General features: G+C 46.4%; 1 protein-coding gene across 1 annotated transcript; it reads right to left on the bottom strand.

The window, feature by feature from the left end:
- Positions 1-36,299: 36,299 nt before the first annotated feature.
- Positions 36,300-63,455, bottom strand: LOC125756715 (Down syndrome cell adhesion molecule-like protein 1; the record flags this gene model as incomplete). The annotated part of the gene is made up of 5 exons (XM_049411623.1): positions 36,300-36,448; positions 38,148-38,486; positions 45,544-45,846; positions 48,671-48,826; positions 63,294-63,455. Coding segments are annotated over 5 exons (1,109 nt in total), but the record flags the coding sequence as incomplete, so codon positions are not given.
- Between the last annotated feature and the right edge of the window lie 8,634 nt (positions 63,456-72,089).

Genomic DNA, 72,089 nt, shown 5'->3' with positions numbered 1-72,089 from the left:
CAGCAGCATAGCTCATGGCTTCCGGCTGAGCCTGCGGTGCTTCGGGAATTCCAAGCGATTGCCGGACTTCCTCGCGGACAACGTCGGCGATTGAATCCACTTGATGCTGCGGCGAAGGTAACAGTTTGCGCAGCTCCTCCCGCACAATCGCTCTGATGGTGTCACGCAGGTCATCAGACTGCAGCGCCTGAACCTCCCGTAGGTCGTCGTAGGAATGCGGCGGTTGTACTGCCTAGTGCGGATTTCTAGTGCCTTTTCGATTGTGGTGGCCTCCGAAAGGAATTCCCCGACCGTCTTCGGCGGGTGCGCACAATCCGGCGAAGAGTTCCTCCTTCACTCCCCGCATCAGGAAGCGAACTTTCTTTTCTTCGGACATGGCTGGATCGGCATGGCGGAATAGGCGAGTCATTTCTTCGGTGTACAGTCCGACGTTCTCATTGGGGAGCTGTACACGGGTCTCGAGAGGGTTTCAGCCCTTTCTTTTCGGATGACGCTCGTGAAGGTGTTGAGAAATCCGGTGCGGAAGAGGTCCCATGATGTTAGCGTGGACTCTCGATTCTCGAACCAGGTCCTTGCGCCATCTTCAAGGGCGAAGTAGACATGGCGTAGCTTCTCGTCACAGTCCCAGTTGTTGAACGTGGAGACCCGGTCGTATGCCTCCAGCCAGCTTTATGGATCCTCGCATGGTGATCCGCGGAATGTCGGCGGCTCCCTCGGTTGGCTGGCATGACGACCGTTGTAGGCGCCCCAGCGGTTGTCATTGGGGCTGTTGTCTTCGCTGTGATCCTGGTCTTGTCCGGTAGGGGTTCGTATTCGGGGGGTAGTCCTTTCGCCGGCGGCTGGTTCGAGGCTCCGGGTTGTCCTTAGAGTCGTCTTCTTCGCGGCTTGGGCTTGGGTCAGCGCTCCGCGGTGGCGTCCGGATCATGAAGCAGCACCTCCACCAGATGTCACGTGGTCGTGACGTCGACGAAGACAGCAGTCGGCGTTGCAGAATGAAACTGTTTATTTGGCCGAACTTGTGGCCGGAAAAATGAGAACTAAAACTACAGCAATACACGCTGGTACAATGATAGCGGCGAACAGGGCGTCGTCCGTCGATCAACTGACAAGCGGTTCAAGTGCGTCGGTTTTTATACAGGTGCTATCGAACTTTCCAGCGATATCCGCTGGTGGCGGCGTTATCTCTCGACAACGCTGGAACATTCTCGTGCGGCGCGCAAACTTAACAGATTGTTTCCAAAACAATCGCGAGCTTCCTACACATCACGGCGAGGCCTGCGCAGCGCATTGCCCACAGTCTTTGGGGGTGAAGCTTTCACTCATGAAATATAAGACTCGCGGCAATATTGGCGCGGTCTAGAACGTGACCACCATGAGCGATAAGCGGCACGCGACCTCGCCTTTTTTACGCGGCGGTTGCACCTCAGCGGGAGCAGCAATCCTGCCGCAGGTGCTAATCGCGGCGGGGAACCGCGATGGCGCATTTCGATGCCGGCTTCTCCTCGGCGAAGGGTTTGGCATGCCAAGAAGCAGAATGTCCTGGGTCCGCCGGCCTGCCTGTCACTGCAATATCAGCCGCGGGATCTATGTGCAGACTCAGTAAATGAGAAACCGCCGACCTACCGCTGCGACCTCACCCGAGAGACACCGGTTTTTGAGCGCGCGTTGCCCCAGTGGAATCCTCGTACAACATCTCAGCACAATATTTAAGAGCGAAGCTGTTCGAGGTAGCCGTAATTTATGCGGCCTACCAGAATACTATCATCGTCATCAACGGGTATGTGTCACAGAAATTGGACAAATTGCACTATTCACTACCGGTTCACTAATACAAACAGAGAGAGAAAGATAGAGATAAATAATGGGATTAAAGAAATAAAAAGAAAGAAAAGAGAGAGAAAAAGATAGAAACATTAGAAAGATCAAAAGAGAAAGAAAGAGAGAGAAAAGCAGAGAGAAAGGAAGGGACGAAAGAGAAATAAAGATAAAGGAAGGGCGAGAAAGAGAAAGAGATATAAAGGAAGAAGTAGAATGAAACAGATACAAAATAGAGATACAGGAATCAAATAGAAACATAGAGAAGAAAAGATAACGAGAAACAAGGAAGGCCACCCAGCTGCGCTCTTCCTTCAGGCTTGGCCCGACTAGTGCAAAGCTGCCATACTATAGGGAACGGGAAAGGCGAGGGCGAGAAGAACCCGAAGCGATGGAAGCCCTACGCCAACGACGACGTGCCCGTAGATCTATGAGAGGTGCGAACGCTCGGTTCTGGAGTTTGGACATCCGCGTCGTGACTAACCTAACTAAAGCCTAGCCACAACCTAGAAGAATGCAGATTAGACTGAAGAATCGCCCAGTTTTGCTGTTTGAAGCCTTGCGCGACCTAATGCAAGCGTCGCCATTTTTTAAAGGCGAAAGCCTTAAATGCGTCATCAAACGCGAAAACTGACCGTCGGCGGCTTCGGCGTTAACACAAGTGATTCAAAAACTCATCACGTGGTGATGTTAGCATATGACGTCACCATATGACATCACATATTACCAAGCTTCGTGACGTCATTGATCTGCCTCCTTGCCAAAGAAGAATTTTACGGTTACACCTGGGGAGGCATTCATGAAAGAAATAATTTCTTTTTAGAGCGCAGCTCTTAGGTGCCCATTCCTGCGTTGAGCGGCGTCGCCGTTGGCATCAGCGTAACCGATATTAGTGAGTAATAGCTAAGCGGCTCAGCGGGCCCAGCGGAGGAGCGGAGAGGGCAGCGGAGCGCAAGACGAAGAGAAAAGTAATAGGTAAGGGTCGCCCCGCTCGTTTCAGTGGTAGAGTGCCTCGATGTCCTCCTCGCCCGAGGAGGACATCGAGGCACTCTATTCAGTGGATTACAGCGGATCGCATTGCTGCGCCACCTGTTGAACAAGGTTGAAGTTACTGTCGATCGAGCAGAGGCCTTCCTTCGTCACCTGCCGAATAAAATTGAAGTTACTGCAAAAACAATATTGCAAAATGCATTTTTCTTAGATTTCAATTGATTTATTGGAGGTGCCACCGACGACATGCCGCCGCCGCTTGTGTTGGAGGCTGCCATCTTAGTAAACGCTCGTCCGCTGCGCACGCTTCGCTGAGGAGACGAAATGAGCGGGCAAGTGGTTCGCTCCGTAAAGACCCCGGCTTTCGCAACGTGCCGCGCATGCGCAGTTCGCCTCTCCGCTCTGCCGCTGGGCGCGCTGGATCGCAAACCCGCCCAGCTATTGCTCTCTATAGGGAACCCTAAAGTCCCTAGATTTGTCCTTATTACTTAAGTACCGACAACTGCCTCTTTTCCCGGCCCTCTCTCACGCGCAGCTGGCGTCCGACGCCATTTTCTTCCTAACTTGGAAGATTTACAAAGCCATGCGCGTCTAAGTACATTAGCCACGCATCTTTCAGCGGACAATATGCTAACCCGGCGCGCCTTTCTCCTCCCGTCAACCCCCTGTCATTAGTGAATGGGGGATCGCGTTTACCCGGGTGCTGGAAAAGCGTTAGGAAGAACATGGCTACCGAAAACGAGCGTTAGCCAATGAGATTCGTCGACGGGTGCTTCAATGGTTGTCGGGACTTAAGAAAGAACAGGGAAAAAATCTAGAGACTTTAGGGAACCCAAGCTCAAGTTTGCGGCGCGACGACAGCGCCGCGCCCAGCCGCGCTGCGGCTCTGTCGGAAAGCTCTGAACCTTCGCGCGGCCGACTCAGCCCCTTTCACGGTAGCGGTAGCGCACGTGCGCACGCGTTCTTCTCTCGGTGCGGGTAACTGGGAGGCCGTCGGCTGGGTACGTTGAACCGAGGGGCTTGCTGTGCGAAGCTGCGCACTTCCACGATGGCAGAAGCGACCCCGCGGAAGCGCAAGCGTGGTCCGAAGTATTGCGGTTTAGTGGCCAGACACAACAGTGCACACAAGGCACACGATTCACGTGTTAAACTGTATCGGTTCCCGGGCGTGTCGCACGAGAAATAAAGGCGGCAAGCGTGGATAGCTGACAGCGCTGTCTCGCCTTCTATTTTGGCTGTCTGAGTTCATCGCTTTCGTTCGTTCCGACTACCTGAATCGGTAAGTAACGGGGCGCATGCACGCAGCGACTACAGTAATGATTACTCGATGTCTTCTCGCATTGTTAAAGTCCAGTTACGGTTGTAGGTGAAGCAACTCTGTGTTTTGATTCCCCGTGCTCGTGAGACCTACCCGTCGTTGTTGAACGTTCACATTCGCGTTATACCGTTAGCGTGAGCGGTTGGTTGAATTCAACTGAACTCCGCACATTGTCAGAAGTTCGGCGCCTGCATTTCACGCGTCGGGAAGGCTGCTTTATCACGCCGGAACGGACGTCTGTGCATTTTCAGCAAGCTTTTGACATCGTTCTGCAGGTTTGCTTTGTTTTTGTCACTTTATTAGGGTGATATATTTAAGCCGCTAAATATAACTGGCACTTAATACATGTTTTGCAATTGCAACTTTGAAGTAACCACCTTCTGACTTTGTGCGATTTTCTAGCCGCGTTCGCGCAACAGGTTTTATACGCCTGTCAAGTCGATATCATAAAAAGAGACGGCAAGCATGACGCGAGAGCCGAAAAAACGAGGCGAGCAGTTCATCTTGCTTCACAGTGGTTGAAGCTCAGCTAGCTGCCTCGCGTCTTAATCGGCGGGTGATTCTCCAGCGGCACAAAGGACTTGACTCTAACCTTCTCAGGAAGCAGTGCCATGGCCGTATAATCTTTTTTTTTTCGCACGCCGCAAACGTTTGTTCACGAAAGTACACGGCTGGTACTGTAAGCATACCATATCAAAACAACAATCATATGATTCGTAGTCCACGCCGCAGGACATCGATAGCGTGTACGACTTCATTTCGGAGTGCATGTGGACCATTATTCATCTTTAACATGACAGAATGAGACTTACCTCGAGGTATACGTCCTACACGTTGTAATCGCGACTTGGGAACTGCATTTCGCTTTGAATCGGGCGTGGTTGTCGTCGATCGTCCTGCTCTTCACCGTTAACGTGATAGCCTTTCTCATTTTATCAAGTTCGCTTTTCGGAAGCGCCAGTCAAGCTTGAAGATCCTTTTGAAGCCGCACTGCACGCGGTACATTGTGAGGCGCCGCAAGTGCACCGCGAGAGCTCTGCACGTGCACGGAAGCGAGCGGCAACGCGGTGGAGAGAAGGGAAAACGCTCGCTGATCACGCCCCAGTTTCTCTTTTTCTTCCAGAGATGGCGCTGCCTGTCAAGAGCAGCAGCGCCGCTAAGCGTTGCTTGGGAAGCCTATTGCGAACGAAGACGAACAGAGCAAACGCGTTGTCGGTCGATATCACGAACCACTGCCTCCGTCACGCGCGCCGGCCCCTCGGTCGGAGCTCGTGCGCATGCACGGCTGGCACGTGCACTGCGGCTCGCTGCGGCTGCGCACGTGCACTGCGGCTCGCACAAAATACAGGGAAGTATACGAAATTGGTGTTCGGCTTATAAAATAACAATCCCCAGCATTTACCGACACGGAAACTAAAAGCGACAGGGTCAAATAGTAATTTTAATATTATTTTGACTACTTTTTAAATGTGAACATATTCGACAGAGATCTGTCTGGCTGGGTGAAAAATTTTATACGAAAAATAATAAACTCTCCAGCCACTTTGCTAAAGTTAAACTTTAGAAGCTATAAAACTGACCCGACGTTTCGGGACCGATTCGGTCCCTTCCTCAAGGGTGACTGTTCGGCCGGCTTCGAAGCTAGCGAGTTTCTTTGGTGGTGTCCCCCTCTCCATTGTCCTTCTTCCGCTTGCTGAAATTGTCCTTCTTGCTGAAATTGTCCTTCTTCCGCTTGCTGAAAAACCTGCTGAACAACCCTTAATACGTGAAACTCACGAAAGACCCCACACCCAGGATTCAACGAGTGCTAAACAAGCTATTGGCTGACATTTTCAAAGACCACCCAGAATCAAGAACGCTGTACTTACGCCTCATATGCAGAAACGGTTCCGCGCCGGGATTCTACGGCCTTCCAAAGATCCACAAACCGGGGATACCGCTACGTCCGATAGTTGACTTTAGAACATCCCCACTTCGCATGCTGTCCGAACATCTACACAGGACCCTGTCACCACTAGTGGGGAAGACAGCCACACATGTAAAGAACGCCACCCATTTTGTTCAGCGCATGTCGGAGGTGACAATCGGCAGTGACGAAAGCCTCGTGTCTTTCGATGTAGTTTCGCTGTTCACGAGCGTGCCCGTACCCCTCGCGGTCTCAGCTGCCCGAGCCGCCCTGGAGAGGGATGAGAACCTCAGCGAAAGGACGAACCTCAGCACGGACGAACTGTGCCGTCTGATGGAGTTCTGCCTCAACGCAACATATTTTCTTTCGGAGGTGAATTCTACCAACAAACGAGGGGAACCGCCATGGGAGCCGCCATTTCAGCCACAGCGGCAAACTTGACGATGGAACACATCGAAACACGAGCTTTGGACACGTTCGCCGAACCACCAGAAATATTTTTGAGGTATGTGGATGACGTCCTTTGCGTGATCAAGGAGTCTAACATCGACGGTTTCCTGGCACACCTAAATTCGATGGAACCGGCGATTCAATTCACCGTGGAACATGAAAAGAACAACGTGCTTCCTTTTCTGGATGTGCTAGTGAAACGGCAAAAAACGGGGCTGAAAGGACGTTTGAGCTTCTCGGTGTACCGAAAACCTACACACACCTGACGATACCTGCAGTTCAGCTCTAACCACCCGACCGCCCACAAAACATCAGTGGTCAACACACTTCTGAATCGCGCAGAGGCCGTCTGCAGCTCCAAAGAAATACGGAGAAAAGAAGAAAAAGCGACCACCACCAACCTCCTGGACAATGGATACCCGAAGAGCTTTATTCGCCGAGTACGCCAGCGACGCCGGGAAAGCGTCCCCCATCCGCATTCTTCTGCAATGGGTGACACTAATAATGAGGCTTCCCCCAAACGTGCCTACCGCATCTCGGTCCCATACGTTCCGGGAATCAGCGAGCAGCTGTCCAGGGTGCTGGGAAGAGAAGGCATCCAGGTAGCGCACAAGCCCGTGTCAACAATCGGGCGTCTCCTGCCACGGCCAAAAGACCGAATGCCAAAAGAAAGATGCCCCGGGTTGGTCTACGAGATTCCATGCACGGACTGTGACGCCACTTACATCGGTGAAACAAAAAACTTCCCCGAAAGGATACGGCAACATCGAAACGACGTGCGTAGCTTGGATGGATGCTATGAGCGTCCCCTTTATAACGGGGCGGTGACATGTCTGCCACCAGGCTCGAAGGATAAAAAAAGAAAAAAAAGAAAAAAAAAACTTCCTTTGTTTCATGTTGTCCTAATGCCTTATCTACATTGATTAAATCTATGTTATTATAACAAAAATATAAATTCACAGTCCATCTCTCTGCCTCTTAAGGCAGAATAACCTTTTTTCCCCCAATTATTTATTTTTGTACTTTATCTCTACTTTTCTGCCACCAATACTCTAACCGTCTCTTACTTATTTCTATCGCGGGCGTGTTCAGCTTTCCATTTTTGTCCCTAAAACCCAAGGCTTCATGTAGACTCGTGCCCACACGTATACCTGGGTGAATATCGCCACATTCAATCAGTACATGTTCCATCGTTTCCTTAGTTCCCCCGCAGCATGTACATAGTTCTTCTTCGTTACTGAATCTCGCTTTATAACTACGCGTTCTCAGGCAGCCCGACCTTGCTTCAAACAGTAAAGCGCTTCCCCTTGAATTATCATAAAACCTTTCCCTCCTTATTTCGTTTTTTCCTTTTCGGTAGTTACTCAGAGCCGGCTTCTTTTCCATCGCTGTCATCCAATAAGTCTTCTCCGCCTCTCTGACCTTCCGCTTAATGCTCCTTGTTGCCATATCGCCCGCACTGCCAGCCGTATATTTACTGGTGAGCCTCCTAGTTCTTTTTCTCCACTGCGTGTCAACGCTTTTTCTATACAAATACCTGAAGACCTTCTCTGCCCATCTACTCTTCTTCATTTTCCTCAGCCTCTCTTCGAATCTCATTTTGCTCTGCGCTTCCCTCACTTCAAAGCCTGTCCATCCCATATCACCCTTCACCGCCTCATTTGTCGTCTTCCCGTGAGCGCCCAAGGCGAGGCGGCCCACCGTCCTTTGATTTACATCCATTCCTGATTGCACCTCTGACTTCATGCCCACCACTGAGTTCCCAAATGTAAGCCCCGGAACCATCACACCCTTCCACAGCCCTCGAAGCACCTCGTACCTATTGTATCCCCATAAAGCTCTGTGCTTCATAATTGCAGCATTCCTCTTTCCCTTTGCTACCGATGCTTTCTCTTGTACCTCCATATATCTATCCCCCTCATTTACCCATACTCCGAGGTACTTGTACTCGCTTACCCTCGGTATTTTTTGGCCCTGTATTAAGACCGTATGGTCTCCGTGATCATTGAATATCATCAATCCACATTTTGTTGCACTAAATCCTAGTCCTAGAGCCTCACACTCCCTTCCGCATATATCTGCCAGTCGCTGTATATCATCTTGACTGTCCGCAAATAAGACAATATCATCAGCATAAAATAGACCTGGAAGCTTCTGCTCAACCATCGCTCCGACCTGTTTGTGTGACAAATTAAATCCAATGTTGCTACCTTCTAGCGCTTTTTCCATCCTCGCCATGTACAGCATGAATAACAGCGGGGACAAAGGGCATCCCTGTCTCAGCCCCTTGCTAATTTCAACGCTGTCCTTGCTACTTATTCCTTCCCATTCTATACAAACTGTATTTTCTCGGTATATTTCTCTCAAAAGCTGTACACAGTCGTCACCTATGCCCACTTCCTTCAATATATCCCACAAAATTTCCTGATTAACGTTGTCATACGCCCCGGTGATATCTAGATAAGCTACGTATAAGGGCCTGTTTTCTATTTTAGATATTTCTATACACTGGGTAAGAACAAACAGATTATCGTCTAACCGCCTATCGATTCGAAATCCATTCTGAAGTTCTCCCAAAATATCATTTTGTTCTACCCACGCTTCTATTTTTAATTTTACTGCCTGCATCGCCAACCTGTATAGCACCGATGTAATTGTTAGGGGTCTATACGAGCGAATGTTATCTTTTTCTCCCTTGCCTTTATAGATTAAGTTCATTCTACTTTTTCGCCAACTGTCTGGTATTTCCCTCTCCTGTAAGCACTTTTCTACGGCTTTCAGCAGTGCTTCTTTAGTGTTATGTCCGAGTTCATTAATGAGGCTGACGGGAACCCCATCTAAGCCCGGAGTAGTGCGCTTAGGAATTTTTCCTTCGGCCTTCTTCCAATTGAAATTCTCTAGTACTACATCTTCGTCGGTTGCACCCCTTTGCGTACTTTTACTCACCGGGGGAATCCCCTGGGGGACCTTTTTAAACGAATCGGCTGTTATCTTTCGGATGTAACCTAGCGCTTCATATCCTTCGAATTTATTTCCTCCTTCATCTACCATATGTTGTTGCATTGTGACAGACTTCCTACCCAGCGCTTTTAGGTGGCTCCAAAATATCCTAGGCGCGGCCTTCTTCTTTTCGCGAATCTCTGTCATCCAGCGTTCACTTTCACCTTTAATTTTTGCCTCGACTAATTTCTGCACAATGGATTTTGCTCTAAATATATTTCCCATATTTGGTTAACTTCGTCCTGTGGCCGCTTCTCCTTTTTTGCCTGTCTGTGCTCCCGTGATGCCTGACGTCGCATCTCGATCGCTTCCCGGATTTCTTTGTTCCACCAACTTTTTGGCTTTTTCTTTCCTCTCCAACAAATAGTTTTCTTCTCTATTTCCATTTCTTTCGTGATTACATGTAGCAGCTCACTATACTTCCAGTCTTTGCCTGGTAGTTCGTCTACTTTTTCCTCGACTCTTGCGGCTATATTTGTTATTTGTTTGTCATTTAGATACGAGCTGCCAAACTTTGATTCTATGTTCTTATTTTCAGTTTTATATCCCATTTGTAATATTATGCGTTTATGATCACTACCCAAGCTGTTAATGCCTTCTTCGTCTATTCTCATGTCTCTAAGTTTGTCATATATTCCTTCTGTCATGAGACAGTAATCAATGCTTCATTGCCTGTTTCCGACTTCCCACGTGATCTGCCCCTCACACTTAGGCCCCACGTTAACTATCTCAAGACTATGTTGCTCGCAGAGATCTAGCAATAACTTGCCATTGGTGTCTGAATATCCGTCAAGGTCATGAATGTGAGCGTTCATGTCCCCTAGAAGGATTATTTCGGCATCATGACCAAATTCTTTAATATCGGTGCTTATGCATTTCACTATCTCCAGATTCTTTTCTCTGCAGTTATTCCCCGTCCACAAGTAAGCTACACCTAGCCACGTTTTCTTTCCACCTACTGTGCCCGAAACCCATATGTGCTCTGAACACGTTTGTTTCACTCTCTCCCATGTTGTTCTGCTATGAATTAGCATTCCAACCCCCCCACCTCTCCTTTCTGATGTGATCCTGTTACATCCTTCCCAAACATAATTTTCAATATGTGGTGGCTCTTCCAAGTCTCTAAGGTGTGTTTCTGTAACCGCATAAACACCTATCTGTTCCTTATTTAACTGTCCCTCAATCTCTAACCATTTTGCCTTTTTTCTGCCACCCTGCATGTTAATGTAACTAATTGCAACACGCGCCTTCTCCCTTCTTTTACCTTTTCTCTGTTTTTTCGCTATACTACCTGTCAAAGAGTCCCCCTGGTTGTTTTCCTCATTACAAGCTACCTTGGGCACCGAAGGGCCCGCGTGCCCCCCAAAAAAGCTACTGCGCGTCCTGCAAGACGCCAACCCACCTCATGGCCAAGCCTCCTATCTTCAACGTTTCGCGCTAGCTTCAACGCTGCGCGAAACGCCCTCGCTGAACACAGCGAAAAGATGGACCACCGCATCAATTTTGACGACGCCCGGGTCATCGACACGGAAGGCAACCACACAAAAAGGCAGTTCTTGGAATCCTGGCATATCCAAACAACACCGGGAAATGTCAACCGCTCAACTGGAACCTTGCCGAGTGTGTACGTGCACGGTCTATGGAACCAGTGGAAGAAACACCGCGGCAACAAGAACGGCGGGAAGAAGGACGATGGAGAGGGGGACACCACCAAAGAAACTCGCTAGCTTCGGAGCCGGCCGAACAGTCACCCCTGAGGAAGGGACCGAATGGGTCCCGAAACGTCGGGTCAGTTTTATAGCTTCTAAAGTTTAACTTTAGCAAAGTGGCTGGAGAGTTTATTATTTTTCGTATAAAATTTTGACTACTGCATGGCTACTGTTCAGATTGGATTTAGTGTACTAATAAAACTATGTAAACAACTGTTAACTCTGGGATCTTCGCTAACAGTTTTCACGTTTATCTTGACTTTGTCTTGAGCGTGTAAACTTTCTTTCTCTCGGTTGGAGTAGTCGACGAAAAATTCGAAAATAGCGCTGGATGAACAGGTACTATGTGCTGCGTGTCCTCTTCCCGTGTCCCTGTTCATCCAGTGCTATTTTCTTCGACGTACCAACAAACCCAAATTTCAACCGACTTGGACTAGTCATCGTGCATGAGTGGCCTTGAAAGGACCGTCTTTATGATTTCCTGTAAGATATATTAGAACATTTTTGCTGCTCACAATAAGTACGGAAATATGCTTGCGCTGAATTAACGTTGTAACTTTTTTTCTTTACTACTAGTAAGGCCCTCCGGTGCAAGCGGCCATGGAGACTTCTAGACGACTGGCCCCAATGCCCAACGGCCAAAACAACGAGTAGTACCTTTGAGAGAAGGCAGACACCAGAGAGCGTGGTTGACACAGATGACGGTGACGGGTGTTCCGTAAATATAAGGAAGAAATTTCCCTATTCCATAAGAAATTTCCATGGCTCCTTGGGGAGCCATGAACACTTTCTGCGTGGTGGAATAATTCAGCTTGGCAATACATATATGGCGTCTCTCACATACAATAATGCAGTCCTGCCTACGTTGGCACTGGCAAAAAGAGTGATGGCGCTATTTATACCCACTTACATCGATATGAACTGCATTGTCGGAGGGCAGGAACTACGAACTTTGATCAAACGAACGGGCGTGATCGCGCGCGCTGACGCTTGCATGAGCTCGGTAGAGACCAACAGACCGCTCATACAGGGTGTTTCACCTAAAAAGCACCAAGTAATAAAAAATTAAGCATAGGCGCTACGCATCTACAATTCGTGCAGTATTGCTGTGAGCCATATAGAGCACATCAGAATATTTTTTCAATCCGCCAAGCTCGGCAATTAACAAAGATTGCTTAATGAACTTTTTAAATAGCAACTCTAGAGAAAAGTTTTCAATACAAAAGTTGTAGCACTTGTTCAGGAACGTCGAATTTTTCAGTCTATGTTAAGATCTGCTTAATCTTTTTGCGGCCTTTCCTTAAAGCACGCTTATGTTAAAAAATACCACGTGACTGCCGCCAAACGCGCGGCGCTTTTAGTGGCCTCAAATGGAAAGTAAACGAATTATCAAAGGCTGCTTCACGCACGCAGATTGATGGAACAGATTATCGGTATAACAGAGAGCTGAGCTAGTTGGTAAGTATTCATTGTGAAAAGACAGGGCGTGCAAACACGGACACAAGAAGGAAGTCAGGACACCACAAACGCCGACCAACAACTGAAGAGACGCACAACGGCTGAAAAGAAAGAAGGCACGAAAACTTATCTGCGCATGCCCATCCAACAGGCGAACCTATCAATCCGGCACGCGTGGCGGTCTACGTGGAAGATAAGTGTTAAGGTATTTGATTTCATCTTTATGCAAGTTAATCGACGGTTGGCTCACGCATGCCCTACCACTATTCTCGATACGCCATGCTTCAATCATCAGGCGCGTTTCTTCATTTCTATGCCGGTACAACACTGCGCATTCATCAAATTTTGGCGTTAGATACAGAAAGCTATCGGAGGGGGGCTGTGGAGGATCAATAGAGAGTTATAGTTTAGGGTTAGCGTGATAGCGGAGGTTAGGGTTCGTTGCGCACAGAGCATTTTAGTTTAGAAGCTGTGACGGTGGCGTGACCTAGCGGAGGGTGAATGCGTTAAAAAAGTGAAAAAAAAAAACAGAGTGCTCGCCTGTGTTCCCTCACGCAGCACTATTACTGCTTTTTTTAGCAACAATAAAGTAAATAAATATGAACCACGCAAGAAAAGCGAACATTTTTATTTGAAGATTTGTTTACACCGATCTTCTGGTTAGGCCTAGGGACATTTGAAATGAGAAGCGATCTCAAAAGGTACGCTAAGTTATCCGTACTACTACCTAAAGCTACCTGAAGGCAAGCGAAGCCATTTTACAGATTCGTTTGCTACGGAAGTAATGGATCCAGCCACATCAACGCTAAATTCAGTTCGAAGCGGGCGTCCAGAACCGCGGCCATGAAAACACACGTCCTGTTCGTTGCGTGGTTCACGTACACTACGTTAACCCTGCAAACACGGTAACGCTAAATCTGAAAAATAGCGTGCTTACATTAAACGCCACGGGTAGTTCAGAGTACTGCGCATGCGCATTTCATTCCCGCTATTCCGCTAAGCCCGCTATTCCGCTAAACCCGCTAAGCCATAACTGTCCAATGTATCGACTGAGAAGAAAAAGAGGAAGATGGCTTTCGCCTTCCAGTCGTCTTAGGCGAATGCATAAGTGAACCAGTTAGATTTCCTGTTTATTTATATTATGCAACCGACTCCCCTCTGCATTTCATTGGATAATAAGGGTATGCTAAAGGACAAAGTGTACTGATAGCTGCAACTCTTAAGTCTATTTGTTGTCATCTTGAACCTATAAACAGCGTTCGCTCAGTCCCAGAGCTCAACAAATATCGCCTTATTAAAAAAATTGGTCACTTTTAATCCGAGTTATTCAAGATTGGGTTGTTGCTGAAGCATTACTTCTTGTATGCCTGTATTTATTTTGCATGCAAACGAGTACGTACAGTACATCGCCCTGAAAACAGCACATCACCAAATTGAACAAATCGTCAAGAAACTGACGCGATGATTTTATTTGTAGCGACACTACTGCGGTACCTGCTCTTCCACTTTCAGATTGATGCAGCCGCGGTGTAAGTGGCTGCATCAATTCACTTCCGCTTGCACTTTATGCGAATTCCACCTCCACCTATCTACTTCTTTCAAGGAAAAGAAAATGCATACATATCCGATATCTGTGTTGCCATTAGCGAACCCACCGCGGCGTTTCAGAGGCCCAACAATTGCGGGACATGGCACAGTGCACGCGGCGGTCACGAAGGCGTCAAAAGCGAGCCGCTTTGGGAGACGTGTTTTCAAGCCTGAGAGCAGCGAAATGGCGTTGGGCCGCCGAAAACCGGTTCGTACACTGCAGCGACGTGCTCGCGAGTAAAGCACGCCTGGAGTAATATGCAGTTTGCTACATTGTAGGCAATGGGGCACGACACACCGAGGCCGGCGAGAAATTGATAGCGACTTCTGTTTTAGTCCTTCTCTGTTTCCCTGTCTTGATCGAACTTGATTGTGATCATTTTATGCCTCGGAATTCTGCGGACACCTGCGTCGACCAGCAGCGGCAACTGTGTTCCGCACAATCATCGAAAGATCGGGACGCTAAGTGAGCCTGGTTTCTGCGCTTCGGTTTTGCTTTTCTAGGCTTACGACGGCGTATCTATGCTTTTTGGCTGGAACGATGCTGCTGGCACGGCTATCAGTCGCAGCGGATTGGAATGAAGTCCTCTAGAATGCCAAGTGCTAGCAAGGGAAAGGAAACGCAAAGAAACAAGCAAATCGACAAACGTACTCTCGGTCGTTTCCCTTCGTAAGCCGGGCTTCTGTCAGACGCGATAAGCAAAGCGCGTTTAATAGCAGCGCCAGGAGTTGGTTCACGGTCGTGTTTTCGCCTGAAGCTCGAGAAGATTCAGCGTTTTCGTTAGGCGGGCTTTTCGGTCGCTAGCGTGAAATTTGATGCTCTGCTAGTAGTGACGTCTTTAAAGGCCAACTCCGGCGATTTTTTGGCCATGTCAAAGTAAGGGTGCTTTTATGTTCCTGAGGCGCTCCTGGTTACGGGCCCGATAGCAGAAATACTGGGCAAATTGGAGAATAATTTTAAATAAGCAAAAAAGCGCAACACCGAAACCGAAACCAAACCGAGTGTGCTGTCTACGTATGACGTAGATGTTGTTACGAACGAACCGGAAGTCGTGCAAGGCATGCCGGTCACGCCGGCGCCGAGTATGAAAACTGTGACAGCCGGGACGACCAGCGAAGCGCCGGCCAAACCAACGCTGTCTGTCGCCTTGTGCACAGCAGACGCTCACTGTAGCGGCAGAAGCGCCGAAGTTAGCGGTGCCCTCGGCTGCTTCACTTCCGCTGCCTTCCCAATACTGACGTCACAGACGCAATGTTGCCAATAATTGTGGGAAGCCAGGAGGGCGCTTGCAGACAATCTTTAAAATTCATTTGCAAACAATCTGCGCATGTCTCAAGCCTGTAATTTGTCATAAATGACGGAAACGTGCAAAGGAACGTACCCAGCGAATTTCATTGAGATCCATAGACCTCGAAAAATCTCCGGAGTTGGCCTTTAAAGGGATTCGATCTACTTCTAAATGTCACAGTTCTCCATGTTGCACTTAAACACCACTCAGTTTTGATGTTTCATTTTCTTCCGGATCGTTTCTGACGTTGCAGCATTTGCTGCTTCTCCTCATTTGGCATTTCTTCGAATTTCTTAAAATGTAAAATAAATCTTCTGGAGGAAGGTGGGATGCACACAAAGCGATGTTACGATAAAAAGATTTTGCTTTTAGGCAAGCATATCCTTACAATATGCATTGGCTGTTTTAACATAGAAGCAGATTTGGATAAACAATGTGCTGTGGCGGAGAAGTAAATTCCTATCATTCAAATACTGTACTAGCTGACAAAAATAAACACTCTGCTAGTATAAGGCAATTTTCGAATAATGGACAGAAAACTGAAGAAATCGAACATAACACGTCACGTAAAAGCCGTGTGTGCACTGGGGAAGACTTTATTAGTGGGGTCAGGTTTAATTTTAATCACCTAGTGCACTTTAGCATGGGTCAGAATTTCTGCGATGCCAGACTGGGAATTGCATGACGGGCAACCTAGCTTACTGAAATTCCAGTCCCCGTAACTGAACCAGTTCTTCTCAGAAATTGAACCCGCAGCTTCGTAACCAGCAGCAGAATACTATAGCCACTGAGCCATCGCGGAGGTAGAAATCCTGGTTTAATATTTGAGCTTTACTAATGATCAGTCTTGTTACTACGTTTCAGGAGCTCGGACACGGCTACTGCATTTCAATGGGGGCGAAATGTTAAACACTCATGCACATAGGTTTAGGTCTACGTTAGAGAAGTAGAAGGGCTTAAAATAAATCTCAAGTCCCTGAATACGGCGTGCCTCCTTATCATATTGCGGTTTTGGCACGTCAAACTTGAAATGAAATGTTGATGAACGTTTAAGGATATGTTCTTGCTAAGTGAATCCGAAGTCGAAAATTCAAGTCGGCTTCTATGCATTCAAAGCCATCTAGCAAAACTGCGGGAAAATCTATGCAACGCACGGAAGATCTGTGGTATAAGCAGGGGAGTGAAACTTCCTGTACCATCCATGGAACGCGATATTCGCTCGCAGCGCCGGACGAGCGCCTGGTGTTTGGGGTGGTACTAAAACATGGCGGCGCATTGCAGACACGCACTGGGGGACGCCATCTTGATGAGGACTGAGGATCCGAGTGGCGGAGGGGGGGGGGCGATTTAGCACCAAATTCAATTGGGATGCACCAGCAAACCAAATTGAGCGAGTGGAAGGCATTCGGATGGCGAGCGCGCGACCTTCTTCCTGTTGCGCAACCCGCCACATGATCAAAACGGCAATCGTTGCGCTCTGATTGATGAAAGGCCCGTTTCCCGGGCACAAGTTGGACCAAATAAAGAGTTTCATCTTGGACACGCCGACTGCTTCCTTCGTCGACGCACGACGCCATGACAATATGTTGCAGCCAAAACGGTAAAGTATGGTTCACACCTTTGACATAGAAGATATTCATAAAGTACTGGCACAGCGTGCTTTTCGTTCTTTCCGTCTTTTGCATTCTTTACTGAGGAATGCAAAATGCTGGTCATGCACTGCAGTTATACGCACACAGAACTAATCAAACAATTTCACTATGACGTGTGCATACTTTGTTATATTTTTCTCGTGGAAGTTTTAGTTATAAGTGCCCTGTCCTTCTGTCGCAGGCTTCATCTGTCACAAATCGCCGGGGACGAATGTAAAGAACACCCTGGCCCCACTTCTGTCGAGGAAACCGAAGTCGGCTGAACAGCCGAAGATGGGTGGTGCTACCAACAGCGAAGGACTGGGATTGTATATAATATGCAAGTGTATGAACTATCACGTTACGCTAATTTAGCACCAATTGCATTCACTAGTGTTGCAATATTGTAATGTTAGGAAAGGGAAAATCGACAATCACCGGTTTGTAGCACGAAGCCACAAGGAAATCTATTCGGGTTTCTCAGAAATAAAGCTTCTTAGTCGCCAAAAAATTCGTCCTGCTCCGAGGTTCGCACCCGGGACCAACAACCACCCGTTCTTAACCCTTCCGCCACCTTGCGAGATTCCGCGGAACTGATTTGCAATATTGTAATGTTTGTGCACAATTGAATCAAGTGAGTGCTGGATAAAGCTTGAGCAAGCCGGTAATCACGTATTTTGGTGGTATTTATAGGGCACACATTCCACAACAAATTGTGATCTGCTCCTTTACTGACGGTGCATGCAGGTCCTTGAAACGATTGAAAAGTTTTGAAATTGAAAAGTACAATTTCAAGGCCTTTGAAAAAGCTGGAATTGGTTTCTTTCCTTGAAAACCCTTGAAATTTCTTGGAATATCGTGTCTAATAGAGTAATTGCTTTTTGTCATCGGTAAACGTTCGTCAAACAAACTGAGGGAACATGTCGTGCTCAGTGATGGCTCCGCTACTGTGTTTACCTGGCTTGCAGCATTGGTTGACCTACCATTCATTTCGTTTCCGCAACTGTCGGCCCGCCTTCTGCCCCTTTCTCTTAACTTGGCTCCTTGTGATTCGAGTTTACTTCCAGCGTTGATGCTAATTTCTCCTCTTCTGTTGCTAGCTCTCTGCGTGTGATAGATCTATAGCTCAACAAACATCCACTGTCCTAGTGCAAGCAAACTCCAAAAAAAAAAAAGAAGTTGGTGCTATGTGCTAGAATGTGAGTACTTCTGGCTAAAGCTGTTGGCATTGCTGCTCAGGCTTAGTGGTTGGCTCCCATGTGGTACTTTTTTGTTGCACTTTTGTGTATACAAAAACCATAACTTTATTTGCTGTTAGACGTTCTTAAACTGTGCGAAATGACCAGGACATAAGCAAGAAAACAATCAGAACACCACGGGTGCAGATCACCACAACTACCAATCTGCGCTCGTGGTGTTCTCAGTGTTTTCTTGCTTGTGTCCTGGTCATTTCAGATGGTTTAAGAACTCCTAACAATGAACCAACTAGCCTACCATAACAAAAAAATTGACTTTATACGTAGAGGATATTTGCTAAGTTTACTGCTCTACTGGCATAAGTCCAATTTTTCATTTGACTAAATCCTTCTCAAAACCCCAAAACAGAAGCTTGATCACTGTATGCAGTCAAAAATGTATTCAACGATCAAATTGTAAAAATGTGGGAAAAAATTTTGAAGCGGTCAATACCATTTGGTTATTTAGCAGGTCAGTGCTTGCAAAAAGTAGAAGCGTCGTACATCACCTTCATAAAGCTGAACAGTTTCCCAATCACTGAAAAAATCAGATGGGGGAAATGAACAAAATTACTTATCTAATATAAAAGATGTCCCAGCAGCTCCATTGATGCTGTGAAGTTTTGTGCACGTTAGGAACCTAACGTTATCAGGTAGAGTATCGAACTCATTATCTCAAGGTTGTAGATTTGGTCCCTACACGCCGCAAGTTGATTTTTCATCCACTTAAACTCCTTTACATTTATGTAACAATTACTACGCTGTAGCTAAAACCTACAGATGATGTCCTTTACACCTTCATTGGCTTTACTGTGTGTAGGTTCTCATTTGGTTGAATCCCACTTTTGTATTTAGAATGCATAAAGCTGCCCGTATCATTTTGGAAACTTTGTTACTGCATGAAAGTGGTAGTTGCGATGCTGCTTTGCGTCCTCCAAAAACCTTCGATAGGAATCCTTGTAAATCCTTGAATTTCGGCTTTCAAACCTGTATGAGCTCGTTTCACTCCTTCTGTACATTTTCCCCGTAGTGTACGTGCCCTGTCAGCAGTGTTTGTGTAATTTTTTACCTTCTGATACCTCTAGTGGTCTAAAATTTTATTTTGATTTATTGAAGCGGCGCTTCGCGTAGTGTTTAACCTATTTTGTCAAGTTGGATGCGGTTTGCACAATACAGTGGCAAGTTCTCTGCTATGTCAAACCAAAAATATTTAGAAATGTGAACAAAAATTGCCTGCTTAAAAATAAATATTTTACCTAGAAAACTGCGTTCTCTTTTTTATTCCTAAGTTGCTCTGAAACTCGGCTAGTGTCTAATAAAACAAGCTAGTAGATGAGAACAGACGTTCATGGCAGTGTTAATGTGTTGCTGCTTGGCATGTTCCCTGGTGTCGCCAGCCTCGGGTGTAAGTATAAGTGTCCTTTACTCAGATGCGTTTGCACCCTCCAAACACTACCTGAATGGATAGAGGGAGGCATCTATATTCTGCTAATATATTTCTTGCGTGAGTATCTGTTGGTAGTGGAGACTGGTGTAGAGCATTATCTGTGAGAGGCTTGGAGATATAATACAGATTTGAGCAAGTTCTAAACATCACCTCCTTTGCTGCCCCTTACAGCGTGTAAAAAGCAAGCAGTGTACGCATAAACTATGTTGCTAAAGGTTTTATTCCAGCTTACCGCAAGCTGAAGCTATGTTGCCTAATTGAGATTATTGTAGCTTTGAAAGAATAGGCAAATGAAAATGTAGGCACTTCTCTACTGCACGCCCAAGGTGACCTAGCTAGGCCTGCAGTACACATGTACTTGCATTTACGTGAAGTCGTTCTCCCAAAGCAAGAATGATATCGGTTAGGCTCGTAGCTTCAGCCATGTTTCAATGACCTTTCACTCTTGAAAGTCACTCTTTCAAGAACATTTCAGTTTGACATTCACTTTTTTTAAAATGAAAAATCAATATTGGGCAGCTCGATGGATTTTCGATGAAAAGTCGCGAGCCAATTTTCAGTACTGGTCAACAATTCCTCAACGATATTTGGGCAGTAAGGGTGGTCACGCCGCACACCACCGGTTTGAACTCTGCCATAAGATGCTTTGCATCTAAAAGAGAAGTACGTTGAAAACAACACTGAAAAGGTTTCGGGACACTTCACTTATAGACGGTGCTTTTGACTTCCGTTGAATTTCGGCCTCTTAAGTGAGCGTGGTCTTCGCAAACTATTGCTTACTCGTATGATTTCAGTCGTCCAAAATGGTTGCCCATTGCAGCCATCGACTGGACGGTGAATGAATAAGTAAATAATATCTCGTTCTGGCTCATACCCTCTATATATCCTTATATGTGCGCTTATTCAATGAAAACGAGAATATACGGTAGAATCTCGTTGATACGATTCAGCATAAAACGTTTTTCGGTCTGACACGTTTTTCTTTTTATTCCCGGCCAACGTCCCCAGGAAATGATGCATTTTTCATGGGTTTAATGGAATCACATTTTTGCCCAAAATTGGATAATACGGCCACGACTCTGGATCTTGACCGATATATCCAGCAATTCTACGTTTATTCTTGGTATACGAGCTCAAACGATGACACATTCGAAGCCGGAGAGAACCATGGCGACCGGTGTTGAACAGCAAGCGACGCACTCAAACACTTGGGCGCACTTCGCAGCATCGTCACGAATGCAGATCTGAGTGAGTACACCGCGGCTTCTTTTTCTAACTTCTCAGAAGAATTTACTCCTAGACGTGGGAAACAAGAAAGTGCAACGCAAACGGACCAGCTGTACTGCACCGTTGCTCAATAAAAATGAGCCGCTGACAGAGTATGCATATTTTGATTATGGGCGCAAAACAGCGCAGCCGACAGGAAGGGACAGAAGAGGACACAGAGCGCTGAACAGCGCTCTGTGTCCTCTTCTGTCCCCTCCTGGCGGCTGCGCTGTTTTGCACTCATAATCATGTTGTACCAACACGCCCAATCCTACAGTCTTCTAAGATGCATATTTTCCTCCTTTTTTTTAACCTGTTTGGTAAATACGATATTTGTGTCATGCGTTTTATTTTCTGGTTCCCGTGAAAAACGCATCAATAAGACTCCACTGTACTGCGTTGTAAAGGACTCCGAAAACCACCGTGCGTCAGAACAAGGACGACACCTAATGTGAGGACTCCAACCTCAGCAGCGATTGGCGTGCGGCTCTGGGTTACTCAACTTGCCTCAGTTTCCTTCCTATGCCCATCAACGACGCCTTTCAATTAGCGGCGTGATTACAAAGCGTTTGTGCATCCATTATGAGCCACTCTATTCCGGTTGCTTACCCACTGTGGTGCTTTAGAAAGTCAAATTATGCCTAAAAGGGCTTGTAGCATAGCGCGCAAACAAACGAGGACACAGAAGTACTACAAGTGTTCGTGTTGTACTTCTTTTGCGTCCTCGTTTGTTTCCGCGCTATGCTACAAGCCATTTTACGATGAACCAACACGCGCATATTGGTACCCTTGTCAAATTATGCGATGTCAGTTATCCAAGCTTCCGCGCGCGTTCAGATTTTAGGCATTATTTTGCCGTCGAAACATTGATGGCTTGTGCGCTTTCTACGCATAAGGCTTAGATAGAAGCGGAAACCGCTCAACTATAAAAAAGAATGAGGCTTACCCAAACTAACACTGCACTGGATCACACTCTGCCCATAGAGTTTACTGCAATTTTCACAGTCGCCCCATAGAGTTTACTACAGGAACTGTGGCGCTGCGATCGTCCAGCTCCAAAGGGGACGTTAATCACCCTTACAACAAAATTTTATTGATAAATTATTGAAACGCCATTGGTCAATGTTGACATATTGTATTGAGGAGTAATTGTCTGTTCGTTAAAGAACCATTGAGCTCGTTGATTTTTATTGATCTATTGAAACTTGGCCACTGAAATGTTGCTGAAATTCTGTTTACGTATGAGGTGTTGCATTCTAGTAGAGAGTATACTGTGCATTGAGAATTCACTGTGATGGTTCTGTTGTATAGGTATGAAGTAAAAAAGTGAAGCAGTATTTATATGTTATGATGTAAATACGTTATACCAACCATGTTTTAAAAGTTGGTGAATTGTAAACATATAGTTGAAAATAGGCTACCTCAATATGTCACTGCCCCAGTTCAGTGACAGCTTAGACGTAACTAAAAAGCACATCGCGCTTTTTGTTAAGATGACGTTCAAATTTCAAGGTGAGCCACTCAGGTATTGCAAGTCTTAAAGGGCCCCTAAACCACATCCGATATTTTTTCAAACATTACAAGCAAACGCGCGCATCGTGTGCAGAATGCCGTCACGATCAACGATGCCACACGTGGCAGCGCTACATGCCGCGGGCACGCCACATATTCCAAGAAACAATTTTTTCTACTATCCGGGCCCTTTCGGTCTGCCTAGTGACGTGTGTGACGTCAGCGTGTTGAGTCTGTGATGCGGTATGCAGGCGATGCTGCGATTGGTCGAACAAGAACCCACGACTTCCGGTTAGTCTGCAAGCAGCTGCCCGCGCCCCTTGCTGTTCTTCGTCGCGTTGTCCGCTTGTGTACGCTTGCGAATCTGCAACTACGGCCCGTAACGCAACTGCCAAATCGCTAGCGTACCAGCACAGTCACGCCTCGCAGTCTGAAGAGCTGCGCGGACTGAATCCGACAGTGTTTTGCGATGGCGTTCACGCATCAGGGCTTGGCTCGTCAGTGATGACAGTATGTCAAGTGAGATTTGGAGGGGCACTGGGCGAGGAGAACAAAGCGGCTTTGGCAGAGGCGACGAGCAGACGAGTGGAGGGTAGCGAAGGAAAGAGTAAAACGAGCGATGGCAGCGTTTCGATCATGAAACGCGTCTAACTCCGCAATTACGGCACCGTTTCGAAAAATTCTCATGGCTACGTGTTCGTTGTAGACTCGAGCAAAAATGTCAAACCACAACTACATTTGGACCTCTGGGTGGTTTGGGGCCCTTTAAGCGTTACCCATCTTCTGTGTATGGACTCCTAGAAATACATTATCTTAAGAATTTACTTTCACGAACATGAAACAAAACATGTATAGAACTTTCCAGAACTGCACTAGCAAAACCCATTTATTGCCTGCTGTGTGTGAAAAGGCGAAAACTCGATAAAACCATACGGCTACAGAGTGGCGAACATGCTAAGATAAAGCAGGCGGAAGCGACGTGCGAGAGAACTTTTTTGCTGTATCTGCTGAAAGGTGCAAGACCTGAGGAGGGAGAAGGTTAACATATATGGGAAACGCTAAGCCGCATGTTTGAAAGCGCCTCGAAACAGTCGAGGCGAAGTAATATTATGGCACTAGAAAGACGCCCAAGACACCCCAACTCCTCTCTCACACATTCGAAGCTATACTAGAACAGCCAATCCAAGCTATCGCTTCATGGAAAAATACTGTGCAGGAAGACACGGCTCTGCTGATATAAACTTTCTCTTATCCACAAAATTGCGGTTCTGACCCAATAATGTACACGACGCATGCCGTAATTTCTACCAAGTCATTAGTTGGCACAGGCAGCTTTGCAGAGGAAAAATAGTAGTACGTGCAGCGGCGTACGTTTGTAAACAGCAGAGGTAGTAATAAAATAAAATGAAAAGGAAATATATTCGCCGGTACATCACTTTCCCCTGACAGCTCACTGCGGTGAGATTTGAGATACATGGTTCTATCGACACCGTATATTCGCGCCCTCCTCGCTCCCCTTTCCATACATATACTCGTATATAGAAGCTTTCATGTCAAGCCATTTTGTTACTGGCACGCGTACACGGCGGTACATGAATGACGCCTACACTCTTAAAAAAAAGAGAGTCAAAAGGGAGTCACGTCTGCTTGACTCTCTTTGTGGCAGCCGATGACCACCTTTTTTTCTAAGGGGAGTCACAATGCTCTGGTCGACGCTCCTGAATGAAATAGATGACTCCCTTGCTCCAAGGGAGTCAGTGATGGTTCTGCATATACAGGGTGGGTTTTTTTTTAAAAGAAAGCTTCACTGGCTGCGACCAAGATACAGTTCGCTGCTTTGGCTTGTGGTATACCGAAAAATTTTGGTTGAGAATATATAACATGGGATCGTAAAATGTGGAATTACGCACGTATTGTGTTATGGCTTCAGTTACGATATTGCTGAAACGGCGCTTCGAAAACGTCTACAAGTAAACAGGGTTCTTAAAAAACCTTGCCCCCAAGCGAAACATTGAGAGTTATGACAACGTTTAACAATGGCAGCGCTGACAAATTTGCGAATCTTCGCACGTTTGCAAGCGAGGTTTGTAGATTCCTACGACAGCATGTATGGCAGAAAACATACATTTATTAGTGAAATGGACGTGCATGGTGTTGAACGCACTGGCGATCGGGAACACATCTAACTCGACGGCCGTAAAAACATGTGCCGTAAAGCTGGCATGATAACCGCGCAGACCGGTTATCAAGGCGACGCTTTACCGCGTCTCCTAAAGAGCGGCAATACTACCAGAATTATAGCGCGCGTGGTCATCATTTCTGCCCGCCACAGCTAAACTATATCTTCACGATAATCCGCGCGGGCCACCAAATCGCTCAGCAAACGTTGAGCACAGCTAGGCACGCACACACGGCCTCACCGCACTCTCCCTAGCCCCTAGAGCAGGGGATGCACGTTCACCTGCGCCCCCTCCCACCGTACAGCCCTTACAGACACACACAGGGCACGCTTCGCCTCCTCCACCCTGATATTATTCAATAGAGCTTTAACTATGCATGGATGTGTGTTCTATAGCACAAAAACAAAACCGAAACCATGTAGGCGTTCGTGGAGGCTACTTTAATCCAAAGCCGAAGCCACCAACCCACCAATACGAGACAGCCATTTTGGCGTCGTTAGACTGGTTAGACGGCATGGACGGCATTGTTCGTGATCCGTCTCGTTATGGTCGTTCTTTAGTCCGCCAGAATAATCTGTGTCGTCAGGCGTGATTGCAAGTGATTGTTTTGCGTGACTTTCTTCGTGCTATGCATTCATGGCGTAGTATCGTATCGTCGGCTCGCTCTTGCCGTGTCTGGCTGATCGTTTTGCGTGACTTTCCTTCTGTGCTATGCATTCGTGGCGTAGTATCGCGTCGTCGGCTCACGCTTGCCGTGACTGGCTGAAGCAGTGTCACTCAGTGTTTGGGAAAAGCAGCCTCCGGACGGAGAAGTCCCTGCAGTAAGCTTCGTTTCGTCGTGAACTTGCCTGAGCAAGATGGCAGCGCATGACGGATCCCAGTGGCACCGACAGACGAAGCCTGTGGACGACGCTCCTACGGTCGTTATAGATTTCAGGTGAGTTCTGCCGGCTTCTGCCTACAACCCTTTTATTCGCTTCACACGTAGCTTTGCCACTTGTCTTTTTGATGTTCCAGTTGCACGGATTTTGCTATCGTGTTTCAATGGCTTGGCAACGACGAAAACCGCACTGGACTATCCAGTAGCAGGTAAAACGGAGTGGTGCGCGCCAATATCGTGTTTCCTTATTCCATACATGCCAGAAAAACATGAAATTGCGAGTTGAAATCTCGGTTGCAAGTCGAGTGTGGTGACACGTAGAGCAACGTTGCACCGATATATATTTGCAGGGTAAGTAAGATCAGCTGATCAAAATCAATCTAATGCACCCGGCCCGAACATGCCTGATATCCAGATCATGATTTTGGCTCGTGAAACTCTAGAATTTAGTGTTTCTTTCCTTTGCTACCCAGACGTTGAAACACGTTTAATACGTACTTATTCGCTGCATATTCGAACTTCTCGCCGTGTTTGCTTGTTTGTTTGTGTGTGTGTGTGTGTGTGCGCGCGCGCGCGCACGTGCGTCCGTGCGTGCGTGCGTAACTGCTATAAAACTCATGCAATAGCTTTTGTAGCACGGTTTCATTTAATTGAAACAGTGGTGACTTGATCTTATGGTGCTAAAAATTATCATGCAACAAAGGTAAATGTGAGTTCACTTCAAAGTTGTTTTTTTTTTTTGTCCACAAACTGCATACGAGCATAACCTCATCCTCCTGTGATACTTGCTTTGTCTAATGTGGTGTGGTGCTAGTACCTAATAGTAAACACAACACCGGCTAGTAATAATGGCAGTAAACATACTGCTCAAACGCTGTGTTGCGTGGATATTGGATGCCTTTGTTATACCAGCTGTGGTTCAGTTCGTTATTATTTTCAACACTAAGATACAGTCTACAGTGATGTTGTGGGCAGTGGACAAAAATCCTTTAAAATGGACTTGGAAGCGTTACGCTGCGAAGCCCAAGCACGCGGGTTCTATTCCTGACCCCGGCAGCTGCATTTAGAAGGGGGCGAGATACAGAAACTCCGATGCCCTCTGATTTGTGCACGTTGAAGAACTCCAGGTAGTTGAAATTAATCCGTGATCTCCCACTATGTAGCACCGCTTAATAGCATTGTGCTTTTCGCTCATAAATCTCTAGCAATTATTACTTCGTCATTATACCTCGAAACACTCACTGTATCCTATTTGAATTCTATTCGCCCTAGTCTGCAATGAATATTTAGCACTTTTTACAGAAGGGTACCTCATTTGACATTCTTTTACAATGCACCTTAATTGTCCCAATTTCGTGCCATAATCAGCTGTTGTTTTTAATATGTATATAAGTCACTTCAGCACTGTTCCTTTTTGTTTGACCGCTTCTCATCACCTCGATTGTTTGAGGTTTGAGGTGATGTTTGTGCTGCACAGTTTGCCCGAGTTTGCTCCCAACCCTCTATACTGGTCAACGCTGGCTGGTGGGTTGTCCTTCCAGACAAACGGAAAAACGAGACCTTTGCCTGTTGATATAGATCTGAAGAAAAAATGGCACATTAGGCCTTTAGAATAGCTGCACCTTCGTGCAGCTGTTCTGAAGCCAGGCACTAGAAGGGCACGCTCACAATGATGCGACAGAAAGAAGGCAGTGAAGGCAAGCCTAGTCTTGTCGTACATTCGCCATATTTCGTGTAGCTGTATACACATTTTGCCGTTTTCTTCGTTAAACTAATAATAACATTTGGCGTTTAACATCACAAAACCACGATATGATTGAGAGACGCCGTAGTAGAGGGCTCTGGAAATTTCGACTACCTGGGGTTCTTTAACGTGCAGCCAAATCTAAGTACACGGGCCTCAAACATTTTCACCTCCAACGAAAATGCAGCCGCCGAGGCCGGGACTCGATCCCGCGACCTACAGGTCTTCGTTAAAATACTGCTAGTCTAGTGGTTATGGTGCTCTACTGCTGACCCGCAGGTTGCGGGATCGAATCCTGGCCGCCGCGGCCGCATTTTCGATGGAGGCAAAAATGGTTTAGACCCGTGTGCTTAAATTTAGGTGCACGTTAAAGAACTCCAGGTGGTCGAAACTTCCGAAGCCCTCCACTACGGCTTCTCTCATAATCTTAACGTGGTTTTGGGACGTCAAACCCCAACAATTATTATTATTATTAAAATACTGCTGCCATGCTATACAGGGTGATTTTTTTTCAGACAGTACATATCTTTTATAAAAAAATTCTATGACAGTCACGCTCCAGTAGTACTCTAGTTCGAGGCGGAAATATTCTGCCGCAACAAAAAATGCGTTGACGGGACTAATTAACAAAAACCCGTTAACTAATTTTTATTTATTGACTTGAGGGCAGTTGTTTATATTAGAAATTTGTAGTGCGTGCCACTTTATGGTATACCCATTTTTCAGAAATCATGAAAGTTTTACGTAACTCGAGATATTTATTGTGAAATTTTAAGGGCTAAATCAAAACTGATCGTGTCCGGCACACAGAAAACGCGGTTTTTCTGTTACGTCAGACCGGAGCTGCCCGCGACAAGGGAGTGACGAAATTTGAATGAAGGCACGTCGTGGTCGTACCTTTTCGTGAAAACTGGCAAGTCATCTAACTTGTGTCAGCGGATCGCCTTACCTTTGCATGTGGCGTTTGGTGCTCATTTGTTTCTTTCGAGATGCGCGCATCCGAAACGGCAGTAATATCAACCTTTTCTTTCTATGTTTACAGATAAGTACCACACATCGCGCCCAAATAATAAGCTGTTTACTTGTGTATTTCTGAATGCTTGCAGATTTTCCTGATCACATTCTGCTTCGGCCCACCTTCATTAAACTATCATCACCTTCTTTTCACGTGTATCTCCGAGCTTACGTAACAGAGAAGCGACGTTTCCTGCACGTCAGGCGCTATCAGTTTCGATTTCGTCCTTGAAATTCAAGGATGAATATCACGAATTACGTGCAACTTTCGCGATTAAAAAAAAAATGTGTATGCCATAAATTGGCACGCGATACAACTTTCTAATATAAACAACTACCTCCAGGTCAGGAATTAAAAGTTAATTAATGAGTTTTTGTTAATTAATCTCTTCATTGCCATTTTAGTTGCAGCAAACTATTTCCTTCTTGACATAGAGTGTGTGCGCGAAAACATCTTGAGCGTGACTATTATACAATTTTGATAAGAAATATGCGTTCTCTAAAAAAACATCCTTCTAATTGTACGGAGGTCATGCAGCGGAAACAGTTGCAGCTGGCTGAGGGAGTAACAGACCCTCAAAGTACAGCAAAGTTAATGAGTATCCCTGGTTTTGTTCATTGCCATGACACTTCATGGAATCTGGTGTGTGAGCGCTGCCCTTGTCAGATTAAAAGGTGATCGATCTGTCTGTCATCATGTGTTTATTTTTGTGCACTTGACTATTTCAGGTTGCTTCAAGACTGCACATTGAAGCTCTACAGCTGCATTTGACCAGGAAGCCTCCTTGGAAACTTCGTGTCTCGAGGTAGTCAAGACGTGTCCAAGAATTCGGAATAGCCACGCTTAAGGTCTGGCCGTGAGTGGTCTCGAATCAGTGCAACCTGCTGTCCTTTTCGCCAGAATGCCACCTGACCCTGACATGGTCTGGGAACACGACACTGCCAAGCTCATGCACGCAAGCTGTGTCACCTATTGGGGTCCTGTATCTCAGATGACTACATGAGAATCCTGTACTACATGCGAACTACACATGTTGCATGTTTTGCGCTGTATGCCACATAAAATATGTAATGGATGTCGCAAAGAAGTGCTTGATGGCTGGCCATTGATTCCTATTCATAAAAACTGACTGCTGGCTATGCTAATGTTTATGCCAGGTCTAGTATATTGCCGCATTTGACAGTAATGAACGATGTTAGCGAAACTATTGCTTTTCATATCTCACTCATTCTGACAGTAATGTGTCTCGCTGTATTTCTGGACGGTGTTTCTGTATTTCAGTTCTGTACAGAACTCTCCATACCACCGCTAAATATATATATTTATATATATCATACCTTATATATATAAGGTACTTGACACACGACGTACGTTTTAGCATTAGCATAGTGCTAAAACGTACGTCGTGTGTCAAATGCCTTCCTACAGTATCAGGACCTCCGTGATCTTTCTGTAGCTCTTATATTTAAGGGTCATTCCATGCCAAGTGTCCCAGACGTGGCGCTCGCACATCGCAGATTTTGCTGATAAAATTTGTGCCTTTTTCCTGTGCCACATGGAGTATTGTGGCAAAACATTCTTGCTCGAAAAAATTTTTGACGGTCCTGGCACCCCCTCGAATTTCGCTTCTATTTATTAAACTGTACCTAATAGAAAAATGTGTATAAAATCTACTTTTGTGTGTTGAGCTTCTAAACTGCGCTTGCGCTATCGCAGAGGTTCTGTTTAGTTGTCCCATTCATTATTTCCGAATTTTTGTGTTTCACTACCAGCTACGTAGCTTCAAAAACTACAAAAATCTTCAAAGTTCGTGAATTTTTCTTGAGCTATCTGGAACTCACCCTAACCAATATTAATAATAGCCTGATTTCCAGGAAAGTGTATTTTAGTACAGAAATGTTTAGGGGTAAAATAGACTTCAGATCTTTCCGAAAAAAATTGTGAAATTAGAGAAAATGTACGATTTGTTGCATGTTTGACCATATTTTTCATACTGATGCGGTCAAAGTAAAAATCCTCGTCATGCGGCGTTTGATAAAAGACTTCATCGTTAAGTGATGAAAAAAGTCTTATCAAATCATTTTTTTGTTTTAAGGAAGAAAATAATTTTTGAATTTGGCCCTCCGAACGCGCAGTGCATTTCATTTTGTTGCCACTTCGCCGCAAAGCACGTGGTAGTCCCTGCAGCTGACACTCGTCACAGGCAACGGCCAGATGCGAGATGTATGTCAGTGGCTCGTGAGTGGTCGAAAGTCTTGTCACGTTGATGTCAGGGCGACGAGTAATGAATTCGCGTTACAATGTGAGCTTGCTTGGCGGGCCCAATGGGAAGTAAGGACGCCCGAGAGCAGCCTATGGCGTCCTTGGCACAATGTGCTAGAGGCCGTCTGTACAACACGTATACCCTGAGAAAGAAGTGTGTACAGTGTGCATTATTTCTTTCAGTATGTGTATGCTAGTTGTGCAGACGTCCCTCTAGGACATTGTGCCAATGACTCCACATGCTGCTCTCGGGCGTCCATACTTCCCATTGGGCCCTCCTAGCAAATGCTCATTGTAACGCAAATTCATTACTCGTCACCCTGACAGCGCGACAAGACTTTCGACCACTCACGAGCCGCTGACATACATCTCGCATCTGGCCGCTGCCTGTGACGAGTGTCAGCTGTAAGGGCGACCATGTGCTTTGCGGCGAAGTGGCAGCAAAATGAAATGCACTGCGCGATCGGAGGGCCAAATTCAAAAATTATTTTCTTCCTTAAAACAAAAAAATGATTTGATTAGACTTTCTTCGTTACTTAACGATGAAGTCTTCTATCAAACGCCACATGACGAGGATTTTACTTTGACCGCATCAGTATGAAAAATACGGTCAAACATGTGACAAATCGTACATTTTCTCAAATATCACAATTTTTTCGGAAAGATTTGAAGTCTATTTTACCCCTAAACATTTCTGTACTAAAATACACTTTCCTGGAAATCAGGCTATGATTAATATTGGTTAGGGTGAGTTGCAAATAGCTCAAGAAAAATTCACGAACATTGAAGATTTTTGTAGTTTTTTGAAGCTACGTAGCTGGTAGTGAAACACAAAAAAAATCGGAAATAATGAATGGGACAACTAAACAGAACCTCTGCGATAGCGCAAGCGCGGTTTCGTAGCTCAACACACAAAAATAGATTTTATGCACATTTTTCTATTAGGTACGTTTAATAAATAGAAGCGAATTTCGAGGGGGTGCCATGATTGTCAAAATTTTTTTCGAGCAAAGTGTTTGCCCAAATACTCCATGTAGCACAGGAAAAAGGCACAAATTTTATCAGCAAAATCTGTGGTGTGCGAGTGCCACGTCTGGGACACTTCGCATGGAATGACACACACACACACACACACACACACACACACACACACACACACACACACACACACACACACACGCACACACACACACACATATATATGTATATATTGAGAGAGCGTAGGCATGGGCAAGTTGGTAATTCATGTTTGACATTTTTGAGCGCGCAAAAGAACAGGGACGAAAAACGGCGCGGACACAGCGCTGACTTCCAACATATGCCTTATTTTCTACAGTGGTACATATATATATATATATAGACAACAAAAAGCAACGCACGCAGGCGCATTGTACAGGAAGGCTTCATGTAAAACCACAAATAAGTATGCATGATAGCAATCAAACAACCTGATACCGGATTTTTTTCTTCAAGAGATCAAGCGGTCATTCCTGACTACCACTATCGTCTAGTCACCCTGTGGGCCTTGCTTAGAAAGTCTAGTTCTTTTTGGATAGGTCAATTGAAGGTGCACTAATGCACATGTCCTCCCAAACTTGCAATCTTCGCCGCTTCAATTATCTCACGTGTTGTTGTGCCTGGCTCCTTCCTGTCGCAGTGCACTGCGAATACATGGGATCGCACCCACACTTCCTGCAGTGGAAAGCCAAATGTCCCACACTTCCAGTTCGCACGTTATTTGCGTGCTCACGCAGCCTGTCATTGGCACACCGTCCCGTCTGCCCTATGTATTTCTTGCCACAGGACAGCGGTAACTCATAAACGATGTTGTTCTCACATTTAACAAAGCTTTCTTTGTGCTTTTTTTGGCACCTGGGTTTTTCAGAACCACTGTAGGAGGCCTTGCACAGATTATAAAGCTTGTTTGGTGCTGAAAGGACGACTCTTACGTTGGCGTTGTTTCCTATCTTTTTCAGCCTATGTGAGACATCGTGAAGGTACGGTATGACGGCGCATTTCTGCTTGACAGGCTCCGTTTCTGGTGAAGCCTGCTCCTCACCCTCGCGAGCATGTTTGACAGTCTTGAGAAGACCCTCCGCCACAGATGTGACGACATACTGAGGAAACCCCGCCTTTTTCAGGCGGTCAGCTTGCGCCTGGAAACTACACGAACACTTGTGAGGACATGAGCGGCGAAGCGCATTCATTAGGGTTAATTTTGCAATACCCCTTTTAACTAGCTTGGAGTGGCCCGAAGAAAACAGCAGAAGCGGCTTATTGGCCCTAGGCTCGTACGACCAGCAGACCTGGTCTCGCTCGAAGAACATTCGTATGTCAAGAAAACGCAAGGCGTTGTTTTGCGGCATTTCATGCGTGACTGCAAGCGGTTGCAGGAAACGCGTGAACAGATCAGTACGTTTGAAGAATCATTGCCAAATTCGCCTGGACTTGATTCTAGAAAGACAACGTAGTCGTCTACATATCTAAACCCTTCTTTACATTTGTGCCTGTTTAGCCTTCTTACATTTGTGCCTGGTAGCTCTGTTTCTAGTTCTAGTAACAGGCACAAATGTAGAAGGTGTTTAGATATGTAGACGACTACGTTGTCTTTTAGAATCAGTCCAGGCGAATTTGGCAATGATTCTTCAAACGTACTTGATCTGTTGCACGCGTTTCCTGCAACCGCTCGCAGTCACGCATGAAATGCCGCAAAACAACGCCTTGCGTTTTCTTGACTACGAATGTTCTTCGAGCGAGACCAGGTCTGCTGGTCGTACGAGCCTAGGGCCAATAAGCCGCTTCTGCCTGTTTTCTTCGGGCCACTCCAAGCTAGTTAAAAGGGGTATTGCAAAATTAACCCTAATGAATGCGCTTCGCCGCTCATGTCCTCACAAGTGTTCGTGTAGTTTCCAGGCGCAAGCTGACCGCCTGAAAAAGGCGGGGTTTCCTCAGTATGTCGTCACATCTGTGGCGGAGGGTCTTCTCAAGACTGTCAAACATGCTCGCGAGGGTGAGGAGCAGGCTTCACCAGAAACGGAGCCTGTCAAGCAGAAATGCGCCGTCATACCGTACCTTCACGATGTCTCACATAGGCTGAAAAAGATAGGAAACACGCCAACGTAAGAGTCGTCCTTTCAGCACCAAACAAGCTTTATAATCTGTGCAAGGCCCTCCTACAGTGGTTCTGAAAAACCCAGGTGCCAAAAAAAGCACAAGGAAAGCTTTGTTAAATGTGAGAACAACATCGTTTATGAGTTACCGCTGTCCTGTGGCAAGAAATACATAAGGCAGACGGGACGGTGTGCCAATGACAGGCTGCGTGAGCATGCAAATAACGTGCGAACTGGAAGGTGTGGGACATTTGGCTTTCCACTGCAGGAAGTGTGGGTGCGATCCCATGTATTCGCAGTGCACTGCGACAGGAAGGAGCCAGCACAAACAACACGTGAGATAATTGAAGCGGCGAAGATTGCAAGTTTGGGAGACATGTGCATTAGTGCACCTTCAATTGACCTATCCAAAAAGAACTAGACTTTCTAAGCAAGGCCCACAGGGTGACTAGACGATAGTGGGTATCAGGAATGACCGCTTGATCTCGTGAAGAAAAAAATCCGGTATCAGGTTGTTTGATTGCTTATCATGCATACTTATTGTGGTTTTACATGAGCCTTCCTGTACAATGCGCCTGCGTGCGTTGCTTTTTGTTGTCTAGATATATTATTGTACCACTGTAGAAAATAAGGCCATATGTTGGAAGTCAGCGCTGTGTCCGCGTCGTTTTTCGTCCCTGTTCTTTTGCACGCTCAAAATGTCAAACACACACACACACAACACACACACACACATATATTATATATATATATATATATTTATATTATAAAATGCTTAACAAATAAGGGGTGACGTGGCTAAGGACTACGCATTATTCGCAGGATGTTGTGCCTATAGTTTAGGTGCTTACTGATAAAACAGTAGGTTGTCATTACAATGTGAACATGTATGAAATGGCATGAAGTGTTTAAAACCGATTCAAAGAATAATTTTACGAATCGCAGAAATTTCAGTTTGTTTATAGGATGAAGGCATGCAGACGTGAAAGAGAAGACACAGACAAACCAAACGCTAGCGTTTGAGCTGTCCGCATCTCTTCTGTTTCCGTGTTGCATGGCTTACTTTCTTCTAGAATCAACATTTTTGTTGTTTTACGCGAGCGGAAATTGTTCTGAGACTCATCTATATAAACTTCGAGTAGTATTTTATTTCCCCCAGAGGAATCGAGTGCAGCACTGTAAAGTTGCTACAAAAACTTGTTGCGGCTGTCATGCATCCACCACAGTGTTCCTGTTTGCGTAAACCCGGTGGAAGTGCCTTGTTGAGTAACAAGAGGTAGCGGCACCAACTTTCGTCGATTGTCAGATAAAAACCCTAATGGTGTTCGCTCTGATTTGAAGTTCTTTTGAAATTCTTGATCAATCTCTATAAAACTTGTTTAGTTTATGTGTATTTGTACGCTGATTTTGAAAATGCAAATATTTTTCTACTATTATATGTCGTGTTAAGTATATCAAACATTTCATGTGCCATGTTAGGCCTGCACGAGTTACAAAGTAAGCATATCACAATAATATGAAATGGGAACTGTATGCAACATAACCAGAATGCATGTCCTAAACCCACTTAACAATAGTCATAGTATGCTGAACATTGACCAGTAAGTGTATGTCTAGCTGGTGATTCGCTCACGAGAGTTCAATATTACGTAACTTTTAACTCAAATGGGTTTAAAACGCGAGTTCGTATGTGGGCTAGTGGGTTCATGAACATTATGCCAGAACAGCGCAGTAAACTCCTTTAAAACTATTGCATACAGTTTTTATCCCCTAACTATAGCGATATGTCGATTTACTTTGTAACTCCAAGTTTGGAAAGGCTTGCTCATCAAGACACATGAAATTTTTATGTGTAAAAACTGCGTTTTCTTCCAGATAATTGCATATTTGAAATTGCCACATAAGTAAACCTAAACTCAGCAAGTTTCATCAATATCAACCAAGAAGAAAAATAAACGCATTATTTGTTGCAGAGTGTCTCATTGAGTACCACGAAGTGGTCACACTGACTCTTGCCAGGGGAGTCATGTACACCACTGTCCTTAAGGACAACGGAGTCAAAGGAACGCTCCAGTGGGGGTCAGCGTTACCATGGCAAAGGGGTCACCCTGACTACCTAGAGGTACTAGCGGGAAATAAAAGGTAGTCACGTAGACTCCTGCGTTGGGAGTAACGTAGACTCTCTGCTTGTGAAGAAGGGAGTCGTTGGTCTGAAGAACGAAGGGAGTCGTTTGACACCCCAAATTGTGAAGAAGGGAGTCGTTGGTCTGAAGAACGAAGGGAGTCGTTTGACACCCCAAAAGGTCATCATATGTGTAGCGAGGCGATTACCACCCAAAGGTAGTCAGTACAGACACCCTTTTTTTTAAGAGTGTACTTTGGTCCGTGGCCAAGTTGCAACGATTAGAAGCCCCCAAAATAACACATTCACGTTTAAGTAAAACTCACGCTTATTATTAACTCTGAGGTCTAATATTCTGGGGGACAAATCATTCTCACCCTGCTGGAGTCTTGAACCTGGATGTCGTAAACAGACCACGTGATCTGAGGCAGCGGCGTACCGGTGGCGGCGCATCGCAGTGACACGGTTCCTCCGGGCGTACCACGACGTCCTCGAAGTGCGATACCAGGACCGGTGGTTCAGCTGCACAAAAGGCAGGTAGCAGTATTTCAGTGTGCTTCACTTACGGCCAGTGCATCGTGAAGGTGCTGCCGGTCTCTCCTGCTGACAAAGGGCGCGTTAAGTTAGCGCGCTCCGAATTCCGGAGGGAACACGCTCGAATGCCGCTCGAGTGCATCGCCTTCGGAGCTGAGTTAACGGTGATTTCCGCCTACTGCTTTCGGGGACACGAAAGCGCCACATCGCGAATGTTATGTTTGCTTCCGAGGTAGGAACGAGTGGAGAAGGAGAACGCGCTTCGTCGGATCAGACAGTCGGGAACACGTCATTTCTTCTGAAAGCCGTAACAGGCGCGAGCTCTCGCGCACGCCCTCGTGCACCGGATCAGGGTTGGAGTGCGTAGAGCGCGTTCCGTAATCACGCACCGGAAGTCGCTTTTCAACCGTTAAGTTTACAAGAGCGCACTCCGCCGGCTAGAGCGCGCTCGAGCTCCTTAACTTAACGCGCCCAAAGACATCACGCACCCAAGACAAACACTGACAGATGTCTGTCCAGACTTCTATGGGTAGATAACACGCGGTGTCTGTATGGCGTCACAGTAATTAATAATGCTGCTGTTCTGCGGCCATTAGTAGACGCCGCTATTTCAAGCATGATAGTTCATTGAATAAGTTGCTGCGTGTGTCATGTACAACGTACGCCAAACACTAGAGTATGGCTCTCGTTAAGCCTACCTTGTAGCTTACTTTATATCTCATTTTCTCTAATTGAAATTTCGTCCGCGTCCCTGAAAAACTCGAAAAATGTTCTTCCTCAAAGCAGCTCGTAAGCGTTCCTGTATTTGTGCGTGCATAGTGACCTCAAATACTTTCATTATTTTCCTTTTCTTTTTCTGTAAATGAATGGCGAGTTCACGATTTTGTGACAGCCAGCTTTACGTAGCCTACATTTACATGAAAAAAGGATGGCTTACCTCACACACCTCTACATACCACTGAACTAATTGCTAAAATAGTATCATAATTGCTTCTACCCTGAGGCCAAGTGTTAGAGGCCCGTGTACTATGCGATGTCAGTGCACGGTAAAGCACACCAAATAATCCTATCGTGGTATTGGCACGTTAAACCCCGGAAATTATTATTATTATTATTCGATTATACACAATGTTTCAGTATATACTTACTCCAACGTTCATCAGCTCTACCGCGCATTGCTCATTATTCTGTGTTTAAGAATAAATGTTCAGTGCAAAACAAGACGGACCACAAAGAATAGAAGAGACAAGCACTGGCGCTTAACTTTTATTCCTAAATGCTATGTACCAACTAGGCCCAACAAATGTTTGACTGAAGTTCATTATTCTGTGGCTTAGCTTTACGTGCTGTGCTGTATTGTTTGCGTTTGCCCATTTGTATTGCTTTAAGTGTTTATATTTAATTTGTACATGTTACACAATGCCCTTCCTCAAGGGCCCTTTACAGGCCTGCAGTGTTTCTGTAAATGAATAAATACCAGGACCGGTATGGCGTAAATAAATAAACAAATAAATAAATAAATATTGCGAAGAACGCACCAGACCGTATGGGCACTGACGCGTCATGCGCAGTGTCATTCGAAATCTGGCAGCAATTACCGTATCCCCGGAAGTCATTGCGCGCGATTAACGCGACATTGAACGCGCGACAAGCGATGAACTTCGATATACACAGCGTTGACAGGAACGGGCGGACGCTCGCGTACACCTGACGTGGACGAAGGCCTGCGCCTGCGCCGAGTCTCGCTCGTTCTCCGCGTGGCACTGGTAGACGCCGGAGTCGTCGCTCTGCGCCGCCTGTATCCGCAGCATGTACTGGTTCAGCATGAGCACTCGTCGCGACGACACCTGGCCACCTCGGCTGCCGGAGACCGAGGCCTTGACGGCTGACGGACCCGTGATGGCGCGGCCATCTTTGAACCACGTGACAGAGCGCACGGGAAAGCCGGACACGCTGCAGTTGAGCGTCAGGGTGTCCCCGGAGCGCACCTCCCTCGTTCGGGTCCACATGTCCACCTCCAAAGGCTCTGCAGTAATGGGAGGTTCATGCAAAAGTTATGAGGAGGGTTAAGATAAACAAGCATGTTTTAAATGTAATGACGAAGAGCATCACTGAGGCTCGAGGCGCTCGCTGGGCCGAGCACGAGGAAGAGGAAGACGAGGAAGATTGGAACAGCTGGCCCGGGAACGGGCCAATCCCCCGGTGTGGGTGTGAGCCAAATGCAAGGAACAAGCAAGCAAGCAAGCAAACGGGCGCTATCTCGCTCATGACAATACCTAGATTCTTGTGGTGAACGACGTGACAATAAACTAAGTAAGACCCGAGGAAGAAAGCAGAAAAAAAAAACGCGGCGCTGAGCCGTTAGGAAAAAGAATTACCAGCCATCTCAACAATTCATTCTTTCTCTGTAGAGCAGAAAAAGAGAAAGAGAAAATGCAAATCAAAAGTACGGAGTCAACCGAGAATGCACCTAGCTTGCTATTTACATTGCACCAGCCTTGTTGCGTTTGCACTGGGAATTGGAGAAGGTAAGGCTGAACAAGTGAGGCGCATGTATAGTTGCATTCAACATACAATCACAGACTGTCAAATAGATAGATCGGTTGTCTCGTGAAAGTGGAGTAGTGCTCTCATGGCCCGCCGCGCAGATGACAGTCGAGGCCATAGCTGAGGGTATTTGCTGCTTCAGGAAACTATCTATCGTCCAGTAGGTTGAAAGCGGCATGCAGTGTCTGTCTGTCATTGCCAGAAAGAAGGCAGTATATGTAGCCTAATGATGTTCTGTGACCTTGTAATCCTAAACCCTGCCCGAGGCACGAAGAGCGCGATGCATGAAAGCGAAATAGGAACAGCACGATTTTTACACGGGGACACAAAAAACGACGCGTACAAGCGCTGACTTTCAACAGAACTTTTATTTGCAAACGAAAGGCAAATATATACGGGAAAATTCTCCCCGTGTAAAAATCGCGCTGTTCCTATGTTGTTATGCAAAACCAACTAGCCCAAAGTTTCATTATGCTAAGTATGAGAGTGGCTTCGTAAGTGCATTATTTATTTATTTATTTATTTATTTATTTATTTATTTATTTATTTATTTATTTATTTATTTATTTATTTATTTATTTATTTCAACATACTGCAGCCCCGCAGGGCTATCGCAGGAGTGGGCAAATGCATACATACATAAATATATACATAGCAGAGCATAACAAGTGCGCTGAACATCAATGGTTAGTAATATACAATAAGGTGGTAATAACAGAAGTTCTGAAGAAATCATTTACACGCTAGCGTAACGTGATGTCAATTGAGCCAATAGTTTGCTTTTTTTTTACATCACTCTCCATATAGTAACATGTGATGTTGTATGTTATTATGGCATAATGACATTTAAATTTAACGAAGGGTACTATGTAAGCACAGTGTTGGCAACAGGCTACGGAGCGCTATGGCTCTAAGCAAGCGTATTCACGTCGTTATGTCCGCTCTTGTGTGCCCTTGGTCACTTGTTGTCTGTCACTCATGCTAACCATAATACGTGTTTAAGCGGAACGTTTAGCTCGAGAGCTAACTATTCCGCAAGGAAAAAGATGTGTTTCAAAACAACAGCGGTTATATCTTACGTTTCTCAAATGGAACTATAGTCATCAAGAGCGACCAGACAGGTGGCTGATAGAATTATCTGTAGGTTTTTCATCTATTTAATAGAAAAATCAGAGGTAGCAAGTGTATTCCACTTCCCTTGGGCTAAAACGCCGCTTAGACCGTCTTTGTCGCTTGGTCGGTCGATTCATTGTGCTTAGATAAAGGACATACTAGCCCGTGTTCTACCTTCAGAGCGCTTAGAAGAGAATGCTTACGCGCGCATTTATGAAAGCGCCTACATGCGTTTTTGGGAGACCGAAAGCGAGACGAAAGGGGAAGGGGGAGCGCGCGCGCGCGCGCGCGTGTGTGTGTGTGTGTGTGTGTGTGTGTGTGTGTGTGTGTGTGTGTGTGTGTGTGTGTGTGTGTGTGTGTGTGTGTGTGTGTGTGCGTGTTCGTGTGTGTGTGTGTTAGCAGTTGATAACACATTACCTTTTACGTTACCATTAACACATTACCTTTTTATTTCTAAAATGTTCTGCTCTGTACTATCTGGCTTTCTCTGGAGGGGTTAAGATTTAATATTACCTCGGCTACTCTATTTCTATAGGTTCTGGAGCGCAAAAAAAGAAGGAAAAATACGAAGTGGTTACCCCAAAACAAAAATGAACAAGTAAAGAAAAACACGTATAGCAGACTCAAACAAATAAAGAAAATAACATGGCAATTGCAAGTTCGCGTGCAGGCGTTCACTGTGCAATAGAACGTTCACACGCATACATTTCTATCCAAGTTCTACCCACAGTATACAAACTGACACATCACTTCGTATATAGCTGCACATAGCCGCTCATCACAAGCGTCTTTCTAGTCCAGGGCCCACTAAGAAGTCTTTCAGGGAGATGTTTTTCGGGCAAAGGTCCAAGTAATTTTCGTAATGTGAGAGGGCGTTTGTCCGAGCTTGCTATTTTTTTCTGTCTCTTTTTTTTACCATTTGCGTACTTTACGCATTCCACAAGAATGTGACCAACATTATTGCTTGCTCAATAGGCGGCTTGGATCGAAATAAGTATACTTTAACAGCATCGCTACCTTAAATATTTAAACAAATATAAAGTCGATTAATTGCAATATCGATAACTATTTATAGAATTAGAGCTGAATACCCAGACTGTTTTTTTTAACTGTGCACGAGCAAACCAGCAAAAGCCGACATAAATAATTGCCTCGCTGTCGTTACCATTCGTTAGGGAGCGTAATCAATTTCAGATCTTTCGCTAATACCGTCGTTGTACTGCGAAATGCGAGGTTAAACATCTGAAACAATATATTTTCTACAACCTCCCCCCCCCCCCCCTAGTTCCTTGCTCGCGGGCACGCGCCCAGGAAAAAATAACGACAATGTTTTAGAGTTCGGGCGACTGTTCTCGATATTTTATTTGTCAAATTGCCTTCCATTTTTCTCTCTGTCCAACGGAAGCTGCCTCTCGAAGCTGCCATAGGGTTCTGGTTTATTTATCTACACCACTTCGCCCTCTCTCTCTCTCAGTAGAAGGTTCCTTCCATAGAGAACGCAGTCAGTTTTAGCTGCCGGCCCATTAATTACACGCACGACAAAATTAATTAAACCACTGCTTCTGCACTCCCCGCTCAGCGGCAGCCGCTGCACCAACCCCTATCATCGATTTTCTGTCCAGACCCATCGACTTCGATGCAATTTGCAAATGGCCCAGTTTCGCAGTCGTCTCCTCCTGGAGTGCCTCTCGTTTCCTTTATCTCTCCCCCTCTTCACTTTGTCAGCTCTATCCTTCTCGTCCAGTACTGCAAATGGATAGCGTTATCTAATGTCCTGCGCTCGGCAGTTCCTTTTCTTTTTTTTTCTTCTTTTTTTGTGTGCAATAGAAAACCGATGCTTACAGCCTTGACTATATAACTTATCGTTTCGAATCTACCTCTTTATTTAAATGTGACGTTTCTCTCTCTCCTCCACACCTCCATCCCTATCTATCTTCTCTTCTAAACAAGGTTTTGTGTATGAAGCACTCTTTCAACACAAGAAACACTTTCGGATCATTCAAATCAGCATGTGATGTTTGTTTTGAATTATTTATTGCTAGAACGTGGGCAACTGCACGCGCTGTCCGACCACACAGAACTCAACTTCCAAATGTGAATACGGATTCATGATAAAAGACGGTAGGCATGCAAACACGGACGCAAGGGACGCCTGTACGGACGCCTGTGCAACACAAACTGTAGCTACGTGAACAGCGCGGGAGAGACACAAGGACAAGGAAGTGACGAGGACTAGGGCTGACTTCTCAACTAAAATTCATTAACAAGATGCAAGAAAAACGAAGACAAGATATCACACGTGATCGCAGCTCGTTGCTAAGCGCATGAACACGGAAAGAAGCGGGAACCGAGCTCTGTTCACGTAGCTATGGAATACCATTTCCAAAAACTTAAATAGAGCGCAACCACACGACACATTCACACGCATACACACACACAACCAGGCATCAACCACGTACAGCGCTCACTTCCAATTGATTTATTCATCGCACGAAGGCTTGAATATATACATGTGGCACATGCGCGCATTAGCATCAGATAAAGCCAACACGCACACTAACAAGACACACACTTTCTTCCTGCTCCTTCCATGTCGCAGTCTATATCTGATGAACTGAATTTCACTGGGAAACAAAGATAGCGACGGGGTGCTTACACAGCGGTCCTTGTCTTTTTCTATGCAAAAAGGTTGTAACACAGAATCACGAGGAAGATCGCACGTGAAGTGTTAGAGGCTTTTTGGTTGTTTGATGCCTGGGTGTGTGGGTCGGTGTGTGTGTGTGTGTGAATATGTCGTGTGGCTGCGCTCTAATTAAGTTTTTGGAAATGATCTACCAACTGACCCAACAAGTTTTTTTATGGAATACCAACTAGCTCGGTCACACACTTTACAACACAAACGCCCACTAACAACTAGCCACAAGTTGTTGGTCGGCGTCTGTGTTGTACAGGTTTCTCTCTTGTGTCCGTGTTTCCAAGACTATACTGTCTTTTAACAAGAAGCCCTGCTAACTAGCTCAGCTTTCTGTCATTCTAAGCGAATAGGGCACAGGAAATCAACTGTAGTTGTAAGTTCATGTATGTTAAGCGATTAATACGAGCAGGACATCGGCTCACTTGCGGCAGCCAACAAGTGCAGGATACGGCACGTCGGCAACGTTACAAGTGCCGTTCCCATGTCCAGTCCTTTGTCAATTGGGACTTAGGGCTAAGTACACGTGATGCCGTTGTGACTGAAGCACTCAGAGCTCAGCGCTTCCCCTAAGTCAGATCACTGCGCCATTTTACTTGGTAGCCCGAGTATTGACACGGCAAGCCGTCTATCTTGTCACTCACGGCCCGCAACAGACTATTTCCTGCAGTTTTCAGGCAACAGTAATAATACTAAAGAAAATTCATGGAAAAATCAGTCGTAAAGTCCCGGGATCCAAGAATATAAGGCTGGAGTTGCAAAGATGATAACCAAAGCTCCATATAAATGCGCTGGACAATAAAAACAAGACAAAAAGGCAGACGAAACCTTACTCAACACAATATACAGAGCGCCGAGAAGCATGCGCGTAACGAGTTCTGAATACATACACTGAATACGTAAACCTCAAGATAAATGGCCATACTTATTCAAGATAAATGGCCATAATGGTACAGAAAATAAACCGTTGAAATAATACACGTACAGCTACATACCTCTATAGACCAGGCTCCATCTCATAAGGCACGCAAATAGAAGTATGATAGGCATGTTATCCCGCCATTGTGCATAAATACATGTCAATTTAGGTGCATATAAATGAAGAGCATAAATACGAATAATGCATTTACGTAACGGACTCAATATGTCATTAGTACCGGCTTCGCTTTGATGCTTCGACTATGAGCATTACGAACAGTTTCCGTTTGATCGTTCATTCACCGAAGCAGGGGTGGACACAGTTGCATCAGATATTGCCCTCATCAAATCATCTGCCTCTCCAATAAGGCCACAGTGATAAGAGTACATTCCCTTCCAATTTATGGCCATCTCCGTTGCGTTCGTTTTGATCATGTCTGTGACCTAAACAAAGACGAAGTTTGTTTTAACGAAGTTACCGCTATCGCATCTACGCCGCAGTATAACTGGGAATACTTCACGTGTTGAAGCACCAAGGAAAACTAGCGAAATCTTTTTGAGAATGTTCGCTACACAGGCGTGAATCCAACAGATACGTGAAAAGCATTCGTCTGACAAAGCAGTGACTCGAGCTTTGCCAGACTTATTGCAGAGATTTATGACAAGTCTTTGTTTAGCAGGGAGCTTTAAGAAAAACTCACATGGTCCCTTATGCATTCACCTAAGATGACTCGAAGGCGAAAGCCATCTTCTTTTTTTTTTTTTAGTCGATGTATTGGTCCTGCTCTGCCACCCTCCGAAAGCTTTTTGCACCTAACGTGGCTTTGCACTGCCTTCAGGATCGGAGGCACTTCACCTGGTTCTGCACCGCCTCCGTGACCGGCCCACCTTTGACCAAGCTACGATGTCACCTGATGACGTCATTATGTGACTTCACATGTTTTGGCGATCTGTGGCTCGTGACGTCATATGGTGACGTCATCACTTGATGATGATTTCTCGCTTCCCTTGTCCCCGACGCCGCTGGACGTCGACGCGTGGGTGCCGACTCCGAAGGTCAAATTTCGCATTTGATGAGGCATATAAGGCTCTCCCCTTAATAATGGCAACGATACCCGCAATAGGATTGCCTCTAAATTGCAGTGGACGCATTTTAGTGGAACAAAAGAAAACACTTGTGTGCTTCGATTTTCCTGCACCTGAAAGAACTCCGTATGTTCACAATTCATCCAAAAGCTATCACTACAGCGCCTCTTAATGTCCGATAACTTCTTTGGGACTTTTAGCTCTATCGTTCCACCTTCATAACTTAAGTGTAGACCATAATAAGTTGCATTCATCGCTTGGTCTTCCTACGGCTTGAAATTCTAGCACCCCATGTTCGCAATACCGCCCCGTCAACCTCATAAGAGCACTGCCATACCATAACTACGTCTGCCATCGGCGACACTTTACATGTGTGTCATCACTACGTACGTACGTATGTCACCACTACTTTTCAACGTCGCTATAGTCAGATACAACTTTTGAAGTCCACGGCATTTGCTCCTCAAAGGCGGATGTAAACAAGCCTGCACCAATGGGCGCGAACTCCGGACTGACGTCATGAGCGGGGCGGCCGATGACCCCGCTATCGGAGAACACTGCCGCAAGCATGAGCGGGAGTATTTCTTTAGTCGCGGAGGCGATCGGCTGCCACGATTCGGTCATCTGGGCGGGGCCACTCCAGACTTCTTAGGTTGTGTGCGACTATACATAAGTCATCGTATACTGACGCCATTACGCAGTCTGCTACACATACGACGCTACTCACCTGTGACGAGCACCTGAATCTCGTTCTTATCTTCGACTCCAGCCCCGTTGCTCACGACGCACACGTACGTGGCGCTGTCCTGGACCGAGGCCCGTCGAAAGACCAGAGTGCCACCGACGAACACGATGCCGGTCTCCCCGAGGGGCAGCAGCGGCCGGAGGTGTGTCCCGTGCTGGCGGTACCAGCGGTACGAAGGCTGCGGGTGTCCCTGGGCCTCGCACGGAACAAAGAGTGTGGAACCGTGTGGACCTTCCACCTGGCGGCTCGAGTGAATCACCTTTGCTGGTATGCTCGAGTGGGGCTCTGAAGAAAGGAATTGTGGTCGCGATAAAATAGTGTGACCAGTAGCGAGCTAGTGAACATAGGTCTGTAGTGGTACTACAGACGTATGTGTGATTAAATGAATGAGCACTACGATGAGTGAACGAACGAATTATCGAATGCACCGAAGAACATGGAAGGATGAGGACAGGAACAAAAAAAAAAGCACAAGAAAGTGAACGAAGAGGCTCATCACCACCGAAGGCGTACAATAGCTGCTTGCCTATCAGGGCTCTTCAGGAGGCTGTGCATAGCAAGGTTGGAAAGAAATAAAGGGGGAGTACAAAGAAAAGAAAAGCTCGCAAGCGCTGAAATCAGAAGCAGAACTACAAGAATAAGTATCTCATGACAGCAGGAACAGAAAATAGGAGAAAGAGGGATACAAAGTCTGCCAATCGTGTGAAACCGAGAAAAGTAAAGAAAATTAAAAAAAAGGCTAGGCCTGCGCTGAAACCGCAGCACAGTCGAAGCGAAATCTGGAAGAGCGGTGTTTCTAGAGCCCGCTGTAAGCTCTCTTGTGGCTACTAATACAAGTACACTAGCAAGGTACCCACTACGCCATAAATCACAATTTTTGTGAAGTTGGGAAGCACCTACTAAGCCATTATTCGTCATTCTGCGGAGAAGCGAGGCACCAGCTACACGTCTGTAAGGCGTTATGTGCACTTTGCTGTCGCGACGACTGATGACGATGAAGAATTACGGCTCAGCCCTTTCTAATGGGTTGGAAGCTTTAAACGGCCCACCAGTTATGTAATTTGCATTGGCCGGGTGACGCCCGGTCGCTATTTCGCTCTCCCGCCATGCTGTATAACATACGTTGACGTGGGAGAGAGAGGGGGGGGGGGGCGAAGAACTTTATAGAGACCCCGAGGAAATGAATCATGCGCTTATGGGCTTCATTGGCAACCTATACAAGTGCACTTGCGAGGAAACCACTACGCCATAAATCATTGTAATTTGTAAGAAGTAGGGAAGCAGACACTATGCCATTTTTCGTCATTCTACGGAGAGCCGTTGTACGTGCTGAACGCATGTAAGGCATTATGCGCACTTTGTTGATGCTGTGCCTGATGACGATGAAGAATTATGGCGGAGCCCTTTGTAATGGGTTGGAAGCATTCAACAATCTACTCGTTGCGCAATTCGCATTGTGTGACGCCTGGTCACAGAATTCGCGTTGTGCGACGCTTGGTGCTTATTTTACTCTTCTACCACGCTATATTGCATATGTTAATGTGGTTCCTTCCCTAAATGAAGCCTGTATAGGACCTTCTTGCAGAGCAGTTTGAAGCACCAGCATGGCTCAGCATGCCATAGCCCCAGACACTTCCCCCAGTTCACCCGACTTCCGGTAATTTGGCCAAATTTCTTAACGACGTCCATTGTCTCTTGGACACCTTCTTTCGATGTACAACATACTGCCACGTCCATCGGCATACGCCAAAACCTTCACTTCGGCTTCTAGTAGCCTAAAACCGCGAATGTGACGTTAATAAACCGGCAATAAAAAAAAAAAAACCCAGCATGGCTCAGAGGTTGAATACTGGGCTCCCACGTAGAGGACCCAGGTTCGAACCTCGTTCCATCATGGAATTTTTTCTTATTTTCGTTTTTTTTTTCTTATTTCGAGCGATAGTGGTTACGGACACCGGCGGTGGCGGCGGCAGCGGACAACTACGGCGCCAAAAACGGCCGCTGAAATGATCTCATAACAGCTTTCGCTGTAAAAAATAAACAGTATAACGTATTGCGACTTCTAGTTCAAGCAGCGTAATCCGCCTTTTACGTTTTCCTCTCCTGTCCACTGTCACTTCGGTAGGGTTCTGGTAGGGACCGGGACAACCGGTATCGCCAGAAGGAAAGCCTAGGAGATCAAGAGATGTTTTCAACACTTTTCCGCCAAGGGAAGGGCGGATGCGCCGTGCCATCGTGAAAAAGGCGGATTGCGCTAATGTTGCTATGCCACACAAAGGCGTGCACATAGAGGGGGGAGAAGGGGGGTCCATCTCCTAGTCGACTAAGCGAGGCGCCAAGTGAGCCCATTATCTTTACTCCGTCGGACCTGTGCTATCATTTTTTTTTAATGCGCAAGGTTATGACCATACAGGTTTCTTATGTAACGGCGACTGAGGACCCCTGATGTTGCATTCCAAGAACAGTTCCCACCGTTATCCCCGTAAGGCCGAGTACCACGACCCGCCAAGGGTGTTCTAGTGGTTATGGTGCTCGAATGCTGATCCGCAGGTCCCGGGATCGAATCCCGGCCGCGGCAGACGCGTTTTCGGTGGAGACGAAAATGCTTGAGGCCCGTGTACTTGAATTTAGGTGCACGTTAAAGAACACCAGATGGTTAAAATTTCCGGAGCCCTCCACTTCGGCGTCTCTCATAGTCAAATCGGGGTTTTGGGACGTTAGACCCCAAAAATTGTTATAAAGCCTGGTACCAAAGGCAGGCCGTTGTGAGCAGCACGTCATTCCGCCATTTTCATGTTTACGTCCATTGCGAAGCTTGTCTGTCGGACTCGTCCAACGGGGAGAGCAGGGGGACGCTGCAGTACCGCCCCTCCCCCCCCCCCCACCCTTAAAGAACCCTATGAAGCTACAACTGGAGGTCGATTCTGTACCTCGTCATGCAGTTCTGTACTAACAGACGACCAAGCGTGCATTGGGACGGGAAATACACGGTAGGCCAAGCTAATCACGGTTCATCAGGGGCGACGCGCTCTGTACAATATAAACAGGGTGTTCCGCCGTCGTGATCAGGAGCATCGCACGAATTAATTAATGAACTACTAAGACGTACCTGTTATGACCAGTTTTCCGGCCGTGATGCTGCTGACCACAGCCCCGGTGAGTGTGTCCTTTGCATGGCACTGAAACGAATGGTGGCTATCCTCGGGACCCGCACGTCGCACGTGAAGCTCGCCCGTTCTGAAGGCCACGTACTTGGAGTTTTCATCTGCGTGACACACCAAGGTCCGCATGTAAGACAAGGATGTAAATATTTCCGATTGAGGCCTTTTCAGAATAAGCGCTGCTAAGTATCAAAGATAAATTCATATCAGATACTCTCATAGATACTCTTCGGGTATCTGGTATCTGCATCGCGATACTTTCGGCATGTAGGGCATCAGTATATGTGTTTCTGATACATCGTACGTAGTATCGCGTATTTTAATATATAAAGTATGCCTTTGCCGCAATGGAGTAAGACTCTATATCAATTTTGGGCAGCTTACGTTTAATGCATATCACATATTAACGTACTTGTTTTCTAATTAACAAACGCGAATGATTAATGCAGATAAGTTGGGGCAATGGCGAAAGCAATCATGAAAAACTTGGAATATGCTTGAGCTTCGCCTTCAAGAGCAGAACGCGATTGCGTAATAGGGGCCCGTGAGCATCGCCTTCTCAATCCCTAGCCTAGCTCCACTTCTCGGTAGACGCCTGAACCATGCCGCAAGGAAGCGAACGTCTGTGCGCGTGCATTGGCCCCTTCAAACTATCCTAGAATGCCTACTGCAAGTATACAGTTGCGAAATGCCCACTGCACCCTCATTATTCCTTTTTCGAATCGGCGAAGTAACCACTACACGTCGGTAAGGTGCCGCGCGCACATGCGCTACTGCCCACTCTGTTGATGCTGTTGCTGATAATGATGGTTAATTGTGCCTGAGCGCTTTGCAATGGGTGGGCCTTTAAAACGCCCACTCGTCGCTCAATTCACGTTTTGACGCTTTGTGCGAGTCTACGCTGCTGCCACTCAATATTACATGCATTAATAAGACTCCTCCCACTACAAGACATTCATATAGTGTTTTTTTTTTTCGAAGATGCTTCGAGCAATGGCGTGGCGCTGTGGTGGAACATCCTGCTTGTCACGCAGAAGGCCTGGGTTCGATTCTCAGTTGAACAGGAGAGATTTTTTTAGATATTTATTTTATTTGCGTCTTACTCGAATATTCGCTCACTACCAGGCTGTCGACATCGCCGCCGACGCCGGAATTGGTTTCCGCCTTGGTTTTCGCATTATATCTCAGGAACTCTTCCATATTTGATCGTGAAATTTTGCCTGCTCAATAAGAAAGCATTTGGCCTTCTTTTTTCGCGATTTGGACCCAGGAGTCCTTGTTACTATTTTGTATTTAGGCACAAAATTTATCCTGGGGTTGTAAAATTAAATGTACCTTTCCTGAGAAACTGAAAAGAGTATGACCGTGAAATCTGGCACGCTAATTCCACATGGTAGTGGTATTAACCCCGAGCTTTAAAAATGGGTTCCTACGTTTATCGCGATTAAGTCATTTTCTACAAAGGCTGCAAGTCACCTACAAAAAATGCAAACAGGACAGAAGTTCAGGAGAAGACGGAGGTCTGAAAAGATGAAAAATTCCGTAACAGAAGTGTCGCTTCATCCGACGTTTCGACAAGTGGACTTGCCTTTCGGGTTGAAGATAAGACCACTTGTCGAAACTTTGGCTTCAACACCCCCTGTTCAAGGATATTTCACCTATGCAAAAAAATGAAACAGTTATCGTTCGTCGCTCGTAACATGAGTCCTACTTCAAAGAAATATAAAGAACCTCCCTACTATGGTTTCCTTAATAGAGCAGGCAAATCAAAGAAAAAAAAATGTTGCCCTCACATGTCATGTGCAGTAAGAGAGACTTCCAATTAATATGTTTCTCCTAATTAAAACTCACACAGTTTTTCAAAGTTATAGGTTCAGGCTGTTTGGAATGAATTTAAGTATAATCTGATACAATTTCAGAGCAATTGGTCGGGTAGTTTTCCAGAAAATGTACATGAAGTTCTGGAAAGTTTCCAAAACCTGATCGTGAGTAAAACGCGCCTTTAGTTTGAAAAATGCACGCGGAAAGGGCTCCCAACATAAGCCAATGACTACGCTACAAAAGCAGCGGCAGGCAAATTTTGACGCTTTCACAGAGTACCTGCGTTCACCTTACGAAATCTTCCCGGCTTCATAGACTTCAGAGCAATGACAACACGACATGCTGTCGGAAGGCCAAAACAAAGTCTCGCATGTAAGTAGAGCGGTGGAGAACAGGGATCAACCGACCACATATAACGGAATTAGAACTTTTACCTCGCCAGGGGAGACTTTCCCTTTCCCCACAACAAGTTAAATAGAGCGCAGGCATGCACTCTCAGGTTATTGCAGACCGGCTCGTATGCCAGCCCGACCTTATTACACAACATTTGCATTGCCTGCTGTTGCAGGCAATGCAACGACTTCGCTAGCCTAGACCGCTCTGGCGTTGCCCCTCGTCACGAGGCACGAATAAATGAACCAGGACAAGTGACTATCTGCTATCAAAGTACGAAAGAAGGGCAAATGTTCGCGATCTATTAAGAGCTCCGATGAAGAGGCTCAACTGTGGGCTGTCCAGAGGGCAAACGATGCGGCGGTCGGGCTTGGCCTGACGGTCCCGACGTGGGAGCGGCCCGCTGCGCGCTTAGTCACGCACCTCAAGACTTTCAATAGAATTTTGCATCCATCCATCCATTCATCCATCCATCCATGTAAGTAGACTTTATTCTAAACTAGGGAGGCGTGCACTTGCGAGGGGAGGGGGGGGGGGATACATTAAGCTACTTGGTACCTGTCTATTGCTTCTTCTCACACTAACGACAACAATATAGATAGAGAGACGAGCATAACGGATGGAATCCGTTTGTTCTCGGCTCTGTGTTGCCGTTCTTATGTTTAGCGCAACCTAATCTTTCGAGGTATCTTAAGATACAAGTGGCAAGCGTCGTATCGGATATAGCTGTTCGGCTTATATCTTTTATCTGTATCTCAAATACTTATAGTGTCGGTATCTTGCACCGTATCTCGATACATTTGCAAAGTATCTTTGCCCAGTCTTGATCAGAGTTGAAGCAAGATGGTAGCTTGTGCGACATCACATGCGAGACAATGCAAGAAACAGGTTGCTGAATCATCTCTATAGTCGGTTACAACCAGAGAAAAAAAGCTCACAGGGTCTCTTATGCAAGATGAAGATGGCGTTCGCCTTCGCGTCGTCCTAACGACGCGAAGGCGAAAGCCATCATCTTTTTCTTCTCAGCCGATTTTTAGATTCTCCCCCGCCCCCCTCCGAAAATCTTTCTTCAGCTGACGTGGTTTTGCACTGCCTCCAGGATTGGAGGCGTTACAAGCTTTCTGCAATTCCCTTGTTTTTGCACAGCCTCCGTGATCGCCGTCCGAGCTTTCACTAAGCGGCCATGTCATATGGCGAAACCATCATGTGATGTTACATTATGTGACGTCATGTCGTCATCATGGTCACGTCACATTTTATGGCAACCTTTGACGCCATGATGACGTCATATGGCATCGCCATCGCGTGATGGTGACTTTTTACACCACTCCTTTCGACGCCGACGGCAAGAAATACCGAAGCCGACGGTCATTATTGGCACTGGGGGTGCCCCTGTCCTTAAAGGGACAGGGGCACCCCAAGTGCCAATAATTTTTGTGTCTGTACCCCAAAGGGTTACAGACACAAAAATTTTGGCCTCGCCTTTTTTTGTTGTTTTTTTTTCTGCAATGTGTTGCTGGGGGCCTGTTAGTCATAACACGGTGCATCGTTTGCTGCATCACGTGAGAGATAATTAATTACAGGCTCCTCATTACCGACCAGTGTCGGTTTCGATTTCAAAAACGACAAGCCTCCGTGTGCAACTATCACCACCTAGCTGGTGCAGCGCTCGATCACGTCAGCACACAGAACTGTGATGCACTTCCGCGCGGTTCGTTAGCAGCAGCCGAGAAGTAGGCTGCTGGAGGGAACGCGGCAAAAAAAACATGGCGGCGATGACGTCATCATAACTTGTTGCAGTGTGGTCACGTGAGAGAAGTAGCGTGTACCCAAGGGTCCCCTTTGAGGGTGTCAGTAGCGTGAGGATGTCGATCGCTCACGCAAACTTCAAAATTCATTTAAAATAAGTTCAGCGTTGGCGGTAACACGTTACAAGTAACGGCGTTACCGGTGACGCGTTACTTTTTTCAGTAACTTAGTAACGAACTCGTTACTAATACGGAACTGTAATAGGTAACGTACTTACGCTACCATTTTCCGGTAACGCGAGGTATGACGTTACTCGTTACTTTTATTGCGATAGCAATTATATGGACAGTATCGGCTGGATTTCGCCGTCGCCGTCGCCGTCGCCGCCGTCATGCACTGTATATGTATAAGTATGTATATATATGTAAAAGCCCCAAAGAAAAATAATTCAGAAAAATGCTTCCGAAGCGCGGAATCGGACGAGGGCCCTCTTGCTCCGCAGCGAGTGGCGCTATCCACTACGCCACGAAACGCAGATCTTCCACGTAGCTAACGGCGAGCGTTATATACACACCCTTTACCGCTGGACGGACTCAGAAACGGCAGGCGATAATAAGCGTTTCTTCATTACCAGTGAGATGGCGCAAGGAGCGCGACGGGTGCATTTAAAAGTCGTCGGCGAGCTCGCTCGCTTCTTCTTATATTTGCGCAGAGAGAACCTTGCCCTTCCGCTGTCTGCTTGCGCGGTCTTCTCGTGGTGGAGAAGAGGGATGTTTCGACCTTTCACCGTGATGTCCGCGCTCATGCTACGGAGCGTACGAAAGTCACTCGAGCTCAAGGAACGCCGCTAAACGAAAAAATCACAGCATATCCACGGAGTGAATGATGATGAGTGGGCGAAGCTGCGGAGGTTCATTGGTAAACCGTGAATCTTCCGTGAATTCTGCCCAGTACATCATCACCGACGTGAGATCGGGCGCGTTTATACTAAAGGTTCGATGAGTTATGACGACTTGCAGCTCACTTTAATTTTACATGTACGCTGTGAATTTTCGTTGTTTAGAAAACCATTGCTTTAGAAAACATCTGGCGCCTTTCGTTAAGCAGCTGGCGTCTTTTCATTTTGCTTTAGAAACATCTGGCGTTCTTTCGTTTCGCTTTCACAAAACATCTGGCGTCTTTCGTTGGTTTATTTCATCAATCAACGGCGTTTTGAACAAAATTTTTATTGTTTAATGACGCACAGGAGAAATCTCACCAGGCACTACCTTGGAGGTAAACAATGGCTGCTAATGGGAATGAGAGACAGAAGAAGTCGGCTTTTAGCTAACACTTACACTTCTACTTCTACTAACGTTTCCTACTGGAACATGCCAATGGCTGCTAATGGGGAATGAGAGACAGAAGAATTCGGCTTTTAGTTAACGCGCACGCTGCGAATTTTTTATTGTTCAACAACGCACAGGAAAAATCTCCCACCGGCACCACCTTGGAGGTCAAAGCGTAAGAATGGTTACGCACTACGACTACTACTACGACTACGAGGGACGAACGGGTGCCGCCTTAAGGAGCTTCGCCCCTAAAAACAGAAGATGAGCGCGAACTATCAAGTGTCACACGCTAGGGCTAGGTCGCTCCTCAGTTCCGCCTCTGCCAGCCCTGAACTTGTGGCGTTCGTTGACGCAGCACAGTATCCCGGCACAGCCAATTTCGTGGCTGTGGTCACTGACCTTCACGGTAAATTCCTCACAGCAGCATCTCTTCGAGATACCACGCCGGCCAGGGCAGAGCAGGCTGCTATAGCACTGGCCGTGGCGATTCCCATGCGCACGCGCATTTTCACTGATTCTCGGGCTGCTGCACGAGCGTTCATGACCGTATCAATCGGTGAGCAGGCGGCCCATATTCTTACCAAAAGACCAAATTGCAGAGAAATCGACGGCAACATCACCTGGTTTCCTGCCCACATGGGCAAGGATGTCCACCCTGTTATCCCCAATGCCAATGAGCTTGCCCATACCCGCGCACGCGAACTGTCCCACCGTGACGGGCAATCGGCATCTAATTTTGGGGATGGCATCCGGCAGCTTGATTCTCTCCTCACCTTTAATGAGATCTGCAAACATTATCAATTGGCCAGGCGTAGCTTTCCACTCCCGCACCCGCAACTCTCGAGGACCCAGTCAGTCACATTAAGAATGCTGCAAACGGGTACTTACCCGTCGCCTTTAGTGTACAGCAAATTTATCGACAGCATAAAGCCGCACTGCCCTCATTGCGATGAGAGACGATGCACGTTAGCCCACATGCTCTGGCAATGCACGGCGCTGCGCGATTGCGAGAATCTCAGCACAGAGGACGCCTGGAGGACGGCAATCACCAGCTCGGACCGGGAGGTCCAAATCCGGGCTGTCCAGAGGGCCCGCAATTTGGCGGAGGGGCTCACTCTTCCTGTCCCCACGTGGGCGCGGCCCGCAGCCGACCCTCCCTCTTGAGGGGAATCGGCTCCTCAGGACAATTTATAAATAAAGTTCATTGACTGACTGACTGACTGACAGCTCGACACTTGAAGCACGCTAGTTTCCTTCGCTGCTTCGGCCGCCTTTGCAACAGGAGCGCTGTTCAAACTGAGAGTATCCATTGGCGAGCCTCACTTCGTATAGCATTAGTTTCTTGCTATCGCATTCATTGCTTCGCCCTTGCGGCGAAACTGTGACTTTTTTATTCCAATGATCTCAAGAACGTTTCACAAGTTATTTTCGTCTTGTAGAAGCTACTTTTGCAGAGCTCTGCCCGATATTTGCGAAGTTAACCAACACGAAAGACGAGACGAAAGACATATTACATATAGGACCAATGCTGATGTCGCAAATGTCGCACCAGGTTGCCCAGACAAAAGCTGATGATATGATGATATATGGGGTTTAACGTCCCAAAACCACGATATGATTATGAGAGACGCCGTAGTGGAGGGCTCCGGAAATTTCGACCACCCGGGGTTCTTTAACGTGCACCTAAATCTAAGTACACGGGCCTCAAACATTTTCGCCTCCATCGAAAATGCAGCCGCCACGGCCGGGATTCGATCCCGCGACCTTCGGGTCAGCAGTCGAGCGCCATAACCACTAGACCACCGTGGCGGGGCCCCAGACAAAAGCTCTCTCCGAAGTTATTTCATTTTCATTTTGACTTCATTTATTAATACCCTCAAGGCCAAAGGCATGACAGAGGGGAGTGAGTAAAAAAAAAAAAACAAGTCAATGCAAACAAGAAACACAGCAAATGGTAAGTAAAAATACAAGTTCTTCGGCTCCTCTTTGTACAGTGTTAGCTAATGTTGTTTTGAACAGCTGATGGTATTAATGGCAGCGATGCATCCGGGAAGGCAGTTCCAATCCTGTGATGTGCGCGGAATAAAACTATAATAACAGTGGTCAGTATGACAGGAAATGATACCAACTTTGCTGGAGTGATTAATGCGAACGGAGTGATTTGTGGGAGTGATCAATTTCGTCGCAGCGATGGACTGCTGTCAGCCCGCCAAGCGTTGACAAAGCGACCACACGCGGGGTACTTTGTTGCGCGGGAAAAATTGCAATGTGGAGCGAATTCCCGAAATTTCCTAAATGGATCTACTATATTTTCGGCTACCTTGCTGTGGAGGTTCGAGTTGTCGTTGATCGTCGATGAATCGAAGCGAAATGCGGTCCTCGTAACTGTCAAAAGCGAGCTCTCGAGATTTTCTTCGCTTTCGGAGATCAAGACTCCCTGAGCTGCGGCACAACGATGACTTCTTCGGAAGTGCGTTCTCAACAACATTGCCAACTGCAGATGAACGACTGTCTTGGTACCTTTGGTACCTATTACATCGCGCTGAGTGGGTTCAAGGAAAACCCACGCGTCCACCAGCTCTTTCTGAAAGTGAATAGAGGAGTGCCACATAGCCTGTCCGTCGAGCGCCTATTTAGCGTAGGTGCGGACGTATTCACGAAGAAACGAGGCAAGCTGTCCGATGACGGCTTTGACATACAACTGCTTCTTATATTCAGAAAGTTGCAATTACATTAGGAAGTTGTTCGTTCAATACTTTGGCACTGCTTATAAACTTCGTTTCTAAAATTAGTCTTACGTCTTGCTATCTGCAGCTGCGATTAGCTTTCTGGCTATTGAATTCCTGAGGAAGCGAGGCTGACCCTGAACAGCTTCACATACACGCTCGCAATTTCTGCGGTAATTATGCAGGTTACATAGAAAAAAAAATTGCGCGCAAATACGTTTTCCTGGATTTATACCATTTAAGCATTTTTATTGCTACAAATTTGCGCATTAATATTGTTAGCAGAAGCACGCCCGTTATAATTACTGCAAATTTGTTCAGTGATGTTTTCTTTACGGGTAGCGCTGATGGTGACATCGCTAGTCTTATTTAATGTCACATCGATAAAAATGGCCTTACCATATTCCACAGAGTTAAAAGCAACCTAATATAACTGTACAGGTATCTTCAGGCCACTATATACCATGACCAGGATTTGGGGACATATGCACGTAGCGACATCTCTCGTCGGCGATTGCGGTGGCCTGCCGTAACTGAATGGGAAATCGACGAAAAAAATAATATCTGACGAAAAAAGTTATTTATCAAAAACGACTCCCGGTTCTATATGCTAGAGATTTATTTGAACATTATGTTAATATTACAGTGTCGCACTACAAACCGCGTGGCTTGCTAGACTGTTTAAATTTTTACAGTGGGGCTCCATATGTTTCTTATGGGCGCTGTTAAATTGTCCTGGGAAGCCACACACTTTGTAGTGCGACACTGCAATTTTACCAAAACCTTCCAGTAGGTATCTACTGTGTAGAACCCCGAGTCGTTTTTGATAGCTTGCTGTTTTCAAGAGATATGATTTTTCCCCCATTTCCCATTCAGTTATGGCAGGACGCCGTTGCTACCGCCGAGAGATGGCGCCAAGCACAAATGTCCCCACATCCTGGGAATGAGTATTGCCAGGAACGGCATATTTGTGCAAATTATTCTTGTTAAATCAGTACTTTGGGCTTTACCAAATTTTTATTGTGGGTATCCTGCAGCGAAGATCCAATGATTAAAATTTCTCATGACGGAGTAACGGCAGAAGTAACGTCCGTTACTTTTTTTCGGTAACGGTAACGCGTTAACTTTTTTATTGGTAAGGCATGGCGGTAACGCGTTCCCTTTTTTGTTAGCGTAACGAGTAACGTATTTAGTTACATTTTTTCGGTAACGTATACAACACTGAAAATAACTTCCAAGCTATATTGTTGGTATTTTGCAGTTGATATACTCATGTTCACCGGAATCGATCCCGCAGGCTATCTCGGCCGCGAAATATTGTGTCTGTACCCTTTTAATCACGGTAACACGCTGAGTGGCACAAGCTAGCTTTCATTGCAAGGGCAAGTACTTTTGTCCTGTTAATGCAAGTGCCAGGTGCACCAGCATAAGAAAGCTGGTCTTTTACAACTAAAGTATGCACTTTCGCTGAGTATTGATTTCATAATATCTGTTCAAATTTGTTGGGACGTTAATGTTTTCATTCTAAAACCAGCGGCACGATGGTACATCTGTATGGCGAAATTCGGCTATCTAAGCCCGTATAAGTGATTGGCGTTACAAATCAGCGTGACTAGCGATGGTGGTAAAAGTACTCTATATTGTTAACAACTTTTTCTAAACACAGCTACGTTCCACTCATTGTTCACCAGTGCGATGGCTTAAGGCTCTCCCGTAGTAGAGTGCATAGTACTCCGAATCGTTTACCAGTGGTTCTAAACACAACCTTCCATCCCTCTCTTTACTTAGAGATGGCTGGTAATTATTAAAACATACAGCTCTCTTATAGAACAGTGCCAAGTACTCCGTTCGCCTCTTATTTTAAACAAGCACCGATATGAATTCATTCCTGGGACTGGTATAGTTGTGGGTGCAGCTCGTATTTAGCTTATTGGTACTTGGATGTGGGCGCGAAAAGACAAGGACGAAGGGAAGAAGACACACACACTGGCGCTTCTTCCCTTCGTCCTTGTCTTTTCGCGCCCACATCCAAGTACCATGACAGACCAACAAGCCCGCATCGCTACCCTTGTAGCTTATTATAACCTATTTATTCTTTGTGTGTAACCCAGCACTGGGGTGCTATGCAGGATGGCCCCAGCTCCTCGGGAACACAAGTTTGCTCCGAGCTCGCACTACGGCGGCCATGATGAGAAGCGGAACTCGCGACAGCAGCGTTGACAAAAACGGCTACAAGAACGAACATGGCGTCACAAACGCATGAGCGGCATTTGCGGCGGTTTTCAACGCAACACCGCGTGCGAACGTGTCAGCGCTACCACTTAGTCAACATTTCAACAGTGCAGCAACGCCAGCGTGATTGCTGCGGTATCTTTTTGCCAACTGAACATCGCGCCTCCCACGGGCCGTGTTCGGGGGCGTCTGTCCTCTTTCAGGCAAGTTCTTTCGTTCCACCTGCAGCATGGAAATTCCCACTCTCGAATGCAACAAGGGCGCACATGCAGCACTCTCGTGCAGCTCGTTTCGCATCTATCGAATATTACAGATAAGTAAATGGACAAGTTACTGCTACTTACATTACAGGCATGGAAGGTTTTTCTGCAGTAACAAATCGGTAGAAACAATGTCTCCACAAGCAAGAAATAGCAACATTTCTCGCCGCAAATGCCACCAGGGGCGCTTGCTTCATGGCTGTGAGTGGTGCCTCGTGAGCGAGGTGAAATTGAATGCAAGATATCGTAGCCACGTCATGATATAACCTTTAGTTCTTCGTGCGTGTGTGCATAGTCCGTGCAATGAAGCTCATAGATTATTCTTGCCGATCACTGGCACTGCGGCGTGAACACTGCTCCTTGGCAAGAGCAAACGCGGTGATCTTCACCGCGGTCGTCTGTCAATCAAGCTGATTGACGCGCGAACTCGGGTACAAACTCGCTGATACTGAAAAGGTCCCAGTTCAACTCGTGACTGTCATAGTGCCAATGTGCCTTTCAAGCGTTTCATGCGGAGGACGCTAAGCAGCAGCTTCTTTGCATATAAAATAATCTGGTCAGCTTGCACTACTTGTGCAAGGCTGCAGCCATCGGAGGAGCTTGTGATCATCTGCCTTCTTCCAGGTATTTACTTGGCCCATCTACTCAGTATGCTCGGTCTCCATCGAAGTGAAGACCATGTCAGTTCGGTCTCAATTTTGACGCTGTTAATTAGCTAATTCTTAATAAACATGATACCGAACATTTCTGCCCTATTTGGTAATGCTTAGTCAACACGACATTAATTACTCAGGATCAATTGGCAAGGTCTTAATTAGTATGGAGCCAATTAGCGCGATCCTGAGCAGTATGAAATTAGTGAGGAATGCCCTAATTAGCTTTGTTTAATTAGCGCGCCCCTAATTAGCGTAGTGTTAGCACGATCTTAATTAGCTTGGTCATGGCTTTGCATGGCTTCATTAGCACTGTGTTATTAAGATGTGACTTAATTAGCTCGGTCATAGCATGTCCTGACCTAATTAGCCAGGTATATCACCCAGCCAATTAGCTAATCAGCCTGGCGCACGTGCTCGGGGAGCGAGCAGACGATGTAGAAGAGGACGAAGAGAGCGCGCAGCGGCCGAGCAACACGCTAGAATATACAGGCTGACCATGATGTCTCTTAACTGCTAGCTGAGATTGTCGCTTAACTGCTAGCTGAGATTGGCTAGTGTAGGCTGACCGTTTGCTAAAGTCGGCTACGGTATGTTCCTGCTGGCTAACCGCTCATAACGATGTCGTCAATTAATACACGTGGACTGGTATGTCTTTGCAACGCTCCAACAAATGGTTCGGGCACTACGACAATTCGTTTTTGGGAAACACGCCGACAATGTCGGCTTTTGCACGACAATTTTGGGACATATGCACGTAGCGCCATCTCTGGTCGATGACAGCGTTGGCCTGCCGTAACTGAATGGGCAATAGGCTAAAAAAGAGTCATATCTGACGAAAGAAGCTGGTTATCAAATACGACTCTCGGTTCTATACAGGAGAGACTTATTTGAATATTCTGGTAAAATTACAGTATCTCACTACAAATCGCGTGGCTTCCCAGAGTGTTTAGTTTTTAACCCCATGCGTCTCTAGTGGGCGGTGTTCAACTATCCTGCGAAGCCACACGCTTTGTAGTGCAGTACTGCAATATTGCCGAAATGCTCCAGTAGGGCTCTGCTGTATAGAACCCGGAATGGTTTTTGATAACCAGCTTTTTTCGAGAGATGTGATATTTTTTCGCATATTTCCCATTCAGTTATGGCAGGACACCGTTGCTGCCGCCGAGAGATGGCGCTACGTAGAGATGTCCCTAAATCCTGGGATTGCCTGAAGCGCTGTGTGGTAGTGTATGCATGAGCAGAAGTGTAGGTTACGCAACTGCTGGAGAGCGCATACCATACCGTTTCTCTCATCAAATGACGACGCTTTCCATGAACACCTATCGAGTTCTAGTGAATATGAGCTTGTTGATGCCATGTTTTCGCGGGATTCATCATACGCTATGTCCTGGTTTATGTTAGCTACTTCAGCCACCACAAAGCTTTAATCATGATCATTGCCGTTAGTCGTCGGGATGGAGATGTCCAACTAGAATCAACGTAGGTGCGTCCACATTAAAAGGTGCTATATCCGTCAAACACGAACAGATATTGCGCAAGTGCTCATTTATCAATGTACAACAAACAGTTAACTACTCCTGTGAAGACACGTTTCACTATCGTGTTATACCGGCTCCTTTGACGGAGGGATCAACCATGTTTTTTTTTTATAATTATTCCCTACAATTAGAGATAACATTTGTTGGTATGTTAGTGGAAGAACACCCATTAGGTCTATGCGTTATTTTTAATGCGAAAGCGTTACTTGTATTAACGTGTTAACCCGCCGTCATAAGAAAGTCGTGGAAGGAAAACGGCACACAAGTTGCGTCATCTTCATCTTTTTATTGCGATAGCAATTATATGGACAGTCTCGGCTGGAAAATGTCCGCGCCCCTCGCCATCATGCACCGTATATGTATAAGTATGTATATATATAAAAGCCCCAAAGAAAGATAATTCAAAAAATGCTTCCGAAGCGCGGAATCGAACCAGGGACCTCTTGCTCCGCAGCGCATTGCGCTAGCCACTACGCCACGGAAAGCAGGTCCTCCGCATAGCTAACGGCGAGCGTTATATACACACCCTTTGCCGCTGGACGGACTCAGAGATGGCCGACGCTCATAAGCGTTTCTTCATTACCAGCGAGATGGCGCTAGGAGCGCGGCGAGCGCATTTAAAAGTCGTCGGCGAGCTCGCTCGCTTCTTCTTATACTTGCGCAAGGAGAACCTTGGCCTTCCGCTGTCTGCTCGCGCGGTTTTCTCGTGGTGAGGGCGAGAGGGATGTTTCAAGCTTTAAACCGTGATGTCCGCGCTCATGTTACGGAGCGCCGCTAAACGACGCCGCTAAACGAACAAACAGAAGATGAGCGCGAACTATCAAGTGTCACAGCTCGACACTTGAAGCACGCTAGTTTCCTTCGCTGCTTCGGCCGCCTTTGTAACAGGAGCGCTGTTCAAACTGAGAGTATCCATTGGCGAGCCTCACTTCGTATAGCATTAGTTTCTTGCTATCGCATTCATTGCTTCGCCCTTGCGGCGAAACTGTGATTTTTTTCTTTTCAGTCGATTACATGTATCCTTCCTCCACCACCCCAAAAAGCTTCCTGCACCTCATATGCTTTTGCACTGCCTCCGTGATCCGCCTAACTTCGACCAAGCGACGATGTCGTGCGATTACGTCACCACATGACGTCATGATGACGTAACAATGAGGTCACATACTTCGGTCACCCATGACGTCATGAAGACGACCAATGATGACCTAATGATATGATGCCATCGCTCGGGCAAGGTCCCATGGGCTTTTGGCGACGCATTGCGAGACGGGTGCGAGTACTTGTGAGACCTTACGGTCTCGCAAGCTCTCGTGCAGGTCTCAAACGGGAAGGCCAACAGCACTTCTGAAAAGGGGCCGCGGTGATTATTCGGGGTGCTATTGCGGAGACTGCCAAATTCTACCATGTTGTCAAATTCGCCCATTGGTCAACTCTGATAGGCCCAGATTGTTGCTACGGCCTCGCTGGATTGGTTTAAAATGCGGCCACTAAGAAATGTCGGCACATGGCGGAATTCGACGGTGCCTAAAATAGCACGCTCAGACCTCTGCGTCAACGCGCGCTCTGTAGCCGAGCGAGGCCGAGCGCGCTAACCACCACCATTCGCGCAAGAGGCGACATTGATGAACAGCAGTGCACGTGGTTGAACTCTGCCTGGCGCCTTATTGCTCGGATGGGCTGCAAGGGATGCAACTTGCCATCTATGCTCTCCGCAGCCTCTTCCTTTCTGCCTTTGGCGCTGTCGCGCGTGCACGCGCTTCAGGTACGACACACACGGACAATGAATGCTCTTGCACTTGAACATAATAACAATTGCTCAGATCTCGCCCCATAGTTACCTTGAACTAAGGCGGGTTGATACTTGCCTGGAATAGCTTGCACGGAGATGATGAAACCATCGCTGCGTGTCCATGACGTCACGATGACGTATTCCTTGACGTATTTGGGAACGTGACACCTCAGCACTCCGGTGTTCATGTGGATGACGAAATCATCGTAGACCCGTATTTCATATTTCTGCTGCACCACTGCGAGAAAGGAAGGAATATATTAAGAAGGGTTTTCATATTGGTCAATATTATTCACATTATTAAGGCGAAAGCCTTAGGTGGCACGCGAAGCCAACGGGAGTCGCGTCCGCGACTCCCGTTGGCGGCGTCAGCACGCGTGATGCAGAAAATTATCACGTGATGGCGTCACCACGACGTCACAGATCGCCAAAATTTGTGACGTCACGTGACGACACGTCACATGATGACGTCATCACATGACATCGGGGCATGGTCAAATGTAGGCCTTGCAAAACCACATGAGGGTGCCTCCGACGTTGGAGGCCATGGAACAACTTGGAGGACGCTTGAGCTTCGCCTTCAAGAGTAGAACGCGATAGCTCAATCGGGCCCGTGCGCGTCGCCTTCTCGACTGCAAGCCTCGCTCCGGTTCTCGGTGCATGCCTCAACCGTGTCGTAAGGAGATTGTGCGCGTAACATTGGCCCCCCTCCTCACAGAAAACTACACAGAGCCCAGGCCATGACGCTTAGGCTCCTGCAGACTGATTCATATCCAAATCTGGCCTTATTTCACAAAATTTACCCGGATACTTACACTAGCAGCTCGTGTCCCCTTTGTGGGGAAATAGCTAACTTAGAGCATATGCTCTGGCGATGCCCCTCGTTACTGGGCAGTGAACAAGCCGACCCAGCCAAGTGGAGCTCCGCCATCAGAAGCCCCAACAAGGGGGATCAGCTTTGGGCCGTCCAGAGAGCCCACGATGCGGCGGTCAGGCTAAGCCTGCCCGTCCCAACGTGGGAGAAGCCCACTGCGCGCTAGTCGCGTCTCTCAGGACTATATTTAATAAAGTTCCACCATCCATCCATTGGCCTGGTTTCAAAGTATCCTAGAATGCCTACTGCATGTACAGTTAAGTGCCCACTACGCCATAATTATTCCTTTTGCGAATCAGCGAAGGGCCCACTACGCCTCCGTAAGGCAACACGCGATCCTACGCAGCTGTTCACTCAGTTGATACTTTTGGTGATGATAATTATTAAATATGCCTCAGCGCTTTGTAATGGGTGGGCCTTTAAAACACCCCTTGGTTGCGCAATTCACACGTTTTGATGCCTGGCGCGAGTCTACGCTTCTGCAACGCAGTGTTACGTACGTTAAGACGACTCCTTCTACTACATGACATTCATATAGCGTTTTTTTTTTCGAGGCCGTTTTAAGAAATAGCGTGGCTCTGCGGTAGAACGCCTTCGTGCCACGCAGACGGCCTGGGTTGGATTCTCACTCAAACCCGAAGATTTTTACTGTTTATTTCATTTGCATCTTTCTCACTTTTTCGGTCACGGACAAGATGATGATTTTTCGCTCACAACCAACAAGGCCGTCACCGACACCGACGCCGACGCCGGAATCTCTGCGAAACGAGCTCTTTAACGCTATCGCGTTAAAACCACATTAGGTGCAGAAAGCTTTGGGAGGGTGGCGGGGCAGGATAAATGCAATCGACTGAGAAGTAAGAGAAGATGGCTGTCGCCTTCCAGTCGTCTTAGGTGAGTGCATAAAGCAGCCTGTGAGTTTTCTATTGATTAGCGAGTAGGTGAGGGTAGCCCCACAACTTTTCTACGTGTTCGCTGTTTATTTCCCTAAGTAAAGAAAAGCGCCTCAAGCCCTGAACAGCAGACTTCAACAGTCAGCTAGAATAGACTAATGCTCCTGCAGATATGCTTGCTTTATGTGATAAGTAGCGATGTATTCCTCCTTACGTGCACCTTCCCTTCCTCACAGTAGATAGTGTCTATTTATTTATTTATTTATTTATTTATTTATTTATTTATTTATTTATTTATTTATTTGTTTTATTCATATACTCTAATGGCCCATGGGGCCATTACATAGGGGGGGGGGGGAGGGGTGGTTACAATACTATAGGGCTATGTTTACAAAAGAAATATTTACACAGAACACGAAAAAAAGGAAAACCCAAAAAGAACAAGAAGTCTGCGTACGAAGAAGACATGGTAATACAATGTAGCACTCAGTAAGGCATGAAGCAAGCCATGCAATAATACAGGTTATACTGGAACTAACCTTAACAAAAGAAAGCTAAAAAATTTTACACCTCTACATTCCCCATCTCCTTTAATTTGCTAACAAATGTGTCGTGATCGCGCACAGTTACAACATCGCTTGGTGTTTTCAATGAAGAACAATAAATCACTTGATGAATTCATTCTGTCCTTCCGAATTCGCATGCCAAGAGAGGCAGATTACACCACTTGGAGTTCTTTAAAACGCACCTGAATCTAAGTACACGGGCTTTCTTGCGTTTCTGCCCCATCGAAATGCGGCAGCCATGGCCAGAAAACGAACCCGCGCCTTCAAGCCTAGTGTTATCGAAAGAAGAGAAAGTACTCCTTAAAAAAAAAAGCACAGAACGGTCTTGAACATACAAAGATCTTTAATGAGAGGTACTGCGCGTTTTTGGGACGCGTAAAAGGTCCCGCCTACGTAACGGCCAGGAGTTCTTGAGTCCTGGCGGCTCCCTCTGCCCGCTAGGCAGCCCAAAGTTGATCTTCAAGGGAAGATCTGTGCAACAGAGTCTCCCAGCGCTTGCGGAGGTGATTGATAGAGGCTGCAACCCCAGTATTGTTCATTATCTCTCGACATTCTCATAGCATGTGCTCTAGAGTGACTCTAGAAGTACAGTTCTTGCGTTTGTCTCTCTTGTTCATGTCTGGGTAAATAAGGTGTGAGACGGCCAGGAATATTTTCTGTCAAGCTACAGTATAAAGAGCACCACGCCCAAACGCTAGTGGAGTGTGTACGAACGCCCCCTATAATGAACAGTAACAAAGGCGAAATAGAATCCGCGCTATCTGAATCGACTTGCGCGCGGCCTTTTCATACGTTCTTCGAGCGCGATGCTGCCTGGAACGACTATGCATTTAGCTTTACTGCTACTGCGATATGAAATGGAAGTGGTATTTCATCCAGCCTTCAACTATCTTTACCAAGCAGTGGTGCTTGACGTCACGCAAATGAGCGAATGCAATTAGATACAGCACCTATGCTTAATTTTCCTGTACGGAACTGCGATGGCTGCAGGCGGAGCTTCCATTTTAAATGCGAAGCATTTCTTAGCGAACCTCAGGCACTTTGGCCATTTCTATCTACGTATCTATCTATCTACGTATCTATCTATCTATCTAGCCGCCTACGTCGGGGCGCTCTCCTGGTCGTCTCCATAACTTGAAATATACCAAAATTGGCATAGCAGGGGATCATTGTATGACGAACACGATTCACCGGTCATGACACGAATAACGCAAGTTACTTGTCGCGTACGTCATGAAACCCTTTCTCTCAGTGACGTGTGGCACATACCCGCATACCAGAGTTTATGTTACGCGGGTATGTGCCACAGGTGATAGAGTCTCAACCTACACAGTAACGGGGAACACGCACATTGACACGCAAGAAAAGTGATAATAATACTAATTGTTGCTATTTCATGTCCCGAAACCACAATATGATTATGAGAGACGCCGTAGCGAAGGGCTTCGGAAATTTTGACCATCAGGTATTCTTTAACGTGTACCGAGGTCGCACAGTACACGGACATCTAGCATTTTGCCTCCATCGAAATGCGACCGCCGAGGCCGGGATCGAACCCGCGACCTTCGGGTCAGCAGCCGCGCACTGTAACCACTACACCACCGCGGCGGACGCAAGGAAAGTAATTAAGTTGAAGCGAGAACACACCTGGAAGATGCTCAACTACCATCTACTCGTCCACGTGGTCCGCTACGTGGACCACGTGGATTAGGCAGAAACCGGGGTCAATGCTTCCTACAATAAATCTACTGAGAGAATCATGCCTCTAATCATTACCGGTGACATCAACATTGATTTATGAAGACCCAACAACGCTCGGTTGTTATACTGCATGAATGATGGCTTGGATGTGGACAGGGCATCAAAAGACCTCGCTGCCACGTCCATGACAGGAGGCATAGCATATCATTTTTTTCTCAGAGGAATCCAGGATTTCCACCAGCTCAACTATAGCTCGAATTTAGACCAATTATTGCCGCGATCACGAACGGATCCGATTAACAAGTCCGGTCCAGCTGCTGGTGCTCAGTGATAACGGTGATGATGACCATGTTCAAGAACCATAGGTCGGCAAAACGGTGTGGAGCTCACTCAGACTCACTCAAGGAATATATTTTGCACTTAGGGCTCACTCGGACTCAGACTCACCAAAGGTTTTCTCAACCGGACTTACTCGGACTCAGACTCACTGAAATTTTTCTCAGCCTGGCTCACTCGGACTCAAACTCAGCAAAATAATACTCACTCGGACTCACTGAGACTCAGACTCACGGCTCTATCTGAGTCTGAGAGAGTCTGAGTGAGTCAACTCATGAGTGAGTTTGCCGACCTTTGTCAAGAACTGCCAAGAACCCCTTCTACACATACACACGGGCTATCGTGGAATGTGCGTGCGTTCTCCTTCATAACTGACAAGTATAGGCTTCCAAAGCAACGTCGAGCGGCTCCACTGCTCTTATCGCAACTGGGGGCATCCACGGCAACAACGCTACCGCCTACGAAAAACTTGGCAGTGGGCTAATTGGTTAAACATTATCGAAGATTTTTGCGCAAACTTTACAAAAAGTGCGCTCATATGTGCGCTCACATGTGCCGTTTGTGTGCTCTTACTCTGTTGCCAGTCATTTTTTTGTAAAGTTTGCGCAAAAATCTTCGATAACACTACCGCCCCCGCATCCGCGCACGCGCAGAGGTCTCTGATTGCATCTGTGGTGGGTCACAACGTAACTATTGCTGACTAGCAGTGCTCTTCGCCTAGTGAGGAGCCCATGCGCGCATGTGTCCTTGCCGCCGCTGCTGGCTGCGGCAAAATCCGCCTTCGCCGGCAGCGTTTGCCCTCTGCCCCCAGTAACGCAAAGCTCAGCCGCACGAGCGCCGCGCCAAAACTTGAGCTTTGGTTCCCTATAAGATGCACAGACGCATGTTCTGTGAATCTGTGTCCCTTCTTTCTCCTGTTCGGATCCGCGCTATTCAGTATTGAAGAATATAAGCACTACATGTGAGCTTACCGCGTCTGGTGTTGGTAACAACGATGTTTCTGTTGGCATCGTTACGCAACTGTAAACAACTGGTTATATAATACATATGCGGCTGTTCAACATATGAGGGTGTGTGTATCACTTCCACATTTCCCTGGCGTCATTCCGTAACGTTTTGCTCAATGTGAAAAATTACGCTACGGTCACCATATCGCGCATGCTTCGCATAACATAGATTCCCATGGTACGTGGGATCTGCCGAATTTTTTTTTCTTAGGCTGCAACCGACTCTCTACTGTACCATGGGCGAGCGGTCGATATATGGAATATAAAGTAAAAGTAAGGAAAACTGGGCGAGTTGCTAGGAACTCAGCGCTTGTATGTCTTCATCCCATGACGAGGATTTGAGGACACGTGCCCGTAACGCCACGTCTCGTCGTTGACAGCGGTGGCCTGCGGTAACCAGGGTGTCGGAACGAAATGTTTTTCGTTTCGGTTTTAGTTTCGTTCCACTGCAAAAAGTTCCGTTCCGTTTCTGTTCCGGAACGAAAAAAAATGTTCCGTAACGGTTCGTAACGGTTTTTTTTTATGGAAAAATTTGAAGTTAAGGTAATCATAACGAACATTGGATTTGTGATGTAGTTACTTGCCCTGCTCTTAGGAAAGTGGGACAAGGGTAAAATACGTTCTTCAGAGGAGCGGAAGTAAATGTACCACGAATTTTACCAACTAGCACAAACCAGTATTAATTTCAAAGTCATAGCATTTATTTTCTCAAACGACAAATGCGAATTTTTTAGTGGGCTCAATGCTTTGTGTCAAAGGAGTGAGCACGATCTTAGAAGCAGCACGTCATTGAGTGTACTCTCTGATGTGCGAGACCGCTGTTCTGATAAAGAGATCGCCAGGCCTGCGCGACACACGCAGCACAATCACAAGGAAAGCTGGAAGAGCGGACTTTGTAGAGCCCACTGGAGAGTCTCTTGGGGCAATAATACAAGTACACATGCAAGGTACCCACTACGCCATAAATCATCCCAATTCTTCTGAAGTAGAGAAGTTCCCACTATGCCATTTTTCGTCATTCTTCGGAGTCTCGTGGTACACGCTACACATCGTAAAGGCATTATGTGCACTTTGCGCTGTGACTTATGATGATGAATTATGGCTGAGCACTTTGCAGTGGGTGGGAAGCAGTGTGGCGGAATGGGCGCCGCCATTCCATTTCAATTATTAGAACTTGCCGCAATTCCATTCCTTTCCATTCCTCGGAATGAAAAAACTTAGCCCATTCGCACTCCGGGAATGGCCGGGCAGTTAAATTCCATCAATGTAATTCCTCCACGTAAGAAAGGCATCTTCATAGTTTTATTGAGTTAAGAATGAACGCCCCATAAAGCTGATGTCATTAGATGCATTAAGCACTGGAAGAGTACGCAAAACAGGTTACCAAGGTCGAGGGATAGAAGCTTGGTTACACGTCTCGTGCAGTACAACCACCCTACTAATTCCCATAGGGGCAGTTCTCCCGCTACATATAGTATTTGCATGGTCAGCATGTTTGAACGGATGGTGGTGTTTTAATATTGTTTATGCTTAAATGTGTTAATGCTAAAATGACGACGTAGCCTATTTTTATGCTGAGAAAAGTAGTATTCAAGAAGACTAAGCAGTCTTGCCACGCGTCTGAAGCGGTTGTGAAAATGGAGAAAAATAAGATTTGGTTATTGAGGAATAAGACCCTCTAGATCTGCTGGTATTAGTTGGAACAGTGCACCGCTCCGGCACCTTGTGCCTTTGTATCGAGTACGGAACACTGGGCCGCCCTGCTCGTCAGCACTCACGCTTGTCAAGCGCTCCTCGCAAGCATAAAAGCACTAGCGTGGCACTGTGGTGGAAGACCCGACTGCCATGCAGAGGGCGCGGGTTCAAATGCCTCCGATCCTATAAATTTGTTTCTCACTTGTTTTTTTTATATCACGCGATAGCGGTCACGGACACCGGCGGCGGTGGACAACTATGGCGCCAAAATCAGCCGTTATGATCTCATAACAGCTTTCGCTGTAACAAACTTCAGCGCCGACAATACACCCTCTACGCTGACCTGCGTGACAGGCGCGCAAAAATCCACTTGCGTTAATATAAACATCTCTGGTTGCCACTGTTTTCGTTTTTCGAACAATTTCAACATATCTTTGCTTTGGAATTCCTGCCTGAGGTACGCGCTAATACCGTACCCTGAGATATGCTCACATTGCACGAGCTCAGTTGCTCCGGTTTGCGAAGTTTTCCCGTGAACCGAAAAACGATTGAAAAAATTTCGTTTTCACTCCGGAACGAAATAATAGATAAAGCTTCGGTTACGTTTTCGTTCCAGTTCAAAATATCGTTTTTTTTTCGTTTTTCGTTTTCGGTTTTCGTTCCGTTCGGACACCCTGGCGGTAACTGAATGGGAGATAAGCGGAAAAATATCATATCTGAAGAAAAAAGATAGTTATCAAAAACGACTCCCGGTTATATACAGCAGCGATTTAGTTGAACATTCTGTTAAAATTAGCATCACATTACAAACCGCGTGGCTTCTCAGAATGCTTAATATTTTACAATGGGGCCCTGTGTCTTATTAATTGGTGGTTTTCAATTGTCCTGGAACGACACACGCTTTGTAGTGCCATACTATAATTTTACCAAAATGTTCGAGTAGTATCGTTATTGATAACTAGACTTTTATTGCGATAGCAATTATATGGACACTCACAGTTGGTTCTTGCCATCGCCGTCTGCCGACACCGTCATGTTCAGGATATGTATATTTATGTATATATAAATAAAAGCCACAAAAAAAAGAATCAGAAGAAAAATTTCCTAAGCACACCACCGGGATTCGAACCTTCGACCCCTCTCTCCGCAGCGTGCAGCCTTAAACAACTCGGCCACGCGCCTCCGGCTGTTTAACATAACAACGGCAAGCTATTTATGTACACCATTTAACTCTAACGGGAGTCAGAACTCGGAGGTGCTTCAGTATGTGCAGTATCACCCGCGAGATTGCCCGAAGGCCACGCTTAAAGCAACGCTCCTACATTTTTCATCAGACGCGCACTAAAAGGTGGCCCATTTCTGTACCCCCTGCCGATGTGGAACGCCGAGTAAACGATGCGTCTAACGCCACCGCGCGGCAGGAGACGCGGAGGGGTCACCCCACGCAGCGCAGTTTAAAACAAAAGAAGTTTTAGGAGCGTTGGGTTGTAGCGCGCTGCTCAAACACGAAGGAGTAACATCATCATCATCATCATCAGCCTGTCTACGCCCACTGCAGGGCAAAGGCCTCTCCCATGTTCCGCCAATCAACCCGGTCCTGTGCTTTCTGCTGCCACGTTATACCTACAAACTTCTTAATCTCATCTACCCACCTAATTTTCTGTCTTCCCCTCACGCGTTTGCCCTCTCTTGGAATCCAGTCAGTTACCCTTAATGACCACCGGTTATCCTGCCGACGTGCTACGTGGCCGGCCCATATCCATTTCTTCTTCTTGATTTCAACTATGATGTCCTTAACCC

The sequence above is a fragment of the Rhipicephalus sanguineus genome, unplaced genomic scaffold (genome assembly GCF_013339695.2).
Source record: "Rhipicephalus sanguineus isolate Rsan-2018 unplaced genomic scaffold, BIME_Rsan_1.4 Seq5352, whole genome shotgun sequence".
Lineage (NCBI taxonomy): Eukaryota > Metazoa > Arthropoda > Arachnida > Ixodida > Ixodidae > Rhipicephalus > Rhipicephalus sanguineus.
This window is presented reverse-complemented; position numbering and strand designations above follow the sequence as displayed.